The 72,089-nt window shown below is 42.5% G+C and overlaps 1 protein-coding gene and 1 long non-coding RNA gene across 2 annotated transcripts; one reads left to right on the top strand and one right to left on the bottom strand.

Annotated features, from left to right (window-relative positions):
• Positions 1–26,737: 26,737 nt before the first annotated feature.
• LOC144377183 (uncharacterized) lies at positions 26,738–50,605 on the bottom strand. The gene is made up of 3 exons (XR_013437881.1): positions 50,464–50,605; positions 49,888–50,009; positions 26,738–27,076 (listed from the first exon to the last, which is right to left on the bottom strand). It is a non-coding gene; the product is annotated as an uncharacterized LOC144377183 (long non-coding RNA).
• Positions 45,315–68,904, top strand: Pou2af1 (POU class 2 homeobox associating factor 1). The gene is made up of 5 exons (XM_005334252.5): positions 45,315–45,995; positions 64,152–64,282; positions 64,726–64,768; positions 64,853–65,118; positions 67,941–68,904. The coding sequence occupies exons 1-5, from the start codon at positions 45,980–45,982 to the stop codon at positions 68,253–68,255; spliced, it is 771 nt and encodes a 256-aa protein (XP_005334309.1). The 5' UTR covers positions 45,315–45,979; the 3' UTR covers positions 68,256–68,904.
• The last annotated feature ends 3,185 nt before the right edge of the window (positions 68,905–72,089 follow it).

Genomic DNA, 72,089 nt, shown 5'->3' with positions numbered 1-72,089 from the left:
GTCTGGCCCCCCTCAGATCTGCCCTGTGAGCACCCTTGGGTTGGGAAGGAGGAACATCAGCTTTACAGCTGCTTCCATTCCCATACCCACACCAGGCCTCGTGGAACAGTAAAAAGCTAAGGGCCTCCATAATCCCTTCTGCTGAGGAGGTCTGAGTGTGTCAGTCATCTTCTGCATTCCACAGGTCAATGCATTCCTCTCCTTTTGCAGGGAGTTTCTGGGAGCATGAGGGTCTCTGGGTTCTGAGGGGGCATAATGAATGGAAGCCAAAAAAAAAAAAAAAAAAAAAAAGAGAGCCTTTTTGGAACTGTGTATCCCTTGCTTCATCAGAACAGCAGCTGTTTTTGTGAGGATAGGGGTTGCTGGGGGCTCTAGCAGTATGGGAGCCAAGCAGAAAGGGCTCCAAATGATGGGGGAGTTGAAAGGAATTTTGTAAAGATATTGTCTATGACTTGGGTTGGATAAAAGATGCCGGCAGAAGGCAGACGGGGCTGTTCACCTGCTAGGCTTTTGTTCTGCCCTACAGGTCTGCTTTCCACACAGCCCTTGGGGTGGGGTGATGCTGGGGAGGGCATGCTGTCTGCCATCTGCAGGAGAAATACAACAAACACCCACACGCGAGCCAGCCAAGGAGCCAACGGAAACTCTCAGCAAAACAAACAGTGCTTTAGGGCGCCCTGCCGGAGTGTGTGGAGGGGTGGGGCGGGCACAGGAGAGGCCAGAGGGCACCTGCTGGAGCCAGGTTGTGGCTGGGCTGGCTGCAGGAGCAGGGGTCAGGTGAGGTTGTACCTACATCTGCCTGGCACCCTCAGGCCTGCCAGGTGAGAGCCTCTCATTTGTTCAGCTGCCAGGTCTGAAAAGCTAGGGGTTACATAGCTGGAGTTAGTTATCACCAATTCTACTGATCTCTGGTACCCAGATCAGGCTGCTGGGTTTGTAGAGACTCCTGGAGTGTGAGAGGTAGGGTTAGGTAGCTTGGGCTAGAGACCTGATCTCTGAGCCTCTTGCTTCCCTCTCTGTAAAACAGGTAGGGATAATGCCTAACTTAGAAGGCTGATGTGAGAATGGAAAAGTGTCTATAAAAATATTTTGTAATCTGCAAAATATTATATGAAGGCTCTTATTACCGTTTTTCTTTTGCATTGACCAGTTGAATCATAGCAGGTCATCTGGGAGCTTTCTCCTGGCTTGTGACCTGTAGGATACCTACACATCAGTGGGAGAGGCCCTCAGCCTGGGCTGGTAACAGTTGGGAAGTCCTTTGGCTTGTGGCAAAGAAACCTTGGAGTGACAGCTGGGCTCTGAGGCCTGGGTTAGCAAGAGAAGTGAGAACTTCCCATAGCATTGGGTGGATAGGTGGAGCATAGAGTTATATCTGATGGCTTGGTGGCCTTATCAGCCTCTGGCCTCACTCTGGGGTTTGAGGACTGGGCTGTAGGTTTTCCCCATCTCTGTGCTCTCTGGGGATCAGCTTTCCTTTCTCCCCAGTATCCACACCTCAGTGCAGTGAATGTCAGCGGTGGTGAGTGTCCACAAACCTGTTGGGACAGGGCAGGCAGCTTGTTTGCTCTTCCCAGGGCCAAGCCTGGTGGGCCGGACTCAGAAGTATTGTGTTACTCAGCCAAAGAATTCATTTTCTCGCCTGCCTCCATTTGTAAAGTAGAAACAAAAACCCTGAACTATATGTGCCTGTGGCCCCAAGCCAAGTCCTCAAGTGTCATTTCTGGGGAGCTGCTTCCTCCCAGAGCAGGGTGCAGCCTCTTGGAGAAACAAGAGCCCTTCTTTCCCATTCCCACCCAAGGTGGTGGTTGTGGTGGGCCTTTTCTGGTTCCTTCCCACCCCCAAGAGGCCCTGGGTTCTCTGTCACTGGCCTTAAATGTTTTCCTCAGCTTAGGTCTGAGCACTCGAGAACAAAGTAGCTCTGATAGCTTCCCTTGGCCTGATGGAGACCACAGCTGGGTTGCTTGGTTCTGCCTCAGCCCTGGCTGGTACTGGTACACTCTGGCAAAGAGAACCACCAAGTATTCTGCCATTGCATGTGGCCTGGTGCCTTTGTCTCTGTTTGCTTTGAGAAACTGAGATGGGTTTCGGATCCTCCAGGCTTTGTCTTGCTAGATTTTAGAGTTCTGGTCAGAACTAGGCAGCTTTGGGAAACTTGGACCAGCCCTGAGCTGGCCAGCCTTTCTGAGTTGTGTCTGGCTACAGAGTCTCAGGACTATTATGTCTGAACTTTAGAGCCCTGTCAGATGAGCTCTCTTATTCTTTAGCCAGAGTTGAGATGGCTGGTGGAATAAGACGCAGAGAATGTGACAGGTGGCAGGAGCAGGGTCAATAAAGGTAGTGTTCAAGGCTCAGAAGGACTTTAGAAATTCCTGGCCTCCTTACTTCTTCCTAGACAGTTCTAGTTTACTAATTCACCATGGACAAACCATTTCATATGTTCATGACTCAGTTTCCCCCCACCTTTGGAAAATAAGGAAGTCAAATTGGATGATCTTTCAGGTCTCCTCCATCTTTGATGGCCATTGCATGGCTATTTTCATCCTTAGTCTACTGTTAATATGTATAGGTTTGTGAATTTAATTCTGGGAACCATCTCCTCTTTCCTCAAATCTAGGACCAGGTCTGTCTGTCTGGGACCAATTAAAATGACAAGAGCTTCTAGGATTACTTCTAGGACAGAAAGATGTATTATCTGAGAAGTACTGATAATAAGATTCAGGTTTTGGGGGCTGGGGCTGTGGTTCAGCAGTAGAGCAGTTGCCTAGCATGCGTGAAGCACTGGGTTCAATCCTCAGCACCACATAAAAATAAACAAGTAAAATAAAGATATTGTGTCCAACTACAACTAAAAAAATGTTAAAAAAAAGATTCAGGTTCTTTTGTGTGTGTGTGGTGCTGGGATTGAACCCAGGGCCTTGTGCATGCGAGGCAAGCATTCTACCAACGAAGCTATATCCCCAGCCCCAAGATTCAGTTTTTAAGGAATGTAAAAGTTTAATTTTTAAAAGTATAAAGCTATTTATAATTAAATTGACTGTCATTCTTCCCTGCTTCCACTTATGGTTGTATCTCTTCATCTGGCAGAACAAAAATTTATTTGACCTGTTGACTTCTCTCATGTCCATTATTTTTCTTTAAATCTTACTCATATGTTGGTTAGCAACTTAGCTGGCCATGTGTCTGTTTAGTATCCACAGCCTAGCTTTAGATGATTTAGCAGTGGGGTCTATGGACTGTCTGTTTCATAGTGTCCCACAAGGAAACGCCTTGCTAATAAGCATTCTCCTAGTAGCATCCCTAAGAGCAGGGCTTTACTTGTATAGTCATCCATCTCTCATCCTCCAGGAACAGTTCTGGCTCACATAAATGCTCAGTCAGTACTTGCTGAAGGAATGGAATATCAAAGGAATGAGGACTTGGTACTTATAAATGCTTACTGATTTGCACTGAGCAAATCTCTCTCACTGCCATCCCTGACTAACTTGGCGTGAAACTTACCTGATTCCTACCTCTCTGATGGTCTCTTTAGCTGATCTGAGTGGTTCCTTTTTTCCGTATTACTTTACCTTTTTATTACTGTGTTGTAATTATACATAATAGTGAGGTTCATTGTAACATACTCATATATGCACATAACAGAATTTGCTCCATTTCTCTGAGTGGTTCTTGATACTCAGTTCTCTGGTCTTGGTTCTGATACCTCTTGGTGTCCTACCTTGGGAATTCCAGCCAAGGGTGTGTAACTGAGTAAGTTATGTGACTTTGAGTCTGCATCTTCTATTACTGTTCTGATCACTATAAAATATACATTCCCAGCTCTCTATTTTGCTATAGTTCTGCCCTTAACATGGCTGACTGTTTTCTAAAAAAACTTAGAAGTTATCCAATCAGACCCTTTCCCCAAATTTCCCATTCTTTCCTTCTCCACTTGTCAGTCCCCTCACCTCCTTCAGTCCTGGTGGTTGTCCCAGCTTCCTCCCTCCATCTGTTCCTCTTGTCTAGATGGTAAGTCTCTTGGTAGCAGGGGTCATATTGTATATGGTTCAATCAATTTCTGCTCACAAAGTAGAGATAATGTGTAAATCTGAATATTTGGATGTTGATGGGAGGTGCTGCTCCCTAAACAGGTTTTGGGTATCCCCACTGGATTTGGAACCAGAAAGTTCTGAGTTCAAATTTCAATTTTTCCATTTACCAGCAACAAGTCTTTAGTAAATTTACTTCTCTGAGTTTTGATTTCAATAAAGCAGTGGTAATAGCGGTATCTACCTCATAGGCCTGACATATGGACTCATGAGGTACTGCAAATTCATCTCTTAGAGCAGTGATTGACACACATCAGGGCCTTTGAAAGTCACAGTTATTGTTACTATTGGTTTGTTGACATTGACAGTGTACTTGAAGTTCTAGGCTAGACATGAAGCAATGTATTACTCCTTCTCTGCCCTTCCCTATGCTTCAGTTCTTTCTCAATACAATAGTCCTTTACTGCCTGGGTCAAGGTATAAGGTACAAGGATTAGTTCCCCCTTTAGATAAGCCTGTTAATTTCCTCTTCTGGATATGGAACCCTTTCATCACTGACATAAATGATGTGGGAGCACAGAAGAGCAGAAGGAAACTAATCTATAGATATGAGAGACAGGGCTGGGCTGCTTTTACATACCTAGTGCATGTCTTCAAAATGCTTGTAACCTGGCAGGAAGAGAAGGCCAAGATGTGTGAAATAATTAGAAAGCAGTATTAGGTTCATATGATGAAGGACTATAGGAGATGTCTGCACTCAGTGGAGATGCCCTTTAATATGGTGGTGAAGAGATTCTGTTATCACAAAAAAAACAGGATTCTCATTTTGATTCTGACACTTGGTAGTTGTGTGACTAAATTATTCAACCTGTTTGGGCCTGTTTCTTCATCTGGATTTTTTAGTGAGAATTAAATGAGACTGTGCTCAGTAAATTTTTGGAAGTGCATGACACACAGCAAAGAATTCTTAAGTGTTTACTATTATTATGATGATGAAGAGGTGATTTTTGTGTTTGGACAAAAAAGAGACATTGACGCCTGTACTCACCAGAAGGCATAGGATTTAAATAAATTAAGAGGGAGAGGGGATACCTTCTAGATGAAAGCGGCAGCAATAACATCAACAACCAGGAAAGAGGGAGAGCTATGAGAGAGTAAGGACTATTTAAAAACCGTGGGCTATATATCAGGACTTACAATATCAGGGTGTATAACAGAGAACATTGTCTTGGAAGATCTGAGAAATCAGGCAGGTACAGTTGATGGAGAACAGAAATTGAGGAGGTTTTCTTCCTCTTCTTCTCCCTAGAGCTGAGCATTGTGTTTTACTCAGCAAATGCTTATGGATTGCTAGCGAACTTCTTAGCCTATACAATCTTGGCCTAACTGTGTGGGCCTGGATCTCTTATAGGTATTAAGATGTACAGATTTACTATTTTTTTTTTTTTAGCTCTTCACTTAGTTCTCTAAAACTACCTGATCTGAAGCTCCAGAAATGTTTCATTCCATAGTATCTTCAGCTGGTCAAGAAGTCTAGGGACACCTTATCTGTAGTATTTATACTTGAGAAGATACACAGCATTTTCCCCACAACCTTTGCCCTCCAGACACAAGTGTCTGCCTCATTTTGGAATCAGACAGTCTGATTTTTATCCCTCGTTGCGTATCCTTGAGCAAGGTACTGAACCGCCCATGTTCCATTTCCTCATGTGTAAAATTTGAGTATTGTGCCAGTTATCCATTTATTGCTTCTCAGTTCCAGGTTCACCTTTCAGGACCTGCTGTACGGTATTGGCTCCCCGTGAGCGTGAAGTTAAGCTCTGTCAGTAGAAGGTACCTCCCTTCAAAGTAGATTTTTGTGGGTAATTACTTTAAAAGTATGGGTTTTCTTTTGGGAAGTGATAGAAATAGTTTGGAATTAGTCGCGAAGTTGTACACCATTGTGAATGTATTGGAAGTTACTTCATTGTACAGTTTAAAATGGTTAAAGTGAAGCATTTTATGCTATGTAAATTTTACTTTAATTTTAAAAAGTAAAGTGTTATGAGGAAGGGACAAACTCATGAATGGGAAGAGCTTAGAACAAGGTTTGGAATGTAGCCAGTGGCCTATAAATGGTAGTGGTGTTTGCAGTCTTGCTTAATTTTTTTTAAGCAAATAATCATATCTTTCATGAATCTGTCATGGGCATTACTCTCCCCAGAGCTAACAAGACCCTCACAAACCTGGTTGCCCTGCAGCTATTTGGCTTCTCATGTTGGTGGGCATGTACAACCTGTTCTTGGATTGGGGACAGAGAGAATGTCTGTGCTCTGGTTTCCCTGAAGTGACCCAGACAACTTATAGTGTTAGGAGTAACCTTGCATAGGCAAGAACGACTAAGTAAGAGAAGTCCAAGAGATAGCCTAACCCAAGTCTTATGTCCCAGGATCTAACCCTAACTGTCCTCCTCCCCACAGCCTCCTGCCAGACTGGTGTGATGACTATGGAGCCCAGGCCCACAGCCCTCAGTTCCCTTTGGAGAGGAAAGGTGGCTTCTGGCTAGAGATATTGCAAAAGTGCGTAGATCAGTTGGGCCTATTGAGACCCACAGGATAGGGATCCAAGAAAAAACAGCAGAAACAATATGTCAGGTTTGGAGACCTTCTGGGGAGCTGGTTGGGAGAGAGCTTTCTTTGGAATGTCATCATAGATGATAATGGAGCCAATCAGAGAAAGATGTAGGAGCCTAAATAAGGAAGTCAATTCCTTCATTTCTTCCATTTATTTAACAGTCCTGTCATATCATAGCCTATAAGACCAGTGTTTCTATACTATTCTTTATTAAAACCTAGATATTTTGAGGGTAGCCCTTACTCAGTTTTCTGTCCTAATATCTCCATGCATATCCATGCACTTGTTGGACTACTTGTCAACTCTTGGTTAGGAAGATCCCTTTCCTTGAAGCTTCATCTAGATGTGACATGGCTGTCTGCTGGGACCTTGTTAGAGAGCAGGAAGAGAGGATACTACTGCCTTGGGCTGCTTCCCTGCAAAGCTGTGTGGTCCCTGGCCAGATGCTGGGGGTGAGGGACACCAAAAGCTTGTGCCTTGTGATATGACACCTCTCTCACTCTCTTGCCATTTTCCTTTAAGCTGACTCACAAAGTTTCAAGGTATAAATTGCCTGTGCAACATAATAGAGAAACCAGCTGCCTGCTTTCAGGTCCCACACACCTGGATGACCTCATCCCTGTGGGCTAGCCACAGCTCCTGGGTAGCACTGGTTTTGGGGTCCCTGAAATGCCAGGGCATCCCTCTGAGGACTCCCCTTGGACCTTCCCACAGACACAGTTGCCAAACATGTTTTTCATCTTTATTAATCGGCTCCTCTTCTCACGTTTCTCAGGTCACAGCTGCATTATTATCTGATGGGCTTGCTGCCAGCCCCATGAAGCCTGACAGTTACAAAGGGTGGATTAGCTGCAAAAGAATATTTATTAGAAAAAAAGTCCCTTTTTATTCTTCTGTTGTTTTACATGGAGTTAGCCACATATTGCCTAGGTGAGGTAGCAGCAGCCCTCTTGGAGTTGTTTGCAGAGGTTCCATATTTGTATTATGGACAATGACCATTCCTCCCCACTATGGGCCATTTCTCACAGCCTCTTCTTGGAGGGTCATACTTAATTTCAGAACTCAGGGAGGTCTATAACGTAGCTGGTTTTCTCCAGAAAGAAGAGCATCTTGGTTTTCATGAACCAATCTCATCTTTTCCATAGTTTCTAGAGCAGAAGATGAGTAGAGCTCTGATCATTTGGTAATAATTTCAGTGTAGTGGTCCCTTTTGCTGGAGTGTTTCATGGCATTATCAAAGAAAAGAGATATTCTGACCAGGAAGGGCATTAAAAAAACCCATTTATGGAGAAATGCTGCCACTGAGACAATTTTAGATTTCCAAGAAAATAAACTTCTTTATGGGGAGTTGATTTTTGTTCTGTTTTTGAGGTTTCACGGGCATGATCACAAATCAAAGGGGTTTATAAGCCTGAGAAATATTCTGATAGCGCCACCCATGCCCCTGTGAGGTTGCAGAGGATATGGTCTGTTAGGACACATGCACTTTGAGTAAACTCTGGGGAAACGTCAACTTTCCCACCCAAGCCTGGGAGCTGGCTGTGTCAGACCTGCCCAGGCCTGCATGCTTCTGATGCAGTATGATAGAGGGACAAGGAGCAAAGAGGCCTTGGGTGCTGGCTAGAGGGTGACTTCTGATTCAGTGTGGTCATCATTTGGAATCCAGGCCAGTCTGGGCTCTGAGAGTAATGGGAGAAACAGAGGGAGTCATGGTCTCTCAGCCAGGAGTTGGGATCTGTGGAGAGTAAAAGAGAAATCAGTTGCAAGAAGAAACTGAGGTAAAGTATTAGAACTATAAGAGACATTGTTGGTGGATACTCTTGTCCACCCACCACTACTGGGATCCAAATCCCATGCTGTATCCCCACCATATTTGCCACACACATTTCTACAGCATATTTTCTCTATTGTACACTTTCCTAGGAGAAGCTACTGCTTTTGAAAGAGAACATGTATTTCCAAGGAGCTTGGGAGAGGCAGTGAGAACAGTAGGTGCTGGGCTTGAGGAGGTGTAACATTTACAAGCCTGCTCACCTTTCCATGTTTCATTTGCCTTCCCTACCCACCGACTCTTTCTGCTCTCCTTGCTACCCTCATCTCTCTCTGGAGGGGCTGCCCTCTGCCTCCTGGTGGGCAGGACCCTAGGAATTTGCACATTAGCTCCTTAGCTCCTTTCTCTTTGGGTTCCTCTTGAATTTTGGTGTTTGGAGAATAGCACTAACATTCTAGAGGCCACTCAGGCTAGAGCCCTTTCCTTTCCTTGTCCTGTCCTCCATATCCAGTTAGTTCCCAAACTGAATATATTAGTCCCCCCTTATCCACGGAGATGTGTTCCAGGATCTCTCCAGATCTCTGAAGAGAGTACCAAACTCTGTATGTACTGTTTTCCCTATACATTCACACCTATGATAAAGCTTAATTTATAAACTGGGTACAGTAAGAGATTAACACCAATAACTTATGATGAAACAGAACAATTTTCACAATATACTGTAATAAGTTATGTGAATGTGGTCTCTCTTTCAAATTATATGATTATACTGCATTCCCCTTCATCTTGTGGTGATGTGAGATGAGATGATACAGTGGCTACGTGGTGAGATGAAGTGAGGTGAACAGTGCAGGCCTGTGACACAGCACTTGGCTACTATGCAAGGGTTAATTGACTATAAGAGCTGCAATGCCACAGAGGCAGAACTGACAACTGAGTCAGCTACTAAGTGACAAACGGGCAGGTAGTGTATGCAGCATGGACAGATGATTCACACCCTGGGCAGGATGCAGCAGGATGGTGTGAAATCTCATTATATTACTTGGAATGGCACTCAGCTTAAAACTTATGAATTGTTTATTTCTGGAATTTTCCATTTAACATTTTTGGACTGCAGTTGACCATGAGTAATAAACCACGCAAAGCAAAACCCCAGATAATGGCAGCTATTGTATAGTCTACATGGAGAGCACCCAGTAACCCTCAGCTCTGGATGGTATAGACTTGGGTTGTGGATGGGAGAGACACTAAAGGTTGACCCACGAGGGCCTTCGGCATTCCCCAGTACTCTCCTGGACCTTTCCAAAGGCTGTGCTTCATGGTAATGCTTCATGGACAGGAAAAGCCAATTAAGCTTCTGAGCCTGTACTAATTTCTTTCACCTATCCTGTGTCTGCATGAGGCTCTTGGTCCCCTGGTGTTGGGGGTTCTGAGTCTCTATGGTGACTCAGCACCTGGAGAGGAGGAGGCCTGGATCTCTGGGCTTCCTCTTCTGGCAGGCCCCTGACATGACTTCAGGCCTCCAAGGCTTCCTGGTTCTAAGAGTCCGTCCTCCTTACTGTTCTCAGCTCACAGCTCTTCATCAAAGTGGCAATACGTAGAAGGACCTGAGCTTTCATCCTGGCCTGTTATCACTTTATGCCTCAATTTCTCCATCTGATGGTGAGATCTGCTTCATGTGGGTGATGACATTGTGTTTGAGGATTAGATGAAGGTCATGGTACTTTGAGAACCAAGTATGTGATATTACTTATGGTCACTGTTAATCAACAGTTCCCTCAGAAGCTGTCAGCTTGTGTCGTGATGCCTGCAGTTTGGGGTGGGTGAAATGTCTCAGGTCTCCTCGGGAAGGGGTACGTCAGCTCTCTGGGAGGTGATCAGTGTGGGTGCTTGATTGAATCACTTGGCACACATGATTCTTTGAGCTCAGTGCTATGGGGACCCTGTCCTATCAGTCTGGCTCAGCACTGGGTTAAGGGTCTCTCCTGAGTGTCACTTCAAGTTGTGTGTTGTCTGGAGGGTCCTGGCACTGCTAATGATCTCTGATTCCTAAGATCTTTTGGATAAGGCTGCCCTTAATTGTGAGGGGTGGTTCAGGGTAAGCTGGAAAGTGTTTCTGGAACCTAATAGTTAGAGGGCAGAGTCTCATCCCACCAGTCTTCCTGGGCCCTGTACCACTCAAGCTGTCAGTAGGGGGAGCTCCATCACTGTGGCAACCCTTGCTGAACCAGGAGGGTCTTGAGGACTGACCAGGGGGCTCTATTCTGCAGGAGAACTCCAGGTGTGTGCTGAAGAGGACAGGTCAGGAGTCACTGACTGCAAGGGCCCTGGATGAAAAAGAAGTGGACATCTACTGTGCCTGGTTCCCTGGTTGTAAGAAGTGCTCAGGGTAAACATGGGAAGAAAAAACACCAACGTCCTGATACAGGGAGGCTTAATTAAGCAGGAGGAGGAAGAAAGGAGAGAAGGCTATACCTCACCAAGATGAAGCTGTCAATGGCACCTGCTTACTAGGACTGGGATCCAGAACTGCCCTCCCTTTCCCCACCCAAGGCTGCCTGTGGAAGGAGAAGATGGGACCTAAAAGATAATCCTTAGGCCCAGATGGGACTTGCCTCTTGCAGGAAATAGCTGCAGAGCCATTTCTCCTCCATTTCTGTGTCACACTAGATAAGTCATAGGAAGCCCAAGGATAGGATATTAGGTTTCTTTTTCTTCTTTCACCCATATGATTTGATTCTGTGGGATGAGTCCAGGCTTCAGAGGGAGAGGGGGCCTGGTTGGTCTCAGAGGCAGAGTCTAGGGACTATTTCTCATGAGTTGTGGGGAGGAAGTCTACAGAAATGGGTCAGTGTGGTCTATTTCAGAACAACTCTGCCTTTGCTGGCAATTTCTGAGATTAATATTTGTGCCTTGGAGAGTGAGATTGAGATTGAAATTGAAGTGGCAGCCAGGGAAGATGGGTGGCTCAGAGACAGAGGAAGGATTTGCTGGAGCTGTTTTATGAAGTTTAGCTGCATCCTTCCACCCTGCAGTGAAAGAAGAGACAGTTTGGCTTGGAGTAGTTCAGAAGAATTCTACAACTCAGAAGTGTCTATTGTTCTTTTCATGATGGGATTTGCAGTGATGGATCACCAAGTGTCGGAGATCGAAAGAGGCTGGCTTCTCTCCTCAGCAACTCCTGTGGGCTCTGTCTCATTGTGGCACCATTGACCTGCCTTACCTCCCACCTTTTGTAGACCTTCGTTTATAGTATTGCTACAGAAGCCCGACTTACTTTCATTTTCTTGCAAACTGGGTGTTTTTTACCCTCCTTGGTGTAGACACCATTTAATATGCTGATCAGATGGGAACCCACAGGGATGTCCAGCCCTAAAGTTTATCTTTGCAATTCAATCGGCTATCTCTGCTTGTTAGAAGCAAAATAACCCTGTTGAATTGTTTGTGTAGGGCTTGCAAATCCTTTGGACTCAGACACAAGGCCACGTCTCCCCCTCTGCATCTAGGCAACATTAGGTAAGAGAGGTGGGTGAGTGGTCAGCAGATCTAACTGTGCCATCTCTTCCCTCCCCCAGCCCTTCCATGGTTCCCACTGCTCTTAATAAAAATCAAAACACTTCAGAACTTTACAAAGCCTTGCATGATGTGCCCTCCCTCAAAGAATGCTCTTCAGACCCACCTCATTCCACTCTCTGGACTTATTTGGGGAGGACTCTGTCATGCTTTTTTAAGCCTCAGAGCCTTTGCATATGTTGTTCCTTTTTTTCTGGCATATGATCTCCCCTCCCTATCCCACCCTTTTATCAACATGATTCCTACTCATCCTTCAGGCCCCAGCCTATATGTCAATTCCTCAAGGAAGCCTTCTTGTACCTCCTAGATGGTATTCCATCTAACATTCTCAACTACTTGGATAATACTTGTCATAATCATAAATACTTTGAGTCATGCAATTGATTATTTTATCTCTGCTACAATATAAGATTCATGAGGGAAGGGGCTGTGAGTTCATATTTTATCTTGTTTTTTACTCTGTTACAATTTAGTGCTCAATCAAAAATGTCTTCAATGGATGAATGGGATTACCGGGGAGGGGGGTGGTCAATGAAAGATACACCCTCTGGCCTTCTCCTGGACAGACTCCTCAACTTGCATGGATATTGATTTTTGTTTTTACCCACTGAAGGTGAGGTCCACTGGTGGGCTAAGTAGTTCTACATAGCAACTCCTATGACTTTTGAGACTTAACCTCATACAAGATGACCACAGTTTCATCTCTTCCCCAGAGAGTCTCTACTGAGATAGAATCCACTCCCTACCCTGCCCACTGCCTGCTTTCTTCTAATCTTGTCTTTGTGTGAAAAATGTGACTTTCTCCAGGCAAAGCTGAGATGTTACCTGGTCTAGAGAAAGTTATTGGCTATGATCTGAGTTATAGTTCCAGAGCCAGCCTTCTCAACTTGGTCTACCTTCCAAAGATGCAATTTCAGGATGAGACTGAGAAGCATGTCATCTGGCTTTGGATGGTTTTGGAGCAAGCTTTGGTGTCTCCTAGAGAAGTCAACAACTGTTTCTGCAAGTCTTCCAGGACTTTGCACCTTGAGACCTGCTCATGTGAAGTAGAGAAGGCTGCTTATGAACTTCCCTTTTCTTGGAGAACTGGGCTCTATCTTGGTGACTGGGCACTGAGCATCTCTAGCTATTTCAATTGTTTTTTGTGGGCATGCTCCATCCTGAGCCACTCCCTACCTGTCTGTCCTTGGGCTCCACACTGAGTCAGCAGCAGCCCCCCTGCTGCCTTGGCATTGTATGGCCAAGCTAGGCCAAGTCTGGTTACAATGAGTCGGTTCTTCTGGAATCTCACATCCTGTATTCTTTTCTAACATGATGCCAACTGGCAACCAATGGTGAGGAACAGCCCTAGGAACTGAGGCTGCCAAGGACTTGTGACCCTGCACAAGCCAACAGCAAGAGCCATGTGAATGGGAGGCCATCCTTCTGGCAGGCCTTTCTCTCAGTTCCATGTTGGTTCCTGTCTAGCAGCACCACGGCACTGGCGGACAGTCAGGAATCCACGGCTGGTGCTTATTGGTGGCTTGGCATTCTCCATCTAGCCAAAGAATTTGGACCTTTTTCCTATGTTCTCCTTGTGAGCTTGGGAAGGAAGCCAGTACTTTTCCTTGGAAACTGTCTCCATCAATGTCATTGTACATCCTGGTCCCAAGGGAGATATGTTTCTTTATTTCCTCCACATTGATATCTTCTCTTGCTCTTGGCTCAAACACAGGAACCTCAGAGGGTAATAACTCTGTGGGGAGGGGAGAGGACATATGGTTGTTGGTGGTGGCAAAGCAGAGTTAGGTTTGGTCACCTGTATAAATGAAGCTTTGAATTTCCAAGGTTATAAGTCAGCCAAGAAGCTATAGGCCTATTTCTTGACTCAGGGACTGATTGGCTATGGCTTTAATGGGAATGCTCTGGCACTTCTGTGAGCACCAGCATTGATTTCTGGTATGGGCTGAATTGTGTCCTTTCCTCCCCAAATTCATATGCTGAAGTCCTAACCCCAACATCTCAGAATGTGACTATATTTGGTGATAGGTCTTTAAAAAGGTGATTAAGATAAAATGAGGTAACATGGGTGGGTCACAATCCAATATGACTGTTGTCCTTACCAGAAGGGATTAGGACATAGATAAGTGTGGGAAAAACCACGGAAAGACCAAGAGGAGAAGGTGGCCACCTGTAAGCCAAGGAAAGAGGCCCTCAGAACCCACCCCTGCTGACACCTTGATCTTGGACTTCTAGCTTTTCCACTGTGAGAAAGTCAATTTCTGTTGCCACTTAATCTGTGGTACTTTGTTTTGGCAGCTCTTATAAGCTAATACAACCTCCTTCAGATATAACAAAGGATTTATAAGAGTGGGCAAGAGAGCAGGAGACTAGAGGCTCCCATTTTGACCAACTTCTTCTTGGGTTTTTAGTATTGGTGGCATCTCTTAGGCTTCTCTGGTTCTTTTTCCTTCAGGCAGTTAACAACCACATTTTTTTTTTTTTTTTAGTGGGGGTAGGGAGGAGGATACCAGGGATTGATCTCAGGGGCACTTGGCCACTGAGCCACATCCCCAGCCCTATATTTTTCTCTTTTTTAAATTTATTGTTTTTTAAATTAAATTGTGTATATTTAGCATGTATGATGTAATGTTTTGAAGTGTATATACACTGTGGAATGGTTGAATCTACCTAATTAAAAAAATGCATTATCTCACATAATTACCATTTTATGAAGAGAACACATCCATTCTCTTAACATTTTTCAGGGATACAGCATGTGCTGCTTGGCATGCACCAGGCCTTTGACCAATCCCCATCACCACCAGTAAAAAAAGAAAGAAAAAAAGAAAGAATAAGGTCTGTAACTCGTCACCATGCTATACATAGTCTCTTAAATTTATTCTTCTCCCTAACTGTAATTATGTATCCTATGACCAACATCTCCCCAATCCCTCCTATCCCCTAACCACCCCAGTCCCGTTTTATTTTCTGCTTCTATGAGATCAACATTTTTAGACTCCACATTTAAGTGAAATCATGCAGCATTTGTCTTTCTGTGTACAGCCCTATTTTGTATTGTATTTAGAGACAGGGTCTCACTAAGTTGCTTAGTGCCTCACTATTGTTGAGGCTGGCTTTGAACTTGAGATCATCCTGCCTCAGCCTCCTGAGCTGCTGGGATGACAGGCATGAGCCACCATGCCTAGCAACAACCTCATCTTATTTTAGTGCTCAGTCAGGGTGGCCAATAAGTGTTAGCATTTCTACTCTAATTTCTTCTTTATGAAAATCTGATGATGAGACCTGCACAATCTCTCTGTCACTCAGCCTGCATGTCATGCCCTCTACAAGTTTATATTCTGTAGGCAGGAAAGACATGAAGACCACCTCACTGCATCGTGACAGGTGCCATGATAGAAGTCAGCAGAGAGACAGGAGAATGCAATGGAGAACAGCCTGAGCCTCTCAAGGAGGTCCTCAAGGGCTTTGTAGAGATGATGGCAGAAACTGGAGTCTGTCAATTCTTTAAGGACAGGGGCTGGGTCTTGCTTGCCTTCTTTCATGCATGGAATCTAGCAGTGTTTTGCACATAGTGAGTGTTCCTCTAGTGTGTTGGGTGAATGACACTCTTGCAGTCCCTTTTCAGTTTTTACCATCCTGTGTTTCTAAGAGGCCCGCGGTAGTCATTTGAAGGTGCTGTGATAGGTGATATGAAGGTGAGCAGATATGGGGTATTGTATGCAAAGTCATTTATGAGCAGTTAAGCTGGAAACAAGGGAGGAGAGCATAGTAAGCTACCCTTCTTAGTTCAGAGTTTTGGGAGGATCCTCAGGTGTAACCACAGGAGCCCAGCAGTGCAGCTGCCCCATGCGATCATCAGAGGCAATGTATTGCCCTGCACAAAGCAAAGGTTGGTCAAGTTCCTCACAGCTGTTTCCCCGCACAGAGGAAAGCCCCTAAGTTCCCAGGCAGTGTAAACTGACTACGTGTTTGTAAAATATGTCTCATTGGCCCCAAACACAAAAATACTACAGAGTACAAAACTTCAGCCGGTGTGGCAGGAATTCTAGGTGCTTGGAAGCAGGGAGGAGAGCGGTCATGGTTAAGAGAATGGTTAAATGCCAAGTGAATTTGGCTCCCCTCTGGAGAGCACCCAAATGATTAAAACTGAAGTGCAAGAAATAACAAACATGAGAGCCTCTGGAAAACAAATTGTGAACAGCTACCTTTTAAAGATGAGGCATCAGCCTGGGCTGGGGCTTGGAGGGAATGGTTGCTGACTATGGCACCCAAGGAATTAGAGGCAGCTCCTGCTCCCCATCTGAAGGCTCCAAGAGCTCAGATTAAAATCCTTTCTGTCTAGCTTTTGCAAGATGGAACCGAAAGAGCCCAGTGGTGAGAAGATAGGACCAGATGAGCTGTTTTGTTTCACGCTGAGCTGAGCTCACCTGGGCAATGACCTTGTGACAAGAATACCAGGCCGAGTCCAGATCAGCAAAGAGGACAGGAAGAGGAAGAGAAGCGAAAGCACCCATGTGGAGCAGTGACTGGCAGAAGCCCAGTCAGAACTGCTGGTTAACACCATTTTTAATCCTTCAATTAGAGTTGATAAAACTTTCAAGGGGCAAGCCCTTGTAGTGAAATCTCTCTATCTATAAAAAAGCTGGTTTGGAACCAGGAACATAAGACAGAAATACTGGAATCATCAGACTCTCTTTAAAATATTAGGCCATCCTTAGGCCCTCCTGGGGCCCAAGTCTCCCCAAGGGTAAACCAAACCCAGCAATTTGGGTGTGCCCAGATATCTTAGTGAAGATGAGGGCATCTGGGAATGCCCAGGGCTTCCTCAAAAATCTACTCCAACAGACTTTACTGCAGGCCGTGTGTCTCCTGATCTCAATGATAGAATGATAGTAGTGGAAATAAAGAATAACTTTTGTTGATTAAGCCTCTGATCTGCTCAGGCACTATGCTCAGCGTACCTAGTATCTCACTTAGGATCACTGTTACTCTTCACTACATGGGGGAAAAAGAGGTGTAGAGAAGTCAACTTGCTTTCTCAAGGTCACAGAGTACATGGTGGAGCCAGAATACAAATCCAGGAGCTCAGCTCCAGAGCCTGTGCTCTGAATGGTCCCACTACTCTGCCCTGGGAAGACATTTTCTAAACCTTCTTGGGGTTCAGGCTGTTCTGGAACCAGGCATAAATGTTGAACTGAACTAAGGTGTGCTCTGGATCGGTGTGGAGTACCTCAGCTTATTCCATTTTGTCATGTGACTAACGGCTTTTCACATCTGTTCTTCTGGCCTGACTTCAGGAAGCCAGAGTCATCTGAGGTCTAGGGTGTGTGTGTTTGGGGACCCTAAGTGAGAGGCACACCTACCTAGAATTGAATATAACAATGTAAGAAGGGTGGTGGTGGTGGTGGTGGTGGTGGTGGCGGTGGTGGCGGCAGGACTGACTGACTGAGACTGACTCAATTCATTACATACAGAGACCAAGAAAGGAACTGATGAATGAAGCCCTGTAGACTCAATTTATGTAACCCCCTTCCTCCACCCAGGCTACACCATCAGTAATAGCCCCACTTTCTCTTCCCCATACCCGCCAAGCCCTTCTCCTTAACAGCTAAAAACACCCTACATTGCCAGGAATGAAAAATATTCTGGATTTTAACAGCAAAGAAGCTGCCACATCTCACAGTACTTTTAAACACTGGGTGTCTAGCTCCTTTATATGTCCTCACCCTTGGCCCCCAGGGTTGCCGCCATTTCTTTCCCTTCCAGCTTTGTAATCAGGTGGACGTTTGTTCTGCAGGCCTTATTCTCTGATTTGTGTAATGCAGATGTGTCTTGGAAGGCTGTTGGGATGGCCATTAGGAAAGGCCATCCTTAGGTCACATTGGGGCCACAGCCATACCAGGCTCCTCATTCCATCATTTTTTCACAGCAGGAGATGTACTAGGAATCTCGACCTTTCTCTTTCTTTCTTATTCCTAGCCTGACTCCTGAGACCTAGTTCAAGGGGGCCTGATGCTTAAAAAAAAAAAAAAAAAAAAAGAGCTCTCCAGTTCTTTTACCCTCTATTCTTGCAAGTCCTGTGTACAGTGCTTTGTTTTGTACTCAGTCCCACTGACTTATGGTGGACTGGGGGCATTGCCCAGCTATAGAGGACTTGCCTAGTTCGAGGCCCTGGGTTCCATCTCCAGTACACAAACAAAAATAAAGTGAATGATATCAGCTGCTGGTTTACAATAAGGGGCCTGAAGAGGAATGAAGGAAAAGGAGAAGCTCTGGAGGGAGGAAGAGTGATTAGGTTTCCCTTCTCTCTGGCTGGGGGAGCTCTCTGGTAACAAGCCAGCCAGGTCCATGATTTTACCCTGTGGGGCTAATTCTGTGGTCTGCCCTGGGCAAAGCAGGCACAGTTGCCCCCAACTGTGGTTTTGACCAGGGTTCCAGAGGAGTTAGTTCATTTCTTAGGGCATCTTGGAACTGGAATCCTATTTTAGAGCCATGGAGCAAAAATCCCATTTTGGTCATAGCCATGACTTGTTTTGGTGTTTGGTCTTCTGGGCAGTCTGCTCCCTTTTCCTTAGGTTTCCCAAAGACTCTCACAGTTAGTTCTCTGTTAAGCGCTCATCTCTCTCCACTTTCTCCAGCTGGGGTAGATGGTAGCATCTCCAGCACCCTCAGGCTTCTTGTCTCCTATCTCTTGCTGGGAGGTACCTAGTTGTCAGAGCATGCAAATCAGTTTTGCCTGGAGATCTTGGGAGAAGAAAGAAACTCAGTGGCATTGATCTCACCTGTGTTCTGGGAAGCTGCATTTTTGGGCTGCTGCTTTCAAGTGACCTGGATCTCATTTCATATCCTGAAGTGGGGCATGATTCTGAGGGGGCATTTGAAAAATAGGAATTTGGCTTGCTGGTTGCTTTTGAGGGTCGGTGGGAGAGAACCACAAGCCTATCCAGATTTTATCTTCTCAGGAAGGGGCAGGAAAACAACACAGCAAAACAGCTGCCCTGACTAGAACACCATCTAGTGTCTTCACACCACACACCCACGTGCGGTGAGGTTGCAGTTTCCCATGAAGATAAAAGAGGAGAAGCATGGCAGGGATTCCCTGGGCCCCAAAGGGGAGGACTCAATGGGGGCAAGAAAGAGATCATTAAGCCAGTCCAAGTACTTGTCAACTTCACCTCGGTGTGTTTTCCCTGGAGGGGCATGGAGGGATCTTGCCTTCAGTCTCTAGTAGAGGCAATCCAGCAACAAAAGCTTGTTAGCATCTGCCCTGTGCTCTGGGGGATTTGATTAAATATAAGACAGTCCTGGCCCACGTGGAACTTAATAAAAATTGAGTGGGGACATCAACCACAAATAAAGGAAAAGTTAAATAACAGAACACATGCATATACATAAATCATACACAAGAACAGTTACAAGTGGTACATGACTAATTGGCAAATGAAAGACATGTTCACTCTCGGTTTGCTCCCACACTGACATTTTACTAAATGGATGGAACAAACAGAAGGATAACTAACATAACCACACAGCTAGCTGAGGTGGGGGCAGGGTGGGGATCTCAGAGAGGGCAGCTTAGCATGCCTGGAACTATCTTCAATTTTAATGCAGAAGGACTTGTTTTCTGAAATGGTTTCAGGGCCAGCTTTGCCATGCTCTCAGAAGGCTCTGGTAATATCTTCCTGCAACACATCTATGATACCTTCTCACATCTGTCTCCTCTCCTTCCTTCAGAACCTACTCCTGGAGGATTCTTCCATTGTTTGCCATTTTGCTCTCTGATATGCACACTCTGCTTCTGGCCTTCAGAATGGATGCCAGCTGCTGCTTGTCCTTGATTGCCACGTCCAGACCACTTCACTTAGGGTGAATCCTTATGTAATTGCCAATAGAAGTGAACTGAATTTGGAGCTAATTGGTTTTGGAACAAATTCCAGCCCTGTCACTCTCTAGGTGTGTGACTGAGGAAGTTGAGCTTCAGTTTCCTCATCTGTAAAGTAGGCACCAGAGGATATCTGTGCTGATTGCTATAAAGCTCAAATGAGATCCTGAACATGTCGGCAGCTATCGCAACATCTGGGTGTGTCAAGAATCTATTTCTGTGTGGAAACTCACCAAAGGCTATGCTAAAGCAGTGCTTCTCAACTTACATGTACATTCAGATCACTGAGTGTCTTGTAAAAGATTCAGACTTTGATTCAGTATAACTGGGTGGGGCTGAAAGTCCATGTTTCTAACAATTTCCCAAGTGATGCAGATGCTGCTGCTCCAAGGTCTATGCTTTGGAGAGCAAGGTGCCGAAGGACTCTGTGATCAGAATCCTGCATTTCTGTGACTTGCTTGGGTGCTGAGCCCTCTCTGCATTGGGGGCTTATACTGACTCTTGCCTTCTCTGTGTTTGAAATGTCTTACCTTGTTCTCCTAGTTTCTATTTCACTCCACCCCTATTGTGCCTTTTTTGTTACCTCGGTCACCTTTCCCCTCTGACTCCACACTTCTCTCTGACCTTGTCTTCTAGAGTGGCATTGCTCACCCTGACTACCCCTCTTCAGTGTTTCTGGCTCAGTCCCATAAACCTCTCTTACATTTTGCCTGATGTCACCTTAGATTAAAACCTGTCACATTTTCCTGTTCCCCTGGGTCACCAGGAAGCTTTTAGTTAAGTTTTGTGTTAAGTAGTGGTTTCTCTCCATAATTCTGACAAAAATGAGTTTCTCCCCATTTGTCTCTTCTTTTATGACTTGGTTCTTAAATTTTTTTTATTTTGTTTTATTGTAGGTACTGCCTTTTGCTATCCAAGTGATCTTGGGCAAGTCACTCAACCTATTTGGGATCCCATTTTCTCTCTTACCAAGTGGGGATAATAAAGGTACCCATCTCGTAAGATTACTAGGAGGATTTAGTGAGTATCTGTGAAATCGTTAAAACTTGGCTGTGGCAAGCCCCAGAAGAATGTTATTTATTATTTTGTTATTTTTATTATTTTTATTATTTTAATTTATAAACTGCTTCTGATCCTTTTGAAATGTGAGATGGGAATCATCAGCAGCATCAATCATCTAAATCATGTCAGCATTGAAGTACACTGAATACAGTATACCATGAAATTTTCATATTGCACTGGAATGCTTGAGACATCTTTTAGAAAGAGATTAAGAACAAATGAAATCTAATGGGGTAGATAGTAAATTTTAGGGAACATGACTTGTGTAGTCTAAAATCAAATGGGTTGAAATGAAATAGAATCTATTCTTCCTAATTCCGTGACTTTAAACCACAGTAGCCTACAGATGGACCATATAATCTCTGCACCACCAACAGACATTGAGCATTATAGTGATGTCAATTCTCTTGAACCTGCTCACTTCTCTGTTACCATTGCTCTAGCTTTCTGGTCTATTCAAATAATTAGTTCTTGTCTCTCATTGCTAGCCCAACTAATTTCTTTGTCTTAATGGCTAAATTCAGCTGACCTAATCTGACACTGTATCCTTCTCTGACTTACCACATCTCTGTCTGCTTTGGGAAACCATTCCAATGGATTCTGCCCCAGCTCCTTGAACTTTACTAGATGACCTTCTGGGGTTTTTGTGTTCCTCTTCATCTCTTCATTCATTCACCCAGTGAAGTGTGTTTTATGTTTAAAAAATCTTTGTCAAACCCTGATATAAAGGATAGGAAATATAAAAGTAACCAAAGCAAAGTTGTGGCTTTAATGGAGGTTACATTTTAGTTGGAGACAGGTGATAAGCAAATGAATATATTCCGTGTTCTCAGGCTAGGCCCCATAGGCCAACAGCAACGGCAGCTTATTACAGAGTGTTGAATGCAGCCCAGTGGAAGCAGAATCTGCATGTTAACAAGATCTGCAGTTGATTCATGTGCACATTACAGTTTGAGACATGCTGCTTACACCAAACAATCTGTTCATGTCATGAAGGAAAAGAAAACAGGTTAAGAGACTAGAGAGTGTTGGTGGGATGGGGTTGTTTGGGGGGTGCTATTTTATATAGCATGGTCCATGAGACTGCTTTGGGAGGATAGCATCTGCCCAGTGACCTGAAGAAGGTATGAATATGATTTCCTTCCCAGCAGAGGAGATGGCAAGTATGAAGAGCCCTACTAAGAAGCATACTTGACTTGTTCAAGAGATAGCAAGGAGCTTGGAGTAGCTGGAGCTGAGTGAAGAAGGGGAGAGTAGACAGAGGCTGGAGCAGGGAGGATGCCAGATCATGTAGGGCTCAGGCCCCAATGAGAACTTGTGATGGGAAGCCATTGGAGGACTTTGAATAAAGTAGGGTCATAATTAGGTCTTAAGAGCATCACTGTGGCTGCTGTAACTGGTAGGAAAAGGGCAGAGGCTAGGAGACCAGGTGTGAAGTGTTTACTTTAATCCAGGGGAAAGATGATGACAGTTTGGAATAGTGTGTTCTTGGTGGAAGTGCTGAGAAGTAGTTGGATTGTGGACATACTTTGAAGGTAAAGGGTTTTCTGATGGATTAGATGCAGAGGATAAAGAAAGGAGGAGAGTCAAGGGTGACTCCAAAGGTGGCTATTTGTCTGAGAAACTAAGAACAACTGCCTTTTGTAGGAAGAGCTGATTTAATGAAGAAACTGGAGGATATTGCTAAGTGGGAAATGTTTAGCAGAAAATCAGATTGCTTATACGACTTTAGGTCTATGGCAGACAGTTAAGGTAGGATGCACTTAGCAATTCTGACTACTTCATGTCACAGCTGAACTCACCGAGTCTGAGTAAGGTGAGGACACCTTGATTAAGGACATGCAATTAGTTGGACATAGAGCTAATTTTTGGTCTTCTACACTCATGACATGCCATCTCTCCATGCATGATTTCTAGGTCAGTGAATTACTGAGGTAAATTTGTTTATCTAGGAAAATTTCCAAACCTCATGGAGTTGTTGAAATGTTGGAACACCTGTTTCTGATGTTTCCTGTCAAAGGACTAACCTCTTTTAGAGTGCGTATGGGTGGGATCCAGGTGGTCATTCTTGAATCTTTAGTCATGTCTGCCCTCATCCCAAGGAGCATTTTAGGGGACAGGCATAGTGACTACTAAGTTCCTTTCTCCGAACACTGACAGAGGCTCTGTGCAAATTGGAATTAAGAAAATATTTCAGGGGCTGGGGTTGTGGCTCAGTGGTAGAGCCCTTGCCTAGCATGCGTGAGGTACCAGGTTCGATCCTCAGCACCACATAAAAATAAAAAATAAAGGTATTGTATCCACCTACAACTAAAAATTATTAAAAAAATTTTCAGAGAGACTCACTGATTCATTTTACAAATGAGAAAATTGAGGCTTAGAGATTAATTCAAGATCCCACTGCAGATCAGTAAGAGACCTGAAACCCATATTGGATCTCTGGACCCTCAGAATGAAATTTGGGATTTGGAGTTGGAAGATCTGTGTTCAACTCCCATCCTCTCCATTAGACCTAAGTGGGAGGAATGAATCTTTTACCTTCCTTATATTTTCATTTCTCCAGGTGTGTGTCACTTATCCCTCCTATACATTAACTTTTGCATTTTTAAAGTGGGTTGATCAAATGAGGTAACTCATACAAAATGTTCTGTGAAACTGCTTTGGTTCCCATCACCACACACAGCATTTCTTATGCTAAAATCATCCAAAAGAGAGTAAACAATCAGAATTCAAACCAAATCCTGCATTAGGAAGAAGACACTGATGTGGGAGGGTCCAGTGCATGTGTGTCCCTTGTCGGTTCTTTTCCAGCTCCCTCTTCTCCAAAGGGGTCATTTTTTAAACTCTTCTATCCTTTACCACCTCACCTATCCCTCTCAGAAAATATAGTCTGATGAGTGTGCCATAATTCCCCATAGCAACAAACATCTGCAAAAATACCCATTTCTTTCTGTTTTTTCCTCTTGAAATGATGTCATCCCACTTCTTCCCTTGGTTGCCTCCACTTCCAATTTCACAACTCAGCTCAGAGGCCACTGTTTTGCAGCCCCATCTACCCTCTGTTAGCAGATTGGATACTCCTCTTCAGTTCTCTCAAAGCACCCATGACCCCTATAATAGCATGAATCCCACTGACTTATAATATTTGTTTACTAATGCCTCCTGCATTAGAAGGCAGGGATTCTACTTATCTCTGTATCTACCTGGTACCTGGCTATATGCACTATATCATATGTATACTATATACCTATGTATAAATATATACTGTATAGTATTTGTGGTGAATATTATATATTTAAAGGTATATGATAATTTATAATATGTGATAATATTAGTAATAATGATAACTTTTATTAAATACTTACCATGTACCAGACTTTGTTCTATGAGCTATATGTGTATTAATTCTGTTGGCCAAATTTTGTGGATGATAAAATGAGGCACAGAGGAGTTAAATTAACTTGCCTAAGCCTATGCAGAAAGAGGAGGAGTAGAATTTGAAATGAGTGGGCTGGCTCCAGTCTTAGAGCTTGCTGGACATGGACTTTGCCAACCCCCTTGGGTTGGGAGTTTCATGTGCTGTGTGTGTCCAATTCAACCTTGTTACCTCACCAGTGCCTTGGGCCAGGGTTGCAGTTTTCTGTGGCATGCCTGAGGGGAGGCGATGCCATCAGCAAAACTGATCAGCTTTTTAATTGCTAAGAGCCCCAAGAAGGAGGATGCCAGCTTTTTACTGCTCAGTTCCCAAAGATCTGGCTGCCGGTTCATTTCTGATTTGACTAATCAGGCTGTATCTGAGCCCAGCAGCAGAAAACCTTTTTTCCCCTAGGGAAAATTACTTATAGTGTTCAAGATATACTACAATGGGGAAAAAAGTGCCCCAAAGCTAATAGAATAAGAAAACTAGAGGTTTATTTTGCAACTAGGAATAGTGGCTAAAGAGTGAGGAGAACTAAGATATCAGCTGATTCTCAGGATTCTATTGAGAAAGCAGTTTATTTGGGACAGGAGGGTACCACTGAGCCACTTGCCCTTCCCCCATTCTAGGTATGCAGAACCAACCGTCACCTATCATGAAAGACATCTATGTGTAGTGAAAAAAAATATATGATTGATAACAAGTCACTTATTTCTTCTGATCTAAAATTTCCTCTTCTTTTGAAACCTGTCTCAAAGATTTGGTGGGAGAAAGTAAAACATCATACATTATGAAGTGTGGTAAAGTACCTTATACTCATAGAACACTTTAATAGCAATAAAAATAAAAGGATAGTAGTAATAATATATAATCAATAAACAGCACTTGCTATATGCCAGGAACTCTTCTAAGTACTTTATATGCATTTTATCCTCACAACAATCTTATGGGATAAGTAGTATAGATGAAAAAACTAAGACACAGAGAGGACATGTGAACTGTCACATAGCTAACAAGTAGCACAGTTGGCCTTCAAATCCAGGCAATCTGGTACTACTGTGTTGTATTTCCCGTTTATGATGAATGCAAGTACATGTGTTTATAAAGCATGATCTCAGGGAATCCTTCCTGCTCTCTGAATGGGAAAACTCTAGGGCCCAAGGGACATAAGCCATTTTTCATACTACATGGAATCTGCCTCTTAAAGACGTGTCTTGAGTCTGCCGTGGATCTCAAACCTTAGGAGAGTTTGCCTGGAGTTGCAGAAAAATATCAAAAAAGTCAGCTTTGTTCTCATTAGAAATTCCACATAACCTCTTCACATTCTCTGGGTTCTCATGGTTCTGACATCTCAATGTCTCAGTAGCTGACACTGATGACAGTTGAAGTGACTTAATAAATCAGACGACAGATATTTATTAGGTACCTGTACCATGCCCAGCATTGTGCAGCGGGGTGGGGGATAATGTATAAAAGGAGCAGGATTATGGTCTGTAGCCACAAAGAGTTAGAAATCCAGTTGGAAAGATCCAACAGGTGATGATAACATATGAAATTGTTCCATGTTGGCAATGAGACGGTGAGTGATGAATGGGACATGGTGCTGATTGTGCCCCACTCATCTCCTGGGCTTTTCCTCAGAGTTCTCAGCTTTCTTTGAGACATTGTACTTGGCATGAATGACCTGTCATTTCTTCCCGGGGAGACAATTCAAGTAAAAGAATATTCTTTGCCCAGCAGCTTCTGCTGCATTCACTGAGATGTCTTTGTCCTTTCCATTTCTTCATCAGAGGTGGTAGAGAGGTCAATTTGAGGTCTGCTGCCCCTCAAGGAAGAACTGACATAATGAGGTGAGCCACTTTGGGCTAGTCATTAAGCCAGAAGATCCCCTGCCCTCTACTCCTTTAGCAGCCTATTCTTACTTCTCCAGGTACCTGAAATTGCTTCCTAATGCTGGATGCTCCAGTGCATGGGTTAGCATACAGGTTTTTTTGATGGGTTTCAGCCCTTTCTCTTTCTGCTGGATGATTTTGGTCAAGTTACTTCATCTTTTTGTATTTTCGTTTTCCCAATCTACAAAGTGGATGTATAAAAATAAAATGTGAGGATAAGGTGCAATAATTCAGTGCCTGGCATGGTGCCTGCTACATAACACATTTTCCTAAAATGATATTTTTCTGTTATTTAGCCCTACCATAATGTCCTCAAATCACCATCACTAACATCCTCGTAAATAATGTCCTCGTAAATCACCATCACTGCCATCATCATCATCATCATCATCATCATCATCATCATCATCCACCCAGTACATCCCATGTCTCATTTCTTTAGTTCATTTTTTTTCCCTTAGGACATTTAAAAATGACTTGAGGATTAATCAAACATCAAGTGCTTCCTGTGTGACAGTGGTTTAATTTGTCACCACACTCAGAAAATATCTTTATTCAAAATTTCGGAGGGCAAGGAGAGTAACTCACAGAAAATTATGCTGAAAGTTGTAGGTTCTTTGATGGGAGAGAAGGAAAGTTAACTATGATTGAATGGATTTTGGATGCTTCTAAGGTTGCCTCCTCTGCAGCTCTTAGTTCTGCCACTAAGGTAAGCAGTTTCCTGGAGTGCTCTGTTTTCCCACAATGAACTGAGATCATTTTCCTTTCCATGTCGACTGTAACATCATAGGGAAGACTCTTCATTTCAACTTCAGTCCTGAAAAATGGGAGTGCCTGAAGGAGAGCAACAGAAATATTTGAGGTTGGGATTCTGAAGCATAAAAAGCACAAGTTAATTAGCTTTGGCATCTCAGATAGATTTCTGCACACACAATTTCATTTCATCTTTCTAATCTGCAGCTACACTCCGACAGATTCTAACATACAGAAATTTACCCACGCTCTGCCCAGAGACATGCTCTAATTTAAGGACTCCTAGGAAGATGGACATAAATGCCTCGTGAGCAGCCCTGTACCCCTCGGGCCTCCACAGGAGAAGTCTTTCTCTGGAGAGGTATTGACGTGATAATTGAGAAGGGTAAAGAGACTCATTTTGAAATTTTTGCTTGGGGGCTTTCATTCAAAGTTTTACTCTGCAAAGTTCCGTTGAATTTCTTCACCAAGTCAACACAAATTGCAAAGTGAAATTAGTGTGTGGTGACATTTCCGATGTGGTATTTCTTTTCTTTTTTGGCTTGTTTGCCTTTGGCTAAAAACACAGTCAGACCTTTGTGCAAGTATGGATTCTGGAAGGCCGTTGAAGGCCCAGTGGGAAAATCTTTAGGGCATTTCGGGAACTTTTAGCATAAATAGAGGGGTGCAGGCCAACTTGCCTCGAGGCTGGGAGGGCTGAGGGCTTCTCTTCAGTAACCCCACTCTTCCTACGACTAGCCCTGGAAGGATCTGGAGGGCACATCCTTTGGCTGCTATGTAAGGCTTGATCCATTCATCTATTGAACAAATATTTGTTGAGCCTCTTTAGTGCCAAGCCTATGCTAGGTGTTGAACACACAGCAGTGAACAGATAATAGGCAACAATCCCACTGACAAAGAATTCACTTTTCCTCAGATTGCCTTACTAATGTCATTCTGTGCTTTCTGATTTTATGGGTGTATATGTTATAAATGTATCAATGTATCTTCTTAAATTTTATATTAAAATTTTAGATTTAATATATATAAATCTCAGATTTACATAAATAATATATAATGAAATATGAATAGATACATAATAAATAACATGTGAATATATGATTGTATCTTCCTAGGTGTTTGTTCCAAGAAGACAGGGGGTTGGGTTTACTCAATTATCTTTGTAAAAGCCCGGAATAATATCATTAATTCATTTAATACGTACCTTCTGAGAGCCTGCTCTGAGTGAGGTGAGGAAGACACAGTGATGGACATTCTCATACAGATTATACAGTCTTACTTAATAAATATGAAAACAGAGATAATTAATGCTTTTTTTTGTTGATATTTGATTTGGGTTTAATGATGTACGTCTTATATCTTACTCATTTGTTAAGAGGGAGCCTGTGTCTTCTGTTTCTCATGCTTATTTTCCTCCAAATTTCTCCATCTGACCTCCCTAATAACCATTTCCTTCTCCACTCTGTACTCTATCCCAGCTATTTCCAGAGCCTCCCATTTCTTTCTAAAGATCAGTAATGAGGACTGTATCCAGACCATTCTTTAGGACACTGAAGGACTGAGGAAATACATTTTGCAAACCGCTCAATGCCCCAGCCCCATGCTGCTCACACCCACCATTCTGGGGGCAGGAGGACCTCTTATCCTCTAGTCACTTCCCTGCATCCCCTCCCACCCACCTCAGCTGTGGCCTAGAAGTATTTTTCCCCATTTATCCAGGCTCAGCCCCCAGGCTGAAGATGCTCTATTTTGAAAGTAAAAGCTATTAAATTTGGAGTTTATGCTCAGAGACTGCTATTCCAGGAACAATGAGAACATTTCCTTTAGAAGACTGAGCCATCTTAAAGCCATGAAGGGACTAAGAAAATAGGTTTTACCTTCTGAAGAGGCAGTAAGGTTCAAAACTTGCATTTGGGAGAGGTAGCTGGAAAAATACATCCTCATTCCCCTCCCACCTACTTCAACTGGGGTTAAAAAGCAGAGGGGAAAAGAGGCTAAATTTAATGAGATTTGTCATTTCTCCTGGTGACAGGAGTGAAGCTTAAAGTCCTCCTTAACTCGTATGTAGAAGGGGAGGCCAGTGATCAAATTCATATGGTAGTGCTTTCTAGAACCTCCCTAGACAATGAAGAGCATGAAGTCTGGGTAAGGTTTTCCCCATGGCCAGAGGCTAAGTGGTATCCAAGGATCAGTCAAAACATCTGACCTGTTGAATTTTTCACATTGCCCATTTTGACAGTCTTGTGGTCTGCTTATAAGAAGCAGAACCAAAGTATTAAGAGCCTTGTAGATGTGGCAGTTGAACTTCAAGGGCACTTCCTGAAAAGGGCTTCCACAGTCTGGGCATCCCAGTTGACGAAGTGGGCAATGATGGCGTTTAGCTGCCTCACTTCTCCTCTGCATGTGCCTCATCTACATAGCCCTCTCGCTCCAGGACCTTCAATACTCTCTTTTTCTCCATTAAAACCACTCAGGAAAGCTCCAGAGCTCACTCATACTAGCATAGAAATCAGTGATTCTACTTTAAGGTGTTAGCACTTTATAGGAACTACTGCCTTTAAGTAGGGGTGAAAGTTTATATGTAGTTCTCAACCTCAGTCATGCATCAACATTGCTTGTGATACAGTTATAAAATGCAGAATCCTGGGCTCCACTCTTGTTTAAACTCTGGGATGAGGCCTAGTAATCTGCATTTTATTAAGTCTTCCACATGGTTCTGAGGCTTGCTGCTGCTGAAGTTTTGAGAACCACTGTGTTAAGTTAAAGGACCAAGGAGTAGATGGGACATCTTGGTCAAGAGTGAGATGGACCACAGGAGTGCCCTCTGCAACAATGCTCCTTATGAGGTTGGCTAATTGGTGTACACATAAAACCATATATGGTTGCTTGTTCATCTACTGAAGCTATCCCAGATTTGCAGACAATCAGTAGCATTAAGATCTTTGCTTCCAGAAGGAAATACAGGCATGATTTACTTAACATGTCAATAATGTACTGGGTACTTATTGGAGGTGGTTATGGCAGTGGTCATGACTACCCCCCTTCCTTCTTCTGGTGCCCCACAAGCCACAAACCACAAATGAGGGTGGTGGACAGGGCTGGGTAGGAAAAGTTGAGGTAAGGGAAGTAAATCGTTTTATTTGCTGAGCTGAATTGTGCTGAGTTAGAGGCTATGGAACTCTTTTGAACAGCATTACAAATTATATCAGAGAAACAATAATCCCAAAGCACTTACTTGATATATAATGTCTTTATGACCCGAAAACATTATAAATAGAAAAGATTTCCTGATCATTTGACTAAAACTTGGTGACATTTCAATTCTATTCAACTATCACTATTATTACAAGATGAATAAGAGTCACCATCTTTAACCACAGGATCTAGGAGGGAAGACAAACGAGTAAGAAGACCACTAATGAAGAGGGGACACAGGATGACACAAGAGCACCTAGCTATTGGCTGGTTCTTACTTCTAGGGTTCAGGGAAATCTTTTCTAAGGGGATGTTTAATTTGAAAACTGCTGGTTGAACAGGAATCAGTCAGATGAAGGAATGAAGAGGAACATTCTAGATTGGGGAAGAGTGTGGTTGAAGACTTGGGGAAGAGAGAGAGCCTGGGGTGGAAGTTTTAAGAACTGTGATCTGAATATGCTGTATCCTAGAAAGCATGATGGAAAGTGACAGGAGATGAGCTTAGAAAGGCAGCAAACCCACACCCCTGAGGGCCTGGGAAGTTAGATGAAGGATTTGGATGAGGGCCTAAGGGAAATTGGAAGCCATTGAATGGTTTAAAGCAGTGGAAGAAGATGATAGATTTGCATGAGAAATAAATCTCTTGGCTGCATTTTGGAGGTGGATTGGGGGAGGAGGAATTGTGGGTATTGGGAGACAGGAGATGTCTGTCATGCAGATTAAATTTGTGAATGTTTGTCCAGGGAAAATACGAAATGAACTATGAAACTAGGAGATTAAGATGTATATTTAATCTTATGTTCTTTTTCAGCCTTAGTTTTGTTTCTTTGGCTGAAACAGATCTATGACAGGTAGGGAGACCTAGCCAGAGGCCAGGACTCAGTTAGCCAATACTAATAGAACACCAGTTGTGTGCAAATCACAATATAAAACATGGTGCTGGACACCATGGGGCATTCCAGGAAGGCTTTGTCCTTCCCCACAAGACACCAACATAGAGTAAACGAGAATACTTAAATGTTCATTGAAGATTTAGGCAGTTTTCAATCAGTTATCAAAAAGTAATGATATAATTACAAACTCTTTAAAAGGAGGATTCTAAATTATTTTGTGTAAGACGTGCTTCAGGAAAGGTTTTGGACTCTGCTGAGAAGTGATCAGAGCAATGTATCTGTGAGCATATTGCAGGCCTGGAGCAGTATGAGCCACGAGCAGTGTAGTTGCAGTCACATTTGTGGTTTCAATTTGCCTTGATTTTCAGGAAAGGTCAACTGAATCTCAGACGTATGGAAAAGCACATTAGCTTTTGACAAAGAATGAGAGAATAGTGAATGTTCCCATCTTGAGTAGTCACTTCTCTGCTATACCATTACAGCAAAATAGGGGCATATGGGTGGACTTGGAAGAGACCTGGGAAGAGAGGGTCACTGAGGTACTGCCATGGGGAGTATAGTGGGCCTTAGATAATGCTGGCTGATCACCTCATAATCAGGGTGCTCTGGTTTTCAGAACATTACCTAACTCCCAAGGCAGTTTAGAAGTTACATATAATAGCAGGAGGCCATTCTAAAGTTTCCATTCTCAGAATCCCCAAATATTTTCCCCTTAGCATGGAGATAATAAGCTCTTATGCATGAGGAAACTACTCTGAAGCTATATTTGGTTCTGAATTGCCTTCAAGTCTCAGGTTCAAGTTGCTACTTGATGGCTATCTGCCACATCCTGGATGAGGAGGAGGTTAAAGGGCACAGGGACTGAAGCTGTCCTATATTAGCAGCATCATGTCTGGGTCAGGCTCAGGAGAAAACAGGCATGTCCCTGGGGTGGTTCTGGGAGAAAGCTGTTGACCAGGCAGAAGGACTAGGTGAAGAAGTTGAGGTGATGCAGAGAACCTGTCTCAATGCCAGCCTGCAAGATATTAGTCTTCAGAATGAATTCCAAAAGGCAGGCATAGGGCAAAGCATCTCCAACCTGGAATGCTCTCCAGAGATGCTAGTGGGGCTGCCCCTTTTGGCCAGGGAAGCCAATGGAATGGACAGACTCCAAAGACTTCCTAGGGGTACCCACTTGCTCCCTTTATACTTGGACCTCTTCTATTTCTTTTATATTTTGATAATCTACTATTTAATTCATTTTTTTAACAAAAAGGGGATTCTGAGGATAGAAATCAGTGGAAAATTTTTGTTATTCTAATGGTCTTTTCCCAACATGCTCTTTTGAACCAGGCTTGAAGGTAGGACCCTGAAATAGAGAAGGTCCTAATGCTGTGTCATCCACAGTCTTGGAGCACTGAGTCCCAAAGCACACTCACATGTGCAGATCAGGCAAGGCTCTGCTGGGGGAACTGTGGGGGCGGGGATGGGGAGCAAGAGCCAGAACTGCCAGCAGGAAGAACAATGGGCTAGTGTGAGTGCTGCCTGAGGGGCCTGCAGAGATGACAGTCCATGGCTGCTGCTGCGGAGGTGTGTTTGTCCAGGCAGGAAGCCACATGGGACCCTAATCCAGCCTGTTGCTGGATGCCCCAGCCCCAGCCCACTTGGCCTTGTCAGCGTCTTCCTTTACTTTCTGGTTGTAGTTGAGGACTAGCCTCTCTGCTCTAGGAAATATTCTCCATGATGCTCAAGCCACCCAGGCAGGCTTCTCCTCAGCCACCTCATGGACTCACATTAGGAGCTAATTCTAGAGCTAGAGGCACTAAGTCCTGGTGAAATGACTTCAAGGAAAATGGACTAAGAGGTAGGATACCTACCAGGTGTTCCTACTGGCCCTCCAGCTATATGTGTGGAATGAATAATTCCATGAATGTGCCAGGGCTCTTCCACTGTGTTAAAACTGTTGGCCCAACAAGGGTAGACCAATACCTTAGTGTGGAGGGGGGAGTAATTGTATCATCAGGTGACACTATTTATTTTTGGTGTCAGTCATTTGGAGACAAGATATGCCTCTTAGATCAGGCATGGCTAGGTGCAAGTGTCCAAAGATGGTGTCAGGCCCATGTGATAAAAAGTAGAAGTGAGGATACAGTGGTGGGAGGACAGACATCTGGCATTAATTTTAATTTAATTAAGGAAGGACCCACAGCCTACAGGAATGACATAGATTCTGTTACCTTGACTTCTCTCCCATGCTTTGCATTCTCTGGGCTCTTTCTTAGTATAGGCTTTCTGGCTCCATATCTGGTAATCCAGTGGTCAACACTGACTGGGCATCTGCTGCTGGCAGGCTTTATGGTAGGATTTTTCATAAAGCATTTGATTAGGTCCTCACCATAGCCTGATGAGGAATTATTGTATCTGTCTTTTTTTAGGTGGGGAATTTGAGACACAGAGTGCTAAGTGCTTTGTTCAAGGAGCTAAAGCTGGGATGTGAACTCAGATCTATTTGATTCCAAAAATCCAATTCCTAACTGCTTTTTGTTATGGAGTCTTTTAGACAATACTAGCCTTTCTCTACTGTGCTGAGTGTTATCGAGACGAGAGGTTAAGTTCAAGTTTGGATGAAATGTTATAGAGGGTAGTGGAGCTCCCAGAGTTGCCTCATGAGGAGGAACCTGAGAACAGGCTGTCCCTTAGTCAGTCCTCTTTCCCTCCTGGTGCATCTCTCTGTCCTGTCCTTGCCAGACCCTGCCAGACCTTGGGTGTTGGCTTAGCTCTAGTATGCAAAGCCTTCACTCATGGTTTCTCTCTCCAGCTTTTTCCTAGCTATCCCCAAAGCTGGGAATGGCTAATGAGATTCCCTTAGGAGCCTGATGGTATACCCTACATTTTGGACTAAAGTAGAAGACATAAAATATAGTAATTCTTCAGTTTCCATAGGCAATTTGTTCCAGAACTTTCCACCCCCACCCCAGGTATCAAAATCTATGGGTACTTGAGTCATATATATATATATATATATATATATATATATATATATACACACACACACACACTACCTGTAATGATGTAGTGTTTGCATACAATCTACACACATCCTCCTGGATACTTTAAACCATTTCTAGGTTACTTATAATATCCAATGAAATGTAAATACCATATAAATACTTGTTATACTATATCATTTATGGAATAATTACATGAAAAAAGTCTACATATTTGGTACAGGCAGTTTTTTTCCTAAATATTTTCAATCTGTGGTTGGTTGAATCCACAGATGTGGAACCTCTGGATATGGAGTGCTGGCTGTTTGTAGTTCTCTGAGTAGCCTGCATCCCAGGAACCATACCTATAAGGTCACTGCCTGCTTTTGGCATGTACTTCTCAAACAACCACAGGCACCATGCTCCACAGTCAGCAGCTGCCACTGCCTGAGGGTATAGGAGGTCTTGTCAGGAGCAGATGTTACAATGTCTGCCATTTGTTCTGATCTATCTAATCACTTTGAGCTGACATCACAGCCTCTGACAGATGGGAGCATATGGTTGCCTAGATTAGATTATGTGATTCACTGGAATTTATAAATTGTCATTTAGTAACCTAGTCCCCAAGTAATAACAGAAGAGTACCGGGATTACAGTGTATGTGGGGGAGGTGGGGTGAGGGGCAGATCCAGATAGCATCAGCCCATAGTGTTATCTCTCCCAATAATATTTGTACTTATTGTTGGTATGAATGTTTACGAATCTAGGTGACTGTATGGTATCACCACTCTGTTGCATATTCTCACACCTCTCTGTGGCAGGATTGCCTTTGGGGCCCAGGCATAAGGCAATCCATTAGATAAATATCTCTTTATGTGCTCTATTCATGAGGTACTTTTGCACTGTTTTGCACACATTAAGTGATCTAATTCTTTCTAAAATTTTATGATGTTTATGCCCAGATGAGATAAGATTATGGAGGCAGGATCAAGTCCAGAGATTTTGTTCACGGATCTGAGCTCTCTCAGCTACCACTGTCCAGGTTGGAATGGCTGTTCTCCCCCAAACTCAGAGCCAAGCAGCAAGAGATGAAAGAGCTCTGCTTTCTTAAAGAGAAAACAAGGTGTTATAAAGAGGGATCTGAATAAGGCAGTGGTTCTCAGGTGGGACCCTAGAACCAGTTGTCTCCATATCACCCTGGAACTTGTTAGAAAGGCAAATTGTCTGCCTCTGTCCCAACTTGCCAAAGACTTGGAGTGCTGGGTGTGATGATTCTGATACATGATCAAGTTAGGAAATCAATGGAAAAGGGAATCAAGTTTGTGGGTTTGTGGTCCATTTCTGACCTTGACCTGCCAGGTGCCCATGGTCAGATAATTTTCTCTTTCTGACCCTGGTTTCCTCATTCTAAAAATAAAGGGCTTACTCTAGATTCATTCACTTTTCAACATTTATTGAGTGCCTACTATGTGACAGATTCTGAGAGTGCAAAGATACTCAGAATGGAACACAATGAGAGTCAGGTGGCTTGGGATCATCTTGTTAGTATTCTAGGTTCAGCTCTAGTTAATTCTCCGAGTTCTTCCTGGGACATTTGTTTCAAAAATTCTGTTTCTACCTCCCTTTTCTTCTGATTCTTATATATTTCCACACTGTTGCCAAAGTCACTTTCAAAAGAAGTGAAATTCTGATCCTGTTGCTTCTCAGTTAAAAATCCAGGCCTTCCCTATTTTCTATGCTTTATAAATGGAACACAAGAAAGGACCAGGCTGTTTATGGTGCTCAGAAATGTGAGAGACCTTAAACATAATTCTGCTTAGAACACACAGGCTGATTGGATGGTGAAGAGGAGGAAGTGCTTGCCAACAGAGATTCTAGGCTCTGTGGAACCTGAAATCTGTGGCTGCAAGAAAAAAAGAGAGGGTAGAATTCTTGAGCAACATTTGGTGAAAACTCTGCTTTCTCTTTGGGATTCATGTATCATTTCCTCTAGACACACCTAGTTAATTTTCCTGTGTATTTCCTGTGTAAAAAAATTGAAGCAATGAAAAATGGGTGTGTTGGCTCAAGACTCAAAACTCAGCAGCATGGGTTTGAGGCTATAGAGGGAACTGGAGCTGTTGTGCTCATCAATCAACATCCTGCATAGGGTCCCTGGGGCTTGCTGACTGCTATGACTTGCTTTCCAATTTCAGGTGCAACCTCTAATGTCACAGCTGTGTAAACAGCTGTCTCACCCCCTGAAAAAGGGATCAATGATCAGTGATCAATGAATCAATGAGACTTTACTGAGCACACTCACATTTTTAGGAATTCATATTTCTCGTCCCAGAAGAGGCAGTCCTTAAAGTTTCTGTAACCCATAGCCTGGCATCATTTTCTAAATTGAGCAATCCAAATTCAAGCTGAGATGGATCTGGGACTACTTAGAAGTCTGTTTGGAACTTTGTTTTGCAGTGCATTGACCTGTGAAATCCACATTACTGGTGCAAACTGGCTCCCTTGTTTGAGGAAGATACATTGTCAGATTCATTCTGGGCTGGCTTGGAAGACTTTGGGGAAAAAGTGAGAGCAAGGATGTATAGAATCTTTACACTTTTAGCTATGGGCTCAGCATCTCTAGTCAACCCTCTAGAGGTCTCAGTGGCAGAGCAGAAAGCTCACCAAAGTCAGGGTTCCACCTCCTGTGATCAGACTGAATTTGGGCCTCCCTGAGCTTAGTTTCTGTTTGTCATTGTGAGGGCAGCTGCTGGCTGTCATCCAAATGATATTTGTTAAATTTGTTGAATGTGGAATATATTGGTTTAATGACATTGTAGGTTTTTAAACTATATTCCTCAACTGGGTTTTTAAAAAATATATTTTAAAGTAATATTATAGTATAATTTAATGAATTACACTCTAGTATTCACACTTTTTCTGGATGAACATGCAGTGGTTTGATTCAGTTACGAGTATGCTATTTGAAACTGGCCTTCATCTTTGTGGGGACTGGTCTATTTCTGGTTCATCTGCATTCCATGCTTGTGGTAGGAAAACTTAAAACCTTGTGGCATTTTTCAGGACTCTTACTAGTGGCCCTAAATTCCAATGTTGGATCTGCTAACTTAGGAGACTGATTGAAAGTCTATCAAATTCAACTGGGTTTTTAGAAATGCTTTTCTGAATGTGCCCAAGATCTCTATTTTGAGAGGCACTCTCTGGTCCACTGCTTTCCTTGTCTGGTAGGAAGATAGCTCTCCTTTAACTCCTTCACCACCACCAGAAGGTAAACTCTATGAAGTCAGGGACCTTGCATTTTTTGTTCACTGCTATATTCTCAGTGCCAAACAAAGACTGGATGCTATTAGAATGACATTTAACAAATGTCATTTGCTGAATGAATAAATGGGTGAATGAAGGATTGACTGTCTGGGACTTTGCTCTCTTGTGGTGATTGAAAGCTGTGGAATCAGATTACCCAGGTTAGATCTCTGACTCTCCTCTTTATCAACTATGTGTTTTAGCCAAGTTCTTTTTCTTAAACATATTTTTAAAATATTTTATATATGTATGTATATTTAATATTTCTAAATTTTATTTATTTATTTTTTATGTGGTGCTAAGGATTGAACTCAGTGCCTCACCCATGCTAGGCAAGTGCTCTACCACTGAGCGAAAACCCCAGCCCCTTTAGCCAAGTTTTAAAATCTCCTTCTGTCTGTTTTCTCATGCATAAAATAAGACTAATACTTCAAAGCATTGTTATGAGGATTAAGCAAAGTATCCAAAACAGGTCCTGGTGTATGGTAAGTGCTCATAACCTTTTGCCGTATTGATTTTGGGAGATGAAAGATACATGTGGAGCTTTTGAGTTATTTTACCTCCATTGCTATCCTACATGCTTCCCACCCCCAACATGTTGTGATTATGTCTTTTTTGAAAAAAATATAAATGAAGGGGGTTTTATTTATCTTTATAGAAAAAAGTGTTTATGCCAACCAATTTATTCAATTTACATTTGTGTGCCTGTTATACTTATTAATACCCTTTAAAAAACTTTATCCCATAATGGTAAACACTTGACTCAAGTCAAAAGTTTTCATATTCATTTTTAATAAAAATGATTATAACAATAATAAAAATAATAGTAGCAGCAATAATAATTTATGAAGTCTTTCTTATGTGCTGGACATTGTGTGCTTTGGTGGTCAAAGACTCATGTGGCCCAGGGGATCATGGACACCCAGGTATTGATTGGAGGTCATAATCTGGCTTTGTCTCTGGGTTTACACAGGGCAGGCTTAGCTCACTTCGTTAACTAGATTCACTAGAGTTACCATGGTCCACAAAGGACCTGCTCAATTAAATTAACTGCTCTCTTTTTGGAGACTGATTACTTTTCTCTTTGAACTCCCAAGGTATCTATAATTTGGAGCTATATTTATCTCTCTCATTTTTCCTCATTTTCTTATTCTTTAACTTATCTTTCTGTATATTTTTGATGTTCTACATCTCTTGATTCATTCATTCGAGTTGTTCTCCCATCAACTTAGAGAAGAGGTGGTTTAAAAAACAACAACAACAAACCAAAAAACCATGAAGCTGCTGGCCCTACATCTGTACCTATGACATACAGTTGCCCAGGAACATGGCATTAATGCAAAGAGACTTGTCTTCACATGTTGGCCCATTGTCTTTTTATAGTAAACTATCCCTTTAATTCACAAGGAAATGGACTTTGGCTTTATTGCAATTCCTACTTCCATAATGTCTGGGCACAAAGCACACCTGGTAAAAACCTGAGTCCCTAGAGGGCCAGGTGTTTCAGGAAAAGGAAGAGGAGGAGTTTCCTTTTCTGTGCCTTCAGAAGGAAGGATGATTGATGAGTCTTACCACAATCATTGGACAAATTCCCTTCCCTTCTCTCATTTGAGGCTTCAGCTCAAAGGGAATAGGGCAGTGGTCAGTAGCTGGTCAGGCCAACAGCATCCCTGATGTCTATGTTTTGGGGGGCCTTTGAAGGTCACCCAGAGAAGCAATGGAACTCAGGGAGTTGAGTCCTGGACAGGAAGAGTGGATGTAGGTCATAGGATCACCAGAACACTATTTCTTAGGGCAACTATGGGAATGGGATTGTTTCTGGGAGCAGAGCGTTCATGATGCCAAACTCTCTCCAGTGTGTGGGAAATGATGGTTATGTGTTTAGCTAGACAAAGGAATGCTCCACGCTATGCTTAAGTTGGAGGCTTTTGTTTTTCTTCTTAATCAGGGTTTTTTAGGGGCATTCCAATGAAGAAAGCATGAGAGAGGATAAATAGAAAAAGGAATCTTGAGAAAAAAGGAAGGGCCGGTTTTTGGTTGTTTAGGTTGGTGTTTCCTAAATATCAAAGCAGTGTCTCCTGAAAATTTTAAAAACTAATAGAGTTATGGACCACTCCAAACCTATTGAGTCATTTTCTGGGGGCTGGGGTGGAGCCCATGAATATCTCTTTATATAATGAGCATTCCAAGTAATTTGAATGGGAACCAAGGAATCCCTTTCTAGGAATTCTTTTGGGACTTTCCATTATTTAAAAAAAATCAGTTTTTTTAACACTACTAATAACTTGCTTGACCACGAGAACTGTGTCTTCCTTGCCTTAGTAATTAGCATAATTTCCAGCACAGAGTTTGTGCTTAATAAGCATTAGTGGAAATATATATCATGGAAGATATTTTTTAAAGGTGGCCATCAAATGTGCAGGGAGTGGGGAAAGGTACTATTGATCATATGGCAAAAATATCAAATAAAGGCCATTATTCAGTGGTAGGTGGTACCAAGCAATGTTGCAGCAAAAATAAAAACAACAACAACAACAAACAAACAAAACAAAAACAAAACCAACAACAACAACAAAACAACGAAAAACCAAACCAAACCAAACCAAACAAAACCAGAACATGGCCTTTCTGTCTTGAAAGGACCACAAAGTGGGTAGAACAGTCTGGAGACTTTCCTTTTGCAAAGGCTATTTTCTACCAGTAACCACCAGACTTTCTTGACTATTTTCCATGATAATTTACAGCAGCACTGGGCTATAGATAATAATTTAGTCACCTGGTCCTTGTTTTTCTCATCTGCGTAATGGAACATGGATATTTACCAGATGCCTGGGTTGATGGAAGTTTGTCAGTGTGACTAGAAGCCATCTGCCTAGTGTCAAAGGGCATTCAAAAATAGCCATAAGGAGAATTGGACACCCTCTAGACTGCCACAGAAGCCAGGCTGTTACATGTAATAAAACCCTGTCTTCCGAACACTGGCATCCATCCTGTCCAATTGGGTTGGTTCAATCTCCATTTGATCAGACCAGTGTGATTTCCCTTCCATATGCCTAGTCATAATGAGTAAGTAAGGTGTGATAAAACTGGAAATCCAATAATTTATGCCATTTTTAGATAAGGACCTGCCAAGCAGCTGTCAGCCATATTTGCAGATGGTGGCTGGCAGCTTGAAAAGATGAGATGTGGTCTGAACCCAATGCTTCTTCTGCAAAGGTAGTAGGGCCAGCCCTTTTCTTGGAAAAGCAGAAATTGGCAAAGCTTGAAGGATTCCCTAGTATACATGAATTTTGAGAACAAAAATATTCAATGGAATTCAGTTATGTAGCCTCTTGGTCTGAACCAAAGAATAAAATTAATGTATATAGAATACTCCACACTATTGTATCTAATCATTGCAACAATTATTATTTCAATTTTGAAGAGGAATAAACTACAACTAGGAGAACCTAAACAACTCACAAATCTTCACATTTGCAGTACAGCCAGATTCCAAACAAGGCTCTCCAAATGTAAATTAAATAATCTCTTCACTATATTTTCCTGATTCCCCTAGATGGAAGAATGAAATGCTGAAGAATAAAATGCTATAAAATTGCTGGAGAAATGAGAAATGGGCTTAACTAATGCAGTATGTAAAGAAATGTGAGAAATTTATTGTAGACAGCAATGGAATTTAATATTTTACCTGTGGACTTCGTATTTTACCTCAGAGCCCATTATTGTTCTAGCTAGATTTAAGCAATTTCTCTTTCATATTTCAAAATTTGATATCATAGAACTTCTTTAAAATAAACGGTAGTTCTTAACCTTGGGTATGAACAGTGGTTCATGAACTCTATGGACTGTCTGCCAAGGAAAATGTTTATATGCATATGGAATTCAAGGGTACCCTTTAAAATCACTCTGGTACTCCCCTTCTCTCCCACTTCTAAGGTCAAGAAATTCATCAGACTTTAAAAATGGCACTGAATGTCTGGCCATAGACTCTTTTCAGTGTCTAGGGATTGTTAAGCCTGTAGGCCATCAATTTTTCTATGCTTTAGTGTATCCATATCTGCATTGATGACAAATCATTTGTTGAAGAATGTCAATTGGATTTTCTATCTACCCAACACCAATTATCTGTCTGTATGTTGCTAACAATTTCTGGTTTGTTTATTGCTGTATCCCCAAAGTCTGGAATAATATTTGGCACAATAACATGATATAATTCACATGTTTTTTGTGTTTAATACATGTGTTTTTGGAAATTGTAGATAAAACTTTTTGGAAATGAATAACATAATGCAATAGGACAACTTGTTTTTTTTTTTTTGAAGGAATTTGTTTACAATTTCTCCAATATGTATATTATCTCTGTAGACTTTTGGTATATGCTTTACCAAGCTAAGGAAGTGTACTTGTAGTCCAAATTTTCTAATTTTTTTCTAACATTAAAAAACAAATGTTGGACTTTATCAAATGTTTAGACAGTGATTGAGATAATGTCTTAATTTTTCCTCCTACAGTTCATCAGTATGTTGAATTATATTGATAGGTATACTAAGAGTAAACCATCCTTGCATTCCTTACATGAAATCTGTATTCTGATGTATCATTATTATTTCATGATATAATTTTATTTCTTAATACAGAATTGTATTCTACAAACTAATATTTAGGATTCTTGAGTCTATGTTCACAAATTAAATGGCCTATAATTTTCTTATATTGACCTTATGGAGCTTTAGAATCAAGGTTACATTAATTTTTTATTTGCAAATTTTCTGTAGTTTGTTTTATTGAACTATAACTTAACATTATTGGATCTTTTAAAATATTTGAATTAAATCCATTAATCTGTGTCTTTTAATTGGTAAACTTAATCTTTTAATATTTTTATAATTACTGTATATTAGAACTCATCCTGTTATCTCATTTTTATTTTCCATTCACTGTATTTTTAAAAATACTTCCTTTCTGTTTTCCATAGAAAGGTCCAGTTTTCTTTTGCTGGTTTAAAAATAAAACATTCTATTTCTGTTTTTATGGTTAGAACAGAAGTGGCAGTTGCCCCTCACACGTTTATTTTCTGCCATTGATTTCCTCTCCAGGTTAAGCATCCTTAATCTGAAAATGCCAAATCCAAATGCTCTAAAATTAGAGACTTTTGAGTGTTTACCTATCACCACCAGTGAAAAATTTCACACCTGACCCCATGTGACAGATTGCAGTCAAAACATGCATATGCTAAAAATATTGTATAAAATTAGTTTTAGGCTATGCATATGAGATGTAAATGAAATATAAGTGAATTTTGTGTTTAGACTTGGGGGTCTCTACCCAAGATATCTCACTATGTATATGCAAATATTCCAAAATCTTTAAAAAGTCTGAAATCTGAAATGCTTTTGATCCTAAAATTTCAGATAAAGATTATTCAATCTGTATTTTCCTCTTTATACAACAAAAACATTAGTAAAATCAAATTCCCCTTTGATTTCCTTTAGAACTTCATATCACAAAATTAAGTAGAAAATAATATAAATGATGTCCAATGGACTTGTGGCAAGCATGTAGATTTTTTTTAATATATTCTGTGTTATTATAGATAAATTTTCTCTTTTTGTTTCCAGTTTTAAGAAAATTCCTATAATAAGCTTGATCCAGATATTTCATGATCTTTTGTTCTGATATTTCTTGTAACATCCTCCTAGGTAGCTCTTTTCATTTGAATACTTCCTCAAAGAGCAATTTTAATGTGAGGCCTTGCAGGTCTCAGGATATTTTTGTTATGCTACGATATTTGAATGGCAGTTTGGCTGGATTTAAAAATTACAGGTTCAGTGTTCTTTTTCTTCAATAGTTTAAAAATACTTCTTCATTGTCTGTTTGCATCTGATTTTGCTATGGAGAAGTGTACTTTTATTCTGATTCTTGATGCTTAGTTGTTAATATACTTTTCTCAGTAAAATTTTGGAGTTTTCTCCTTGTGTTAGTTATTTTAAAATTTCATTATTATGTGTCCAGCCATTAGTTTTCCCTTCCTCTATTATTTGGCTGTGTCTGCCAGTGTACAAAATCTGATTTATGGGTGCATCTCTGGGTCTCCCCTTCTCCCTGTTTCTAGAGGGTAGGGATTTACCCCAGAGGGTATAAGCTTCTATTGATGTGCACCAGGTTTGAATCATAGTGATCCTGCATTGATACTAATAAACATGACTGCCATTTGCCCTTCACTGACTCCAACTTAATGAATATCTACTAGTATAATTATTTAGAGCTGTGGGTGTCATCAGATGAACTTAAGTCTGTCATTTACCCAAGAGTGTAGTAGCCCTGTGACACTGTGCAAATTAAATTTCCTAAGCACTTGTTTCTTGAAACAATACAGATAGAAGTTTCCTCATGAGTTGTTGTGTGTAGACTAGATTAGATAATGTATTTAAGGCTGAACTTGGAGCCTGAACACAGTAAGTAGTTATTTTTATTAGTTTATGAAAATTGTTATGCTAGGCCTGTGAGGAGAAACAGAGATGAATAAGAAGTTCTTGTTTTCATGGACTTGGAGAGAATAGGAGCCAAAATACGATCAATGTGAGAGAGGGCCAGCAGGGTTCACATCCTCCGAGGAATCTATGAGACATTCAGAGAATTGCTTATTTATTTTATAAACATGGAAACTGAGACTAAAAGTGTTTTGTGACTTGTTTAAGGGGACACAGAAGTGAATGGCAGAACCTTCATGGAAACCCACGTCTCTTGGGACTGAGCCAAGCCTGATGATGGATGTGCCACTGTTTGCAATGGAAGCTTCTAAGAGGCCCAGTGCTTTATGACCCTGCTACCTTCACTGCAAGGCTGTCCATCCTCCTGCAGTTAGAGGCTTTGGGTGAGGCCCAAAACTCAGCCGAGAGACAGCCCTCACTCTCTTGTGAGTGAGTTGTTTATGTGAACATTTCTCCTCTAAGACCTGCCCTCAAACAAACAACCCATTAGATACAGTCATTCTTAACTTTATAAAGTGAAACTTTTTCAGAGGTCAGTATGGCCCAGGTCCTATGTGAAGCCTCCTTAAGGAACCTACAGGGGCATGCAACCATTTTCCTTCATTTAGTGACCAGACCAAATGCTTCAACAGCTAAGAAAAATGGATGGATATTTTCTGGGCCAGGAGGTTTGGTGAGTCAGAGTACTTTTTTTTTTTTTTAAATTATAAAAAAAAGGTACATTTGAGCCGGATCTTGAAAAACGAAGAGGTGATTTTCAGATGGGGAGAGGAGATGAAAGAGGGGAGATGAACCCAGCAAGAGAGGACAGAGGGTCAAAGTAGGGGTTTGCACAGATATTCAGCAGTGCTTTAGAAAGGCACTGGGAGTCAGTGGTAGGAGGGCAGTGGAGATGCATTGGAGAGGAAGGCAAGAGCTACACTGGGAGGGGCTTTATATGCCCCCAGCTCTGTGGCTGAAGGCAGAAGGAGAAAAAATTTTTTGTATCTGACCCATGACATTGGGAGGGTCCGATGCAAGATTGCTCTGAGGCACCAGACCTGCAGAGCTGCAGGGCCCCAGGCCTGCCCTAGGGGGTCCTAGCCAAGTGGGCTAGACCCCAGACTGATTGGGTCACTGGATCCTGAACTTGTGGATTTCAGATACACAGTGACAGAAGGCTTCCAAACTGAGAAGGATCCTTGTGGCTCACACCCATACAATATAAGTGTTTAACCCATTATTCCTCCTTTGAGAAGCTTCCTGTTAATCAGGTGGGGGGCACTAGGAGAGAGGCCCTGTTCTCAGTGGGCCAACAAAACCCCCTTGAGAAACCAGCTCCATTTAAGGAGTGTGGGCATCTTCTCCTTTCTTCCCTGAATTGGCCTCTTTTGCTGTGGATATATCTATCATCAGAACTAGTGTCCTCCATATTTAAACAAAATTAAGGCTTGCCATTTTGGTGGGGACTGGGGCTAGGGGAGGGGCCACTGCATTTCAAAGTAGAATAAACAGAAAAGCCATATTAAAGGAGGAGGAGGTTGTTTAGTGAGGCTTGAAGTGAGGACAGGTGCTTCCTCCCATGTTGAGAATCAGTGACCCCTGGGAATCGCATTTCCCGTTGAGCAGGCGCCCATGGCAGGCCGAGTCTGGCCAAAGTCCTGGTGGTGGAACCCAGATCAAGCACCAGAGAAAACCCAGCATTTTCCAGAGGTTCTTTTGGGATCCTCCAAAGAAAGAGATTCAAGACTTGACGTGGTTACTCACACCATCTCACCCATACAGACCTTCACACTCTCACACGCGGGACATCACACTGTGGCTCTGTGCAGATGGCTGCGGCCTCCTGTGCTTTGTGGTTGTTCAGTCCCAGCTGGCTGGTTCTGGTGTGAAGCACTCTCTATAGCCAATGGGCCTCTGAGGATGCACACATAGTGGGGTGACAGGCAGCGTCGCTGAAGAAAAAGTGCACCCGTGCCTCAGGTGGGAGGATGTGATGACGTGCCCCCACGCAGCGGGAACTCAGGCCTTTAAAAAGCCGAGGAAGCAGCCTCAGAGCAAGCAGTGGTTCCACTGGAGGAAAGCACACCCAGGTCTCACATTAAAGAAGCCAAACTGTCTGCTTCAAAGAAAAAAGGCAACATCCTGTCACAGGCCATGCTCTGGCAAAAACGTAAGTGGTTTGATTGTGGCTGTCAAAGCCAAGTAAGCACAGTCAGGGGCCAGGAGATCACCCTTGGCTTGGAGTTGGGGAGGTGAGGGTGATGGGGCTACAAGGCCTGGGTTCCAAGCTGGGGAGCAGAAAGGAAGGGGGTGGGCGAGATGGAGCCTGGTGGAGAAACCAACCTGTCAGAGGTGATGCTGATTTTCCAGGCTGGGTGAGGGGGATGAGCTAGTGTCCCAAGGTGGGACAGCTCATCATATCTCTGCTTCTGTGCATGAATCACTGTGGTGAGGAAAGGGCAGTTTATGATTCACAAAACAAAAGCCAGATGTGATACGGGGTTGGGGCCAGAAGGGAAAGTGGTACAGTTGTTTACATAAGGGGCTTTATTTTTATGGGTAGATACTCTTCAGCCCGTTGTTTAGTTTGGGGGACCTGTTTCTATCTGAATTTTTTAGCTCTCTGCTGAAAGTCAATGCAATGACACAGGGTGGAAAACTGATTTTGAGAAGTGGGTCTTTATTCGCTTTGCTCTCTGGCCTCTTGTTCTTTTTCCCATTCTGTGGTAAGACTAGTATGTCCCAGTGTGGAAAGGAAGGAGGTGTCTCTTTGACCTTGATTTTTATCCCTGGAGTTGGATGGAACAACTGTGAACTTTATTTTCCATTATGTGGACTAAACAGGAACTTGTGTTATTCATCATTGAAATCATACAGAGATTATCTGTAATATTTCTTTTATGAGGTAAATGAAGTAAATAGACAATCTCTTGAGAGATGAAGCTTATGGGAGTCCAGTTCTGTACTTCTTCAGGCAAGAAGTGTCACCAAAAAAATTGCTCTATTCTTTTTAAAGGTGCTTAGTTCTTTAAAATGCCTTTCAATTAATTCAGGCATACCTACCTCCAGAGCAAACTTAGTCTAAGAGAATATAGATTTATAGAAAAAGGTAAATTAGGAAGTTTATTTTATAATTGACTATTCTATTGGATACTTTGAAGTTCTGAAAATATAAATTCATTAATTAAAATGTGACTTACAGACCCATTATAACCAATTTTTGTTTTTATTGTGTAAATTCTCTGGAGTTGGAATTTGTTAATGCAAGACACAAAGGAGTGACTTCAACATTTTTTATGAGAGATGCATTTTTGTTAATAAAAAGAAATGAACTTTAATTTGGATTTAGAGTTATGGACTCCTTCCAAGATAATTAGGAACATTTTACTTTGGATGTTGTACAACTTGACCAGAAAGAGGATAAAGAAATATCCTATCCTTCCAGAAGCAATGACAGCCAATTCCATTGGGAGCGCTTTGTGGGTTAGGGCAGGGGGCCTTAATGTCTTTTCTAAGCATCCATATGACCTCTCACTTTGAGCTGAATTATTTGGGTTTTATGTGAGTCCCTCATTTTTTCAGTTCTTTTGTTTCTTATATTTAAAATGGAAGTAAAAACAATACCCCTTTTGCAGAGCTATCCTTAGCAAATGATGCTAACTGCTTGGTTCTGTCTGCTTCAGCCTCTGAGATGGGTTACTTCTCTAGGTAATATTTTCTCTTCTCAGTTAGACACTACATTTTTTATTTTCTAATATTCTCCAAGAGATGAAAAGTATGTTTTTTGTTTTTTTTTAAAAGGGGATGCCAAAGGGCATGCTTTTTGCTCATATCCTTTGGGGCTAGCCAGATATAGCAAAAACTCCATGTAAGCTCTTCAGTGGAATAAATTGGGGGTGAACTTTTCCACATGTTCAAATGAACGCACACCATAGTTCTCTTTAATTGTCCTTTAGAGTCTTAATTTAAAACTAGGAAAGGCCCTGTGCACTGCACCTATCCTCTCAACCAGGACCCACATATGTGGTACTCAGGGAGGGCACCTGGATGACTAAACCCTGTGGGAAAACCAGTAAAAACAGGGCGGCATCATCAACCCACTTAGAATCACCGATGGAAGGGCAGGGTTTGAAATCAGACACCAAGAGTGCTGAAAAGGCACTTTCTTTTTTCAGAAAACACCCTGGAGGCATGAGGTGAAATGACTGTGCCCTGGGGTTCTGGAAAGGGTTAAGAAAACATTCACTTTGTAAAAGTTGCCTCCTTCTTACCTGGTCCATGACCCCTGTTTGTGGACTAAATGTGAACACAGGCTTTGCTAGATCCGAGAATAGCGTGACAATACTCCGAACTGCTGGCACAGAGAAATGATCTTCAGGCCCCAACTATGGATTAAAAATGTACTTGACTGGCCAATTGGATAATCACAGATTCTCTCTCTGGTTCTGCACTTGGCCCTGCCTGCCTGTCCCACATAGCATAGAACTTACATCTGCACCAACTAGTCATGGAACAGAAAAAAAAAAAAAAAAACCAGAATGAGTTTTGGAGTGAGATAGGGCTGGATTTGACAGGTAGGTATCAACTGAATTATTTCACCTTCTCATATTCTTAAAAATCTGGAAAATGGGGATTCTAATTAGTTTTTGTGAGAACTAAAGTAGAGAATATGGGCGAAGTGATATCAAGTTCTCTGATAAGCAGGTCAGTGACTGCCTTCCCTACCAGACATCTTCCATCTGGTAAGCCCATCTTGAGTCATCAGGGTTATACCAAATTCCTTCTTGTATGTCCTTTTCTACTCTTTGATTAGAAGAGATAAAAAGCCTCAATCAAAAATATTCTTGGGTGTTAGGATCTAGTGACATTTTTCCAAGTGTCTAAATGGTGATCTGCAAATATGGCCTGGGTGTCAAATCAGGCCAACTGCCTGTTTTTGTAAATAAAGTTATTAGAACACATGCCTCTTTATTTGCATCTCATTCGAGGCTATTTTGCTTTGATGACGGTACTGAATAGTTGTGACAGAGACAGTACATCACATGAAGCGTATAGTGATAAGCGTCTGGCCTGTTATAGAAAGTTTATGCCCTCTGGTCTTAGATAATTTGCTTTGGACTTCAAGCATTCATTTCCTTAAGGTACTCAATATCCTGGGCTTGCACTGTGTCAGCAGCAACGGTAGATATAACTTGCAGCCAATTTATTAACTTTGTTCAATGCCCAAAATTGATTTGATTGAATTTCTTCCTTAAAAGTGATAATATGTGTATAATATACCCAACACCACTTGTTAGAGAGGAAATAAATCGGACAGCTGCATTTTATTACTCTTGTTTGTATTAAGAAAAAAAATCTACATGATAATGGAAAACAGACTTAACTGATTTTCTTTTGACTGGTTGTTTCATATCCCATAGACTGGGCCTTGGTGTTAGCTTTATTGTAGACCCCGAGGAAGCATCTTAGGAAATAGCTATTATCAAATTATTACGGCACAAATATGCCTTTGCTCTCAGATAACTTGAACAGAGAGGAGGTTTAGCAAACAGATAAGTTAGGATATCAAAATTGTCATGAACATAGAACTCGGCTCTTAGGATTTACCCTAGGGTTTCATTAAATAGACAACATTTTTAGGGTGCTTAAGGGGAAGGAAGATGTAAATATACATATAATTTTTGGAAACTTGAAATCTCCTGCATGGATTCAGACACACTTAAAACAAGAAGGAACACCACCTCTAATATTTCTATTTTGTGTTACAATCTTTGCTTACTTAATGGGCCTAAACACCTCTAGTGCTTACCAAGTTTATCCATGATTCAGTGATTCCTTTTTTATTTTTAGTACCAGGGATTGAACCCAGGGACGCTTAACCACTGAGCCACATCTTCAGCCCTTTTTAATATTTTATTTAGAGACAAGGTCTTGCTGAGTTGCTTAGAGCCTTGCTAAGTTGCTGAGGCTGGTTTTAAATCTGCGATCCTGCCTCAGCCTCCAAGGCTGTTGGGATTATAGGTGTAAGCCTAAATCTACATGACAATGGAAAACAGACTTACCTGCTAATGGAAAACAAACTTAACCTGACTGATTCAGTGGTTCTTGCTGTGAAAGACAAGTTGAATCCAAAGGAGAGACACAAATTCACAGGCATCTTCTGCAGGTGGAATAGGTGACACATCTACCAAGCACACAGATTTAATTGGTAAAGGAACAGATGGTTTTCATGGTGGATATTTTATTTCTTTCTCCCCACATTTACTAAAGTTAAATGCCAAATTTGTCCCCTTTCTACACCCAAAAAGTTTTGAAAGCTTTCTTCCAAATGTATTCTTTTGTGATAAACAAACAAACAAACAAAAAAAGAATCAAGGTTGTCTACACTTATTCATTGAATGTGTGCACATTTGATTAATTAAGAAGCCCTATAAATGTTTGTTTTAACTTTCTCATTACAAAATAAGTATGTCAGTTTCCCCCCTCTAATTTCTTCCAAAAAACAGTTTATTTTCTGACTAAATGAAAATGTCCTGCAATTTCTCATTCTGAACCAACCAAATTGAAGTTGGGTGATTATGATCATTAACATAATTTTCACCTTTAAGAACTACCTAGCAATATTCAAGTAGGCCTACCTTGGATGGGGAGAGGTCTTCTCTGAAACCTCTTATCCTGGTTGTGAGATGCTGTAGACAAGGCCTTGTTTTTGTAGACAGGAGACAAAGACTCTAGTTTGCACCATAGAAAATCAGACACAGGGCCATCAGCCAGCCACCTAACCACTTTGGATCTCATATGAAATGAAACTTGTTTTTTTCCTGGCTAAGGGCAAGGAAACTGAACTTGATTGAAATTCTTTTCCAGTGCTTATTGCTGAGTTAAGCACCTATAAAAAAATAAAGCACCTTTTAATCCAAGAGTCCATAATGTGCCAGGCACAGTGGTGCATTCCTATAATCCCAGCATCTCAGGAGGTTGAGGCAGGAGGATCAGGAGTTCAAAGCCAGCTTCAGCAAAAGCGAAGTGCTAAGCAACTCAGGAAACTCTGTCTCTAAATAAAATATAAAATAGGGCTGGGAATGTAACTCAGTGGTCGAGTGCCCCTGAGTTCTATGCCCAGAACTCCCCCACCAAAAAAGAGAGTCCATGATATAAGGGAAGGGATTTTTGCATCTGCTTAGAGCTGTTCTTTTCAGCATTGGCTACACAATGGAAACCTCTGAGGAGATTTAGGAAACACTGATCCCTGAGTCCCAACTTGGAACTTCTGGTTAAATTTCCCTGGGCATTGGGATTTTCAAATGCTTTCCTGGGTGATTCTCATGTGTAGTCAAGATTGAGAACTGCTGAGTTGGAGATTGAAATCCTAGCTTCTACTTTACCTTTGGATTTTGCACAACTGTGAGCAAAACATACTTAATCCCTTAAATAGTGATAAATAGCAGTGTCAGGTCATTGAGTACTTACTTGGTGCATGCAATATACCAAAGGTTCTGTTGGACCCATTTGGATTACATTTTGTTGCTCGTGAAGAGACCTGAAATAATAGAAATTTAAATAAGCAATATTTTCTGTCATGTAAAAGAAGCTCATGTTTATCTGCTCAGGATTGTATGGAGTCTATACTGCACCAATGATATCCCTGTCTTTCTGATCTGCTATCCATGGCTTATGGCTTTTGTCCTCAAGATTTCTTCATTTTCTATCATTCTAACTTGAGCCACTATATTTGTGTTCTTCACATTTTCAGACAAGGTCAAGGAAGAAAAGGGAGAAACAAAAAACAATGCCTCTCTATCACTGCCCCTTCCCCCAACACAAAACTCCTAACATGTAACGGCCACTCCTACCTAGGAGGGAGAGCAGCATAACTGTTTAGCTGGGCACATTGCCACACTCCAGAATGCAGGGGTTGTTTGGAAGGAGGGAGAAGGCAGATGTTGGGTGTGACAACTGCCAGTCTTTGCCATGCTTTGAATGTGTTATCTCATTTAATTCTCATAAAAACTCCATGGCATAGTTTCTGTTGCAAGGTCTTTGCATAGACGAGGAAATTGAAGCTTCAAGATTAGGTTAGTTACTCACCCACATAGTGAAATTAATTTGACCCAGACCTCAAGTAATGACTTGCTAAGCTGTTCTGTTTGCCACACACTTAGAAAGTGCTCTTGATCAAAGTTTAGGCCTTCCACACTAGGTAAAGGCCAAGGGCAAATGAAGTCTACCAGTCTTGAGAATTTACTTTTTTTTTTTTTTGGTGCTGGGGATTGAACTCGGGGACACTCTACCACTGAGACACATCCTTATCCCTATTTTGTATTTTATTTAGAGACAGGATCTCACTGAGTTGCTTAACACCTTGCTTTTGCTGAGGCAGGCTTTGAACTCCTGATCCTCCTGCCTCAACCTTCTGAGCTGCTGGGATTATAGATATGCACCACCATGCCTGGCGAGAACTCACTTTTGATGTGTTTGGCTTATGCTTCAGCTTACTGGTTGAAGAAAACAGGATCTGTGCTCGATATCTATATCCATAAGTAGGTACATATAAATATAGATATAGGTATATTTTTTGGGGGGGGTACTGGTGATTGAACTTGGGCACTTGACCACTGAGCCATATCCCCAACCTTTTTTTTGTGTGTGTATTTTTATTTAGAGGCAGGATCTCACTGAATTGCTTAGTGCCTCACCTTTGCTGAGGCTATCTTTGAATTCGAGATTCTCCTGTCTCAGCCTCCCTAGCTGCTGTGATTACATGCGGTCCCACTGTGCCCGGCTTGTGCTTGCTATTGCACCTCCTTCCTTGGGACCTTTGCAGACATCTTGGTTAATGGAAGGCTCAAAGAGGAGCCTAGAGACTGCTCTAAATAATCTAGTACCTCTGTTTCCTGAGCAGCTATAATGGAAATCCTGTGTGGCAGCCTGTGTTGGGAGTCCAGGCTTCTGCCTCCTGGGAACTTCCTTCCTTCTGAATCTTCTAGACTTTGCAAGAGCCAGCCTGTCCTTTCTCATCTCTGTGTGTGAGTGTAAGTGAGATGTGGAGTAGGGTTTTAATTTGAGTTGGAGAGGGCCATCTCTGTTCTTTGTTTGCTATTAATAGTTTAAAGCTCATCTTCTAGGTTTATGCCTAGTGGTGTGTGATGCTGGCAAGTCCCTTTGCCTCTTTCTGCCACCATCTCTTTATGTATGAGCCAAGGATGTGGCTCTTCCTTCATAGGGTTGGGTGTACTGTGCTTAGCATTAAGAACGAACCAATAAATAGTAGTTACAATTATCATTTTCTTATTCTCTTTCACTCTACCACTGAGAACAAAGTTTGTGCAGGCTAATTGTAGACTGCAACATGTATGCCCTCTTGAGTTCTGCATTTCTTATGAAATGGTGGGGCATGTATTCCGAGTCTTGTAATTAATAATAGGGTTCATGATTAAGCTGATGGTTAAGCCTCCCATTCTGTGACCAACCTGGCTATGATTACCCTACCACCCTGGTAAGGTAGGATGCTAGCAAGTCTTGTACTGACTGGAAAACTTGTGTTTGTTTTTTAATTCACCAGATTGGAGCAAGGTGTTTATAAACTACTCATGAGCAGAATGACACTTGAAATATGCAAGAAATAGCACTAATGATACTGAAAACCGAAACAACTATGTGCTACCTCCTTTTCTTAGTAATGGTTTCATAGTACCAATTTCTGGGAAGAGCTGGTAGCCAAAAAATTTTAAACTAAAATCATTTTCAGGCCAGGTGTTGGGACCAAAAAGAATTTGACCACCCTTAAAAAAATCTGAATTTCTTTTTAATTTAAGAGAAAGAATCGGGGCTGGGGATGTGGCTCAAGCGGTAGCGCGCTCGCCTGGCATGCGTGCGGCCCGGGTTCGATCCTCAGCACCACATACCAACAAAGATGTTGTGTCCGCTGAGAACTAAAAAAAAAATAAATATTAAAAAAAATTCTCTCTCTCTTTCTCCTCTCTCACTCTCTCTAAAAAAAAAAAAAAAGAGAAAGAATCATACACTGAATTGAAAGTAAGGAAAAAAATAAAGCTTATTAAAACTTTCTGGTCTGAGAAATCTTAAAGAGAGAGAAAAGAAAGGAATGAAGAGAGGCAAAGGAGTTGAAAATAGGAGAAAGTCTTAATGTTGGATGAAAGCCATGTCAATTCAGGGAAGAAAGGTGCAGAAGGAAAATCTGTCATCTCTTCATCATCCCATTCATGCCTGTACTCATCCATCCATCCATCCATCTATCCATCAACCCATCCAATAATGGAATGATTTCTAGATAGAGAAATTAACAAATGAAATAAATTATCTTCAGAAGGAAGTAAGGGTAGCTGGGATCAGGAAATATGCCACCAAACATATGACATATAGGTATATAGGTCCTGAGGCATTGATGATAGGTTCTTCGCTAAGATTCTGAGACATACAGATGCATCTTAGCATTGGGAAGACCATCCAAGGACATATCGGTTGATAGACACAATTTTTGTGGTCATAATTCTCTTTATTCAAACCAAGTCTACAGAACCCTAATGTAAAAGTTAAGATGGAGCAGTTCTGAGGAGTTATCCAGAGTTCAGATTGCTCATTAACTTTCATATTTCCCTGCCTCTGTCCCTCTTTTGGCACCTACAGTCACTATAACTATATTCTAGGGTTCTTCAGATCACAGACAACCACCTGACCTGATCAATTCTTCACTCTTTTCAACAAGATTCATGGTGGCTGCGAACAGGTTCTTGGCTTACAGATTAAACTGCTGGGAAGGGTTGCATTTGTCTTTGTGGAGCTTTGAAGATGTGAAGGTCATGTTTTCAGTTTTTGTGGGTTTCTAGTAAATAAGGGGAAGGGGAAATTCTTCAACAATTGACCTAGTCACAGCTTTCCCAAACTTGATATTCTAATAACCCCAACTCTTCTGCACTGTCCTTCACAGGGGAATCCCCCACATCATGAGGGCCATTCGTTAGTAAATCTGAGAATTACCCACCAAAGCTCATCTTGACGGGTATCTTGGCTTTTATCATGAGTCCATCATTGGGACTACTTCCACCCATAACGACTGTATCCCAGGCCACCGTGAGCCTTGGGCCTTTGGATCTGACATTAAGTGCACAACTGTTTCTGGGTCTGAAAATCCTTCCAAGGGAGTGGTCCTTAAGTGAGTGTTTCAGGAAAAGTTTGTTTCTTTCATAAGAAAATCACTATTAGAGGTTAATCAGGGAATAAACAACTGAATTTCCAGCTATCTCCTCCAGTTGCCTAACCCACAGATTTTTTTTTTCCTGTCCTAGATCAGACTGGCAATATTAGATTCAGGCCTATATTTAATAAAGAAAGATGTGTTCATTTCCTCTACTCCATCCCTCCCTACGATGCTGCCTTGCTATAGAATTTAGGTGGGTACCCAGGGTGGTTGAACTCTCTTGTTCAATGCCTAATAAAGATCTATTGCTCTCCAGATCTCAAGTTAAGCCCTTTCTTTCTCTTTTTGAGGCCTGCTACTGTTTAAAAATCTGAGGCAATACCCAATATGTCATCCAAACAATAGTCTATTATGCACCAGATGCATGTGTCAATCTTACACAATTCTTGCAATAACCTTTTAAGATGGAAGTTATTCTTATTTTGCAGAGAGACAAACTGATGCACACATATGCTAAGTGATTTTCCAAAGGTCACACAGGTAATAAGGAGTGTAACAGGCTTGGCAAACTAGGTCTATATAAGACCCAAACTATATACCACACTGCTGCTGTTGCTGTTGCTGCTACTCCTCCTCATCCTCCTCCTTTTTTTTTTTTTTTGTTTTTTTAAGTACTGTGGATTGAACACAGGGATACTTAACCACTGAGTTGTATCCCAAGACTATTTTTTTAAAATTTTTTATTTTTGAGACAGTGTCTCACTAAGTTGTTTAGGACCTCATTAAGTCACTGGCTTTGAACTAGTAATCTTCCTGCCTCAGCCTCCCAAGCTGCTGGAATTACAGGTGTGTACCACTGCACCCTGCCCATATTGCTTCTTAATGTCAAGGATTTTAGGGTTGCTTTAGTTACTTCCTCCCTTTTCAAACGAAATAGGTCCACCCTTAGATGGAGGCTGATTATGACTTCATCAAGGGTAGCTCTACTCTGGCTCAAAAACCATTGCAAATTCAACTCTCAGATTTAAAATCTCTGAAACCAGCTGATTTCCATATTAGAATCTGAGTCCCTGGTACTGTTCCTCTCCTGGTGGGCTAATCAACCAAACTAGGGTTATACCAGCTGGTGAAACAACCTTATGGTTCACCCAGGGCCTGCCACTTTGAGTGTCTTGGATGAGACTCATTCGCATGGTGTGACCCAAACCTCTGTCCCCAGACCTCTCTTTGCATTGGAGAGAAGAGATCAATCATGGCTTTTGTCCCTCTTCTCTTTATGCAGTCCCTATAGACAGGGCTCCCTAGCTTGCTGCTCATTTAAGCATTACTGAGTCAGGTGGGAGGTGGAAACAAGTTCTGAAACAGATGCAGCTCTGTCACAGTTTGAAATTCTAGACTTGCTTGTGCTATTATTTGATTAACTCTATAATCATTAGAGTAGACTGTAAGCTCCTTGAGGGCAGGGACCTAGCATGCTATACCTACTAAGTACTTGCTCAATGAATGCTCTGCCAGTGGTCTCTTGATCTTGACCCCTACCTTGGGACAAGGCATATCTGAGATGGGAACCCTTTCTGCTCTGGTGACCCCAGTTTCTGTAAAGGGCGGGCAGATGCAGCTGGTTTCTCAGGTGGACCTGTCTGCTGTCATTTCAGTCAAAAAATACCAAAAATAAGACCTTGCGGGGAATTGTTTGAGTCTCTCAGTTCTTGTCACTCCTCACGTGAACAGGCTGCTGGCAAGTTTCTTTGTGGACTGCCTTTTCCTCCTTCAGCTGAGAAACACTATTTCTTGGGGGAACTAGCAATGAAGGGGGACAGGGTCAGAGTGATTGAAGCCCACACTCCAACTGAAAGGAGAATTAGGATTGACTCAGAGACCATTTGATGATTAATCTCCAGAGAAATAAATGGGACTTGCTTGGGCAGGGAGGAAGGAGGAAGGGGATGAGGAAGAAATGTACTCTGTTGGGAATCAGAGGTCCTGGGTTTGCTTGATGACAATATTTTAAATGTGGTATTGGGCAAGTCACTGAACATCTCCAAAGATCATTTTCCTCATCTGTAAAAGAAGGGAGGGAGAGTAAAATGCCTTCCGCATCGACTTCAGAGATTGTAGTGAGGCCTCACATGAAATTTTTTGAGTCAAAGGCTCTGTGAGCCACAGATCATCATGCAAATATGAGTGTGGTTATTTCAGAGTTCTTGGGGGTTTAAGACTGTGACCAGGAAACACATGGACATTTGTCATCGATTCATTCAACATACCTGGTTCTGCATAATAAAGAAGTGGATCCAGTAACCTTCCATGCTCTGCTTATTCCATGGGAGGTTTGGAGGGAGGGTGAACTGGTGGTTTGAAAGGTGAGGAGAGCACCTGGGGAATGGACATCTGAACACTTGGTGCTTGTGATGAAAGAAGCAGAGGGCTACTGCTACACAGAAGCCTCTTGCACTTGAGGTCTTTGGCTGTCTCTGAGGTCATGGGGTGGGACATATAGGACATTTGGGGCAATCCAGGTAACACTCGAGGCTTGTTAGTGGGAACACTTCAGGTGGGAGCTTGGTGGGTCAGGGTGGGCTGTGGGCAAATGGCTTTTCATTTATACCTAAAGTAACTTGAGAGGAGTCCCTGTGTGATTACGGTGGGTATCCTCACTGGCTATGGCTTCCTTTACATAGCAATCACCAGGTTCCTAGGCCCCTGCAGTCTGGAGCTCTGTGTCTCTAAAACTAAACAACCCTTTGCAGTTACTCCAAACGTACTTCAGGTGCAAGCCTGCCCTGGACTTGCACCTGAAGGACTGTTCTCTCTAGTTCCCTTCAGCACCCCTAGGCCTGAGAAACTTCTACATAACTGGAGCTTTTCCCATTATACTTGCCTGTGGTTGGTAACTGAGCATCCTGCAGGGATGTTGAGAACGAATGTGTACTTTAGAGTGGGGACACAGGCAGGGGAAATGTCCCTGACTCTTCCCCTTTTCTGGCCAGTCCAGAATCAGCCACCATCTTTGAGATCTCTTGAGAGAGACATCCCAGCCTACTGGTCATGACAGCCATTACTCCCTAGCTGCCCTAGCATACTGACAAGTAGCATCAAATCCCGATTTAGTTCATTTTCTCTCAATCTTCTGAACAACTGTAAAGCCACATCTCCTGCCTTTGTTCTGCTTTCATTATCCATTTTTTTTCTTCTCTTCCTTAAGTGTTATCTAGATTTCTAGAATATATGAATGATGTGTTTACATGTCGTGGCTGCGAGTTCCCTTCAGTTCAAACATTAGTGAATGGAAAGCCCACATTTACATGTATATGGAATCTCTTTGTTGGAGTACATTAAAAAAAGAAAAAAAAGGAAACTACAATCTAGAGTAAATTGGGTGGGAAAGCCTTTCTGTAGTGTGTCAAGTCCAAACTTTGGCCAAAGCCCAAGTTCTTTCTTCCTGCTTGGAGAAAAGTCAGCCATTGTTTATGAATGGAAAGAACAAATTTGACTCAGGCCTTCACCCTCAAAAGAGCACCAGCAGTAGCATTACAGTTAGGGAATTCTTTAGTCTACTTTTCCAGAAGATCTAAACTCTCTTAGGCCATGACCATAAACAAGGTTCTTTACACTCAAGTGAATAATGTCAGCAACTTTTCAGACTTTGTTTTCAGTTAGAAGCTAGGGCAAATTCATTAGCCCTAGGTTCATATTTCTGTTGTTATTTTTTTTTTTGTTTTACTGTAAGTAAAGATAAAATTTTGTTTTTCCTTAGTGAATCTACTTCTTTCTTTTTAATAATAATGAAGATCAGCTGCAAAAGATCTCATAGTGGTAACCTGGAGCGATTAATAGTGTCATCATCGATAGTGTGTTGCATGTCCTTCTGAGCTTGAAAGTTTTTCATCTTTCAAAATGGTGTTGTGTGGCTATAGCCTTGAGGTTCAACCAGTTGTAAATGGAAAGACTTCTCAGTGGGCAAGATTGTCAGGATGGGTTGTCAAGACGGGTTAGAAAGATTTCTGTTCTCTGGTTCCTGTGTGATAGAGATGCATGCTTATCTGAGATCCCACCTAACCCAGCAGCTCTCATAACTATTGTTCAAATTGTTGGCTAGACTGGTGGGAAATCACAAGAGAACATGGCTGGAAGAAGGGTCTTCTCTCAAGAGCATCTTGGAGGCTGATGTAGGGAATAAATGCCTGTATGACATGGCTATTTTAGATCTGCTCGGGAAGAGAGGTTGGTTATTGGTGACCAGTGCCTGGTGACCTGCCTCCTTAGTTGAGTAGTTTCTGTACTGTGGCTTCAATGTGGTTTGCATGGGATCATTAAATAAACATGTGCCGAAATTTTGCATATTTCCTCAGCAAAATTTTATTATACCTCCATCAAGGAACAGGAGCGCCATACTTATTAAAATCAGTAGAATCCTGTATCCTTAGCTTGGTGGAGAGTGAGCACAAATATGCAGCCAGGGATGCTGTGTGAGGTGACCTGTTGGCCTGAGTCTGTCATGCTCTGTGGTCTCCAGTGGAACGGCAGCTGCAGGACTCTTATTTTTGTGACGTGAAGCATGTCTGGGTGTGTGGCAGAGGGAACTGAAATACACTCTGCTGACTTTTTATACCTTCATATTTTTTTTCATTGCTCATTTTGGAAAAGGGAAGCCCTCACTGGGGCCAAATTAATGGGTTTTGCTCTAAATTAATTTCATTCCTCCCCTACACCCTAATGGCGACTGACTTCCAGTGATATGGAAAGGCAATATGGTGAACTTCTCAGCCCCCGAAGGGAGATTTCCAATGAAGGCCAAGAGGTTCATGTTTAGGTGGACAAATTTTTCTGTGATGGAAAAAGGAATGTCCTGGGAGACTTAAAAGACCCTCAAACCACATGCTAAATAGCAAGAAACCTTCAGGCTTTAAGGCTATTCTATCTAGAGCTACAATTTGATCAGGGGATTATTAAAATTTCTATTTAATTCTACTTTGGGAAATTGGGCTTTCATCTTCTCTGCTGATGTATTTATTATTTCAATCTGCTCTTTCATTTTCTTTGGATAGTCTTTTTCATTGTTATTTTAAAACATTTTAATAATTCTTAAAAATTCGTTAAAATATTCCAGTTCAGTTGCTTTCTTTTTTCTTTCTTTTCTTTTTTCTTTTTTTTGGGGCAGTATGAATTCAGGGGCACTCAAACACTGAGCCACATCCCCAGCCCTATTTTGTATTTTTTTTTTTTTTAAAGAGAGAGAGGGAGAGAGAGAGAGAGAGAGAACCCGGGCCACACGCATGCCAGGCGAGCACGCTACTGCTTGAGCCACATCCCCAGCCCCTATTTTGTATTTTTTATAGAGACAGCGCCTCACTGAGTTGCTTAGTGCCTTGCTTTTGCTGAGGCTGGCTTTGAACTTGCGATCCTCTTGCCCCTGAGCTTCTGGGATTACAGGCATTAGCCACTGTGCCTGGCTCAGCTGTTTTAAAGTTAGTTCAATTCAGGGATCCAGCAGCCCCAAGGTGAGGCAATCATGATTTCAGACAAACTTCTTTTCCTCTTGCAAAGTTGTGTTTGTGGGCTCATTTCTCATACTGGTGGCAGTTAGAAGCACAATGTTTACTGTGGAATTAGGTCCATTGTTGCTCCACAGAGTTTGGTGTGAAAGGCACTTCATTTTTGGGCTCCCTTAGGAATTGTCCTGAGGCTTTGGATTCTGATATTTCACAAACACTTTGCACAGATGCTGTCGGAAGCAGCCTCACTCTTGTCTGCTCAGATGGAGTCAGTTACAGGATTCCTTGGCAGGTGGTTGCGGACACAGGAGTGGGCATCAGGCAACCTTGGGAGCTGTGGGACTTTGCAACTGTAATAGCAGGAGGCGGGGACTTAGAAATTGCTCTGCATACACTCTGTTGTTTCAGGGCACATCTGTTGACACTGGCTTCCAAGGAAGTCCAGGCATTAGAAGGCGATACTCTCTGCTGGCAGCACTTCCTCCAAACCCTCTTTGTTCATTGATTTAAAAACAACAGGAGGCAGGAAGCCCAAGATCCTGGAAGTGCCCAGCTGGTCTCTGTCCAGCCAAGTGTGTGGTGTGTCCCCTTCCTGGTAGGGAGTGAAACTTGGAGGCCTCTGGGCCCTTCCCCAGAACTGTATATGCAAATCAAAGTGGGGAGAGCAATGTACCTCTCTTTGATCTAGGCTGAGATGTGTGCACATGGGATGGAGCCTTTCTGGTCTCCTAGCTAAGGTTAGAGGGTGACCACAGTGCTCGGACCCCTAGATAACTTCATACCCTGAATTTTTCACAAGTGCACAGTGCCTTAGTCTGCATTAGCTGGAAGTCCAGCTAGAAACAAGCATGGGTTGGATGACATGAGTGTGAACGACGCTGATGTGGCTGTGGTGACCCTGAGAAGGGGTAAGCAGAATATGGGAGAAGCAGGTATCCCTGCTGTTTGCCAAGTAAGGCCACACCTAGGTTCCATGAGCAGCATGGGGCATCAATAAACAGATACAGACATGGCAAGTGGAGTTTATATGGGAGTGATACACCCAGAAAGAATGCTTGGGGTTAAAAAAAAAAGTCACTAAGAATTGACTAAGGACTGGGAAGTCATTCAGATCTCCAGGACCTTCAGATGCTAAAAAAGGATATTACTACTAATGATAATATTAGTTCACATATATCAAATGCTTATCCCGTGCCAAATTCTATTGCAAGCACTTTACATGTTGTAGGGTTGTAGGATAATATTATCCAATTATCCTACAACATGCATACCATTATGATCCTCATCTCATGGAGGAGAAAGCTATAAATGGATGAATTTAGTTTCTTTAGAAAGTAATGTAAAGAAATATAGTTCTTCTTACCACAGACAGGTTCAGTAGAAGGAAAAGCATTCTGACATTATAGTTCTCCAAAGGACAGTGGAAGGGATGGAAGGAAGAGAAGAAAAAAACATGTATTAAGCATTTGCCATATGCCTGAGCCTGGCCTTGGTATCTCCCGTGAATCACTTCAGTTAATCCTTGCAATAATTGTATTAGGACTGGGTTATTATTTTCATTTTACAGATGAGGAAACTGAGGCCCAGAGTCATTCAATAAAACTGAAAATTTTCTAGCAGTAAGTAGCAATCTTGAATACCAGTGTTTTTGGCTATCCCGTTCATTGCTGTTGCTTCTTAGAATCAAGGTGAAGGTGATCGGAGGCACAGATACTAGGCCAGCTTCTCCTGTTGTATACTCATGTGTCAGCCTGAATTTCACAGGCTTTGGCCTTCATTCCGCTGGTAGCTGTTTTATTGCTTATATTCCTGACTAGACTGCAAGATGAACATGGTGCCCAGGAATTTGAAAGAGTGAATGAAGACCAGTACAGAACCCTTTTTATGACAAGAAAAGTTAAAATGAGGATAATTAATCTCCCATTGGGATGTTGTAGAGAGATTCTTCTGTTAAATCAGGGATGAATTATCGGTGATTCCAATCCCAGCACGTCTTCAGAATTACCAGAGGGATTTCTATCCATTTTGACTCTTAGGCCCACCCAAAATTAGATTCTCTGGGAGCAGGGACCTGGCTATCAGATTTGGCATCACTCTGGTTGATTCTGCTACATGGTCAGGTGAGGGACCCCAGCTGATGTGTCTGAAGACTAGCCTGATGCACATCATCTGTCCCTGGGCTTGCTTCCTTCTTGCTACCTGTGCCTAAGCTTCTCTGCCTACTGGGCTTTGAGGCAAGGCCAAGCTGATACCTACAGCCCAAAGGGAGGTCTTGTGCTGACTCAGGCCCAGGACCTTATCAGCTGAGTATTTGCTGAGCAAAGTTCAGCCAAGGTAGCACTCTGGATCCGGGTTTAGCAGCTACTCAGGCTTCCGGGCCTTTGATTCAGAGACCAGGTCCTTGGGGCTCTTATCAGTGAATAATAATGGGCCCCGTATGTGAGTCCTAAGGGTCAGCGCTTCTCACCACTCTTGGCTGATCGAGGCCTGGCCTCCAAGGATCCAGAGCCCCTAGACCACAGGCTGTCTGAGCAGGCACATTGTCACAGCATAGCCAGGATTACTTTTGGCTTGCTCTCCCTGGTTAAGAAGAACCCTGTGATCTGGCCCATATTTGGATTGGTCTTTTGGTTTCTTGTATTTGGGTTGGTGCTTTTAGTTTCTTTGATTACAAAGGTAGAGAAAACCTTTTAGCAGCAAGGAAAACCTGGTCCCAGGTTGTATAGTTCACCATTAGGTGTTTGTCCTATGTCCTGGGCGTTCCAGAGAACCTAGGTGCCACTTGCTATAGCCCATTAATTCCAAAGGTACTGAAGAGGTGAAGGAAAGATGAATGAAAGCACATTTTAAAGAATCACCAATTGATTAATCAACAAATAGCTACTGAACTCATTAGAGATATGCCACTTGAGAAGATATAGATAAATAAGGTGTAATAGCTCACCTTGGGAAGTTTATAATCTAGCTGTGGCATTAGAAATTTATACCAAAAATAATATTATATGCAGATAAAAATTTCTTGAGTGCTTACTGTGTATCTGATTTTATTCAAAACATATAGCTAATTTCTTATTTATTAGGTCAAGTGACTCCTCAGAATATTCTTTTGATAATAAATTCAGAGTCTCAGGGGCAGGATTCGAGGCCTGTGCCATTGGACTCAGAGTCCCAGATCTTTCTGCCGCCCTCTGCTGCCACCTATGATGAATACTAACCAGATCTGGGAATATTTGAGTTGTGGTTATAGAAATTCCATAGTTTATAGGGGTTGAAAGACGTAGGAGAGAATCTGCCCATGGTAAAATCTCAAGAGATGAGGAGGTAAGACATATAGGGACCATGTAGAGAAGAAGACAGACCTTCTGGTGGAATCAGAGTGTATGTAGCTGTTACTGTGCAAAGTGGTTAGAAAAATGGTTCAGATCTCACTGTGAAGTCCTTTCATTTTAGACAGAGGGGTTGGGCATCAACTGCTGGGTGTGAAGGAGCCACAGTGGGCTTGAGGGCAGGAAGAGTGACAATACTGGGAGAAATATTCTAGGAAGTCTCATGTGGTCCTCTCAGGTGTTCAAGCACAACTTAGTAGAGTAGGTGGATCTTTGAGACAATGGGCACCTGGGTTTGGGGTTTGTCTGAGAAGGGCTACAGGTTCCAGTGACATTGCTTTCCACAGCCACAGCTCCAGAACAAGCTCCGGCCCCACCTCGGCCATACCAGGGTGTCCGAGTGAAGGAGCCAGTGAAGGAACTGCTGAGGAGGAAGCGTGGCCATGCCAGCAGCGGGGCAGCTGTTACACCTACTGCGGTGAGGGGGCCACAGTGGACAGTGTGTGTGTTGGGGGTCACAGAGGGTTGGGCAGGGGTGTACCCTTTGGGGGCAAGAAGGTGGGCAGTTAGATGGGGATGTATAGGAGATGGACCTAGATCCTTGAGGTGGGATGAGGGGCGGGGGGCCGGCTTGCTCAGCCCATAAAACAGAGAGAGCTATTGATGAGGCCTCAGGAAGTGAATGGCACACACCTTGGTGTGAGTTGGGCATTCCTTCTGGGAAGATAAAGATGCCATTTCCCTAAATCACAGCATTCTTGCAAAATGGAAACACAAATCCCTCTAAATGGCTGGAGTGTTTTATTCTGATCAGGGAGAGTCTTGCCTAAGCTTTCTGCCCTGGAGTCCCTGGATGGGTTCCCTGCCTAGAACTGAGTGAAGATGGCTAAGCACCAGTCCTGTCCTGTCTTCTCCCTCTAGGTGGTGCTGCCCCATCAGCCCCTGGCGACCTACACCACAGTGGGTAAGAGCTCCCCACAGCCCGAGTGTCCTTCAGTCTCCTCATCTGGGTGGCATGGGCGGTTCTATAATCTCCTTTCTCCCACAGGTCCCTCCTGCCTTGACATGGAAGTTTCTGCTTCTACAGTGACGGAGGAGGGGGCCCTATGTGCCGGCTGGCTTTCCCAACCTGCCCCGGCCACTCTCCAGCCCCTGACCCCATGGACACCCTACACTGAGTATGTGTCCCATGAAGCTGTCAGCTGCCCCTACTCAGCTGACATGTATGTGCAGCCTGTGTGTCCGAGCTACACGGTTGTGGGGCCCTCCTCAGTGCTGACCTACGCCTCCCCTCCGCTCATCACCAACGTCACGGTATGTCACACAAAACAGAGCTGTTCCTGCCTGCCTATGGCACCTGTTTAGAAGTAGGGCTTTCTGACCCCTGGTCTTCCTTGCAGTTGGTTCCCGGGATCATCAGGTCATCCAAGTCTACCATGCCCTCCAGGGAGGCCTGTTCCTATTTTCATTTACCTAACTATCTCCCACAAAGATACCTGTCTTGTCGTGCCTTTTGTTCCTTTTGGTTGGGGAGAGCTCCTGCTTCTGTCCTGAATCTCCCCAGCTGGCCTGTAAGCAGTGAGTCTTGGTGACAAATTGAAGTTTTTAGTGAATGGGATACCAGGTGGACTCTGCCTTTCAATTCGAATAACTAAGTGAGTGATTGTTCACTGATTGTGGGAAGATTTCTGGGCTGAGCAAAAGGTGACAGAACTTTTCAGAAAACTATATATTTTGAGTCAGACCCAGCTATAGGTAATTTTTATTGGTTTTTTTTAGCTCTGTCTCTAATGTCAGATTGCTTGTGTTCAAATCCCAGCCCTTTACTTATAAGCTGTATGTCCCTGGCTTACTAACTTGATTTGTTGGAGCCTCAGTGTCCTCATCTGTAAAATGGAAATACTAACAAGAGGGAGGCTGTTGGGATGAAATGAGGTTATGCATGTGGAAGTTTTAGCACAGTTCCTGGCATACAGAAATCTCTCAATAAATAAATAAATTATTTACTGTCATCATATCAAAGTCTGCCAGCAATGTCAACCAACGCCCTCCTTCAACTGCCAGGCAGGAAAAGAAGGTCCTGCTCCCTGCCACTCCTGCCCCCAGCAATGGGGGAAGGCAGTCATAGTTTTGTGAGTGGTGTGACATATGTGACCAAAGAAATGGGAGTCCCTCCAGTGTGCAGGAAAGAAAAGGCTGATAGTTGTAGGGGTACCCAGCTGAACTCCAGGGAAATTGGGAAGTAGAGCTGGGTTTCCTGAGCAGTCATAGAGGCCACCCTCCAGGTGGAGCTTGTTTTGGTTCTTCATGACCCTTGGGTTCCCTGGAGGGTCTAATGTCATCTGATACACCTGTTCTCTGCCTCTAAGCACCTTCCTGGGAAGGCTTGTGGAAGGCCCACCTGGCTATCCTTGACATGAAGGTCTCTGCTTCTACAGTGAGGGAGGAGGGGGCCCTGTGTGCTGGCTGGCTCCAGAGATGAAGCAAGTCATTTCCATATCGGGGGCCCTTGGCCGGGACAAAGAGGGCAGGACATAATGGTTCCCAGCCATTTCATTACCAAGGATTCTTTTCTTTATTTATTCCCTTTCATCATCCCCACCTTCTTCTTTGAAATGTTCTGTGTAGCAAACAAACTGTATTTAGTAAGAAATAATTTATTTGTTTTGCTATTTTGTGAATTAACTCATCAAAGCTGGCTTGTGCTACCAGTCAGCACTCCTGATCAGTAGAGATAAGAACTGTATGGTGCTGGTTTGGTGTAATTCTACCCCTGCACAAGGAACCCTGCAGTTGCAATTGACCTATAGAAGTTGAGGACACAAAAATGAAGGGTTTCCATTTGGATTTTTGAAGTAATGGAAATAATCAGGCTTTTCCAGATCCTGTCTAGTTTCAGGTTGCTGGATTGGGTTCCTGAGGCTCATGTCAAAGGAGACGAAGTGGCTGTGCACAGTGAAATGTGCACACCAGCCAGGATGGGGGGAGCTTCCAGCTCCAACATGCTATGGAAAAACACCCTAAAGCCTTGCTACTCAAACTGTGCTCCCTGGACCAGTTGCATTGGCATGGCCTAAGATCTAACTAGACATGCAGAACTCCAGACCCTTCTCTAGACCTCCTGGACTGAAATATGGAAGCTGGGAAAAAAACAACAAAAACAAATTGAGTTCTAAAAGACTCCAGTAGTTTATTTTCAAGGCATAATGGCAACTGGAGAGAGATGACAAGGGAACAGGGATGAAAGGGGGAGATTTTGGCCATCTTAACATCAATTCATGCAGAGAACCTCTACTTCTGCCTACTTGCCTCCACTGTGAAAGAATAGTAGGATCTAGGCACTGCCTCTGGCAGGTGGGATCTAGGTTTGTGAGATAGTTGCTGTACAGGTGGGATTTTTGGTTCATGGAGCTCATGGGAGAATGGCCCTGGGCCTTGGAGCATCATGGGTCACCAGGGATGCCATGGCTATTTGCAGCTCAGAAACTGGAGGAGAGGATGCAGGAGGCACAAGCAGCAGCAGAAAGGCCATATTCACTGACAAAGCAGTGCTTTCCCCCATTACAGAATGGCTGGGCTTCCCAGGTGACCACCAGAAAGTGATGCAGCTGTGTTGTTCACCCAGACCTCAGGAGGCCAGATTTACTGTGTGGAGCCAGTGTGTCTGGGCAGGACAGTGGCCACCTCCAAGATACAGCTTCTGGGCTATGTGACAACCTCATTCTTTAACATGTATAATTCAGAATTTAAGATACATGTATTTTTCACATTTTAAGGTTTCGGAAATTGGGATATATTTTATATTCAATGAAATCTAGAAAATCCCCTCTAATTTGCTCAACCCTATGACTTCATTACCAATTGTATCCCATTTAATAGATGAGAAAAATGGAGCTTATGAGTTGGGAAGTAGCATAAGCAAGAACATGTAGCTAGTAAGTGACAGATGATGGATACAATTTAAGTGTGTCTAACTCTCCCTTGAGGGAGGTTTTGAGAAGGAGGAGGTAGAGCCCCCTGAAGTGAGAAACAGGGAAGGGCAGAGTTGAAGGAAGAATTGGAGATTCTTGAGTCAAGGGTGGGCAGGTGGATGTGCCAGGGCTGCTAAACCTTGGTCCTGTGTTTCCTCATCACAGACAAGAAGCGCTGCCACACCCACGGTGGGACCCCAGCTGGAGGGCCCAGAGCACCAGGCGCCCCTCACCTATTTCCCGTGGGCTCAACCTCTTTCCACGCTGCCCACCTCCACCCTGCAGTACCAGCCTCCAGCCCCAACCCTGCCTGGGCCTCAGTTTGTCCAGCTCCCCATCTCTATTCCTGAACCAGTCCTTCAGGACATGGATGACCCCAGGAGAGCCATCAGTTCCCTGACCATCGACAAGCTGCTCTTGGAGGAAGAAGATAGCAACACCTATGAGCTTAACCACACCCTATCCGTGGAAGGCTTTTAGGGCTGGATCCCACTTGAGAATCCTTTCCCCTGAAACTGGGATTTAAAAATAAGCTTGCAGTTGAGCTCAGATTCATATCTGGAATAACCATTTTATAACATGACCATTTCATAACATCATATCAAAACATAACGTAACTACACTTTTTACACGAAGCTAGAACTGTAGTCTTCCCTTTCTCCCTCCTTCTCTTTCTTCTTTTTTTTTCCAGTCCTCTTCCTTTGGTAAGAGAAATTCAGGATATTAGGGATAATATTTTATGCCAAGTTTTGTCAATTCTGCAATCCACTTCGTTTCCATTTCTATCACTTCTCATTCCTCAGGGATGTCCTTTTCTTTCCAGTGCCCTCTGCTGTGTCATAGTAGCAGCACTGTAGAACTGTCCTAGGGCCAGTTACACCCTCTGTCATTTTGAGATATATGGGTGCCCTGCGGGGAGACCAGCCTTGCCAGCATCTCCTGGGCGAGGCAGCCCAGGGCAAACCTGATGCCAGAGTCCTTGAGCTGTCAGTTCTCATAGTTGCTCCTTTGTTTGCTGTTCTCAGCCTTGGCCAGATTTACAGTCTGGGCAGCAAAGGCTCAACGGCTGGGGCTCAGCATAGTGACAGATAGGGATGGGAAAGGGTAGGGGCAGGTCAGGGAAGGGAGAGAGGGCAGAAGAGGGCTGGGAACACACTTTGGGGTTGGGGTGGGGGTGTGGAAGGGGAAGCTGGGTCTTAAGGGGAGAGGAAGAAGGCTGAGAAGTCATTTAGCTCTAGCTTTCTTGATTTCTAAGAGGAACAGTGAATTCAGGAAAAATATTGCATTAAGAGTTAGTTTTGAAGCTCTTCTAGAGGATGTTTCCAAAGAAAGCCGAGTTGTCATAAACAGAAGGATGGATGTGTTTTGTGACCCCTTCCAGATACTCTGCCATACCCCATGAAGCCTATTGGCAAGGGGTCCTGCTTAGTGATCTTATGTGGATTTTCTAAATGTCTTAGGGCATCTATAAGCCACCATTATGAGGAGCCAGGGCTTCTTCCTTCCAAGCACCATCGTTCCTGGGGGTTTCTATCCCGAAGTACCATTAGGTTTTATTTCAATTTTTCTTTTATATCATTGCAGGGGACTGAGTATAATTGTTGCCAGGGTGCTTAGCTCCTGATGGTGGATGTGTGCCTTGGGAGCCAGCACAATCATCTGCTGATGACACCATTGTCACCATTAGGCAGTCACTTTAGTCAGCAGAATCCACACAGAAGTAAAATGGGAGGGAGAAGGGGAATTGCACGAAAGATGGAAGGAGACCCTCATTGTTATACAAAATACATATATGATGGTGTGAGGGGAAAGAAAAAAGATAGAGAAATATGTCACAGTAGATTGGGTAGAGAGAGGTGATGGGAGGGGAGGGAAGGGGAGGGGGGATAGGGAGGGCAGTAGAATACAACAGACACTAGTTTTGCTGTAGGTATAAACCTGGCTGTATAACCAATGTGATCCTGCCACTGTACATGTGGAAAAATGAGAATTCATACACCATTTGAATCAAATGTATGATATGTCAAGATTATTGTATTGTCTTGAGCAACTAATTAAAAAAAAGAAGTAATAGACTGCTGGGAAATAAACAATTTCTTTGACACATTTTCTTTGCCATTCTAAATAAAAACTCTGGACAAAGTTGCCTTTCTTTTTTAGAAGTTTTTTCCTGTTTTGGGTTATATTTTAATCCCAATTCTTGGTATCTGCTTAAAACCCCGGTACACATATTTTGAATTATTTTTATTCAGACTTAATGTTTCATCTTAAAAGCTTGATACAGCAACGTAGATGATAAATGTACATCTCGGTTGACAGTATGTGATCAGGCAAGGGAGAGGAGAGGTCGCAATCCTGTTGTATTAAACCCCTGGTTCCCCATAGAAATCTATGCAAGATTTTCCAACTCTTTGAGGATTTGAGAGGATGCAGAAACAACCTTTACAAAGGAACTAAAGTTCGCAAAGAAAATATGTAGTTGTTAGGATTGAAATTGTATCTTTCCCCCTTCTTACCTTGAGGCCCAATGGCTTATTTGTAATCATCCATTTAGGTTTCTTTCTGAGTTATTCTGCTAAGATGGAAACATTTTCAATAAAGATTTATGGAGTCATTTCTGCACCAAAGTGTTTTATTTCTTATAAAATTAATCCCCACCTTAGTTTTCAGTCTCCCAATGGCAGTGCCATTAGAGGGTTTTGCAAAGTGATCTGTTGCAAAGAGGAGATAAAAACCCATCGCTGCTGTGTTCACCGTCCAATTATCCCATATAGGTCATACACATGGCATGGCCAGGTGGCTTGGTCTCCAGGAGACTGGGGAGTGGGTTGGTGTCTGAGAATTGAAAGAAAATATTTCACTTCTATTGCTCCCATTATACATGTTACACAAGTAACTGATGATGCTGGTTGTCCAGGGAAAAGTTCTACCATTTGCACTTCTAAAGAGCCACCAGTCAGAACCCGGGGACTTGTAATATCATGCCCAGTGAAACTCATCTCTTAGTGCTTGACATCACAGTGAAATAGAAATTGAAGAATTCAGTCAGTTCCCTCCACCATCAATCCTTGGAGTGAGTAGCGATTTTGGAGGGGGCTCCTTTCTTGGTGGTTTCCTGAGTTACTAAGGACTTATGAGCTCTCTGCCTTTTTTGTTAATCTTTGTTGGGGTAATTGCTTTCAAATTAACCATGTTATTCTACTGTATGTCTTATTTCCAGATCTGATGGGATAGTAACATATCCAGGTTTTTAGCTCAATTGAGAGTATTGAGACCATTAATTATTTTTGTGTAGTCATGTAGATCAAAACCTTGAAAAAAAGAGCTGGGGTTGTAGCTCAGTGGGAAAGCACTTGCCTAGCATGAGTGGGGCCCTGGGTTTGATTCTCAGCACCACATTATAATACATAAATAAAATAAAGCTTAAATTCTTAAAAAAACCCAGAAGACATGAAGGAAAGGCATTAGGATTTTTTTCCTATAGCTTTAGTGAGACTCAACTATAAGAAAAGCTCTATTAAAAATGCACTGTGCCTTAATCAACTGTCTTTTGAAGTAATAGTGTGAACAGCCTGGTCTGCAATGGGAAGAGAGAGGTCAGCTTGGTGTAGATTGATGTTTTGTAAGATTCTGTTCTGCATTTCCAGCATGAATATGGGGATCCAGGAACAGATGGGTATATGGTAAGATGAAGAAGCTAGACATGTAGAAAATAACAACATCATATAACCAAGTGGCTCAAATTCCCTGAACATCAGGCTGTAACCCATCTAAGTGGAAGTTTAAAGATATGTTCTAAAACTAAACATAAATTTCTTGAAATCAGAAACCATAGGTAACTGATTTTTTATGAATTTACTTTATTTGTGAGTCTAGAATGATATGCTCAATGATTTCTTGTTGAATTAATTGGGGAGATTCTCTACTGACTGCTCCTAAATTTGTTATGGATGATTGCAAGTTGATTCTAGGAGGGTCTCCGTAACTGGACCTGTAGACACAGATGCTGCTCAAATGTTTTCTCTGAAAGCTTGGATAGAAATATCCAGAAGCTGGTATTCTATTTGTCAGTTCTATAGCTGCAAAAGGAGTTTGATTCATTCATTCAGCACATTAATTTATAATAATTGTGTGGTACAAGGTGATGTTATGATTTATGAAAATATGTGGAATAATTAAATCAAGTAAATTAGCATAACTATTACTTTAAATATTTTTTGTGGTGAAAACATTTGAAATTTACTTTATTATAAATTTTGAAATGTATAATACACTGTTATTAACAATAGTCACCATACTAAGAAATAGGTCTCA

Source organism: Ictidomys tridecemlineatus, chromosome 4 (genome assembly GCF_052094955.1).
Source record: "Ictidomys tridecemlineatus isolate mIctTri1 chromosome 4, mIctTri1.hap1, whole genome shotgun sequence".
NCBI classification, from domain to species: domain Eukaryota; kingdom Metazoa; phylum Chordata; class Mammalia; order Rodentia; family Sciuridae; genus Ictidomys; species Ictidomys tridecemlineatus.
The sequence above is the reverse complement of the archived record's forward strand: the minus strand, read 5'-3'. Positions and strand labels throughout refer to the sequence as shown.

What these genes read in the sequence shown, in the direction of transcription:
- Pou2af1 (XM_005334252.5), top strand. An exon ending in CAGCTGTTACACCTACTGCG is followed by an intron (nt 64,283 to 64,725) that starts GTGAGGGGGCCA and finishes TTCTCCCTCTAG; the next exon opens with GTGGTGCTGCCCCATCAGCC. An exon ending in CGCTCATCACCAACGTCACG is followed by an intron (nt 65,119 to 67,940) that starts GTATGTCACACA and finishes TCCTCATCACAG; the next exon opens with ACAAGAAGCGCTGCCACACC.